The 59,916-nt window shown below is 40.0% G+C and overlaps 3 protein-coding genes across 3 annotated transcripts; 2 read left to right on the forward strand and 1 right to left on the reverse strand.

Annotated features, from left to right (window-relative positions):
* The first annotated feature begins 1,541 nt into the window (after nt 1-1,541).
* Nucleotides 1,542-6,374, forward strand: DEGS1 (delta 4-desaturase, sphingolipid 1). The gene is made up of 3 exons (XM_059840677.1): nt 1,542-1,713; nt 2,483-3,225; nt 5,371-6,374. The coding sequence occupies exons 1-3, from the start codon at nt 1,632-1,634 to the stop codon at nt 5,515-5,517; spliced, it is 972 nt and encodes a 323-aa protein (XP_059696660.1). The 5' UTR covers nt 1,542-1,631; the 3' UTR covers nt 5,518-6,374.
* A 5,482-nt stretch (nt 6,375-11,856) lies between these two features.
* NVL (nuclear VCP like) lies at nt 11,857-51,920 on the reverse strand. Its single transcript, XM_059840676.1, has 23 exons — nt 51,807-51,920; nt 49,825-49,898; nt 49,270-49,322; nt 49,083-49,179; nt 48,186-48,240; nt 47,385-47,651; nt 46,329-46,452; nt 45,985-46,061; nt 45,569-45,703; nt 44,029-44,130; nt 41,382-41,499; nt 40,754-40,898; nt 38,172-38,442; nt 35,250-35,468; nt 34,162-34,266; nt 33,331-33,393; nt 32,076-32,195; nt 30,862-30,961; nt 22,992-23,098; nt 19,375-19,451; nt 17,826-17,914; nt 13,883-13,953; nt 11,857-12,119 (listed from the first exon to the last, which is right to left on the reverse strand). The coding sequence occupies exons 1-23, from the start codon at nt 51,861-51,863 to the stop codon at nt 12,075-12,077; spliced, it is 2,571 nt and encodes an 856-aa protein (XP_059696659.1). The 5' UTR covers nt 51,864-51,920; the 3' UTR covers nt 11,857-12,074.
* A 12-nt stretch (nt 51,921-51,932) lies between these two features.
* Nucleotides 51,933-59,340, forward strand: CNIH4 (cornichon family AMPA receptor auxiliary protein 4). Its single transcript, XM_059840679.1, has 5 exons — nt 51,933-52,060; nt 53,375-53,443; nt 54,289-54,401; nt 58,408-58,548; nt 59,139-59,340. The coding sequence occupies exons 1-5, from the start codon at nt 51,992-51,994 to the stop codon at nt 59,164-59,166; spliced, it is 420 nt and encodes a 139-aa protein (XP_059696662.1). The 5' UTR covers nt 51,933-51,991; the 3' UTR covers nt 59,167-59,340.
* Nucleotides 59,341-59,916: the final 576 nt, after the last annotated feature.

Here is a 59,916-nt window from a genome sequence, read left to right on the forward strand (position 1 = left end):
TGCCCGACTGAAATTGGTGACCATTTACAAACCTGTGGTGCTGTAAACCTGCCTCTGTGTACCGAATTCCTCATGTGCTGTCACTCCACCAGTGCTCTTGTCACCTGGATCCTTCCTGTGGGTGAGGAGGTCCTTAGCACAATGATTAGCAGAGCTAATATTTGATCTCCAACCAGAAGGGAACGCTGTCAGAAATGTTACACGTGGTGTTTGGAGTGCAGCTGAGTGAAACTCTTGTGACCCCGGCAATTCTGCAGTCAGCTGCTGCACTGGCAACCCCAAAGCTTCCTGGTTTATTGTGAAATGGTCACTGACTAAAAAGTAAACCTGGCAAGGGCACAGAGCCTCGATGAAATCTAGACATCTGCTTTGCCTCTTATGCTGCACCAGTCTGCACAGTTCAGATTCTGTGACTGAGGAGGGAAAGGCTGAGCAAAACCTTTCCCGTGTCTCACCTCCTTGCTGCATTTTCCACTTCTAAATCCCACCCTAATGTGCTCTAATTAAAATGCAGTCAAATCAAACTATTCACAAAAGTGCTATGTTTTATAAATAAAAAAAGTGGTGCTTTGCCCACTGCTTCACAGAACTGGAGATATTTCCAAGTAGGGATTGAATTTCCTTTCCAATAGCCGTGCTGCATGTGGGTCTTCCAGCAGCTTGTGGACATGACCCTTTTGTACTCGTTATTACTAATAAATCTTAAGTGATGAATCATAACCTTGAGATACTAATACTACCTGAAGAGATAAGGCATAATTTACTTTGTGATAATAGCCTCCATTGTTTTTATCACTACTGCTGATTTAGATTAGTTTGAGTGGATTTTTGATCTACTGATGTAGATTATTATGAGCGGACAACTAAAATTCCAAGCAAGTAGTAATTCAGCTTCTACACAGGGTAATCTTTCTCAGGGAACTGCCCACAGTCAGTGTTTTATGACAAATACATGCAGTGACAGATTAAATGGAGGTAAGTTCTTACAGAGGAGTTTGTCAAATAAGTTCTTCAAATATCTTTCCACAAAAAGGGAAGGAAACGGAGACTTTGCTACAGGCAAAGTTTGGAGTTGTAGTTCAGTACCTTTAGACAGAGGTCTGGAAGCAAGGGGTCAGACCAGGACAGCAGCTCAAGAGAACGCGGGTTTAGGACGGCGGATCGCTGCTCCTGTCCCGCTCTGAGGGCTCCGTCTGTCCTGTCTGAGGGCTCCTGTCCTCTCTGAGGGCTTCTCCTGTCCGCCCTGAGGGCAGCCTCTGTCCCACTCTGAGGGCTCCTCCTGTCCCTCTCTGAGGGCAGCTCCTGTCCCTCTCTGAGGGCTGTTTCTCTCCGCTCTGAGGGCTGCTCTTGTCCCGCTTTGAAGGCTGTTTTCCCCCGCTCTGAAGGCTCCTCCTGTCCGCCCTGAGGGCTGCTCCTTCCCCGCTCCCCGAGCCCCTCAGGGTCCGCTCCACTCCGCCGGCAGGGGGCGCCTCTGCGGCGGGAGCGCGCCCGGCAGCCGGCGGCAGCCAATGGGCGGCGAGGGCGGGGCGCGGGGGCGTGGCCCCGGCCCGCCTCCGCCGCGCTATAAAGTGCGGTAGCGGGGGCTCGGCGCAGCGGGCGGTCAGCTGGTGAGGGGCTTTCGCGCTGCCGCCATGGGGAACACCGTGGCTAGAGAAGATTTCGAGTGGGTCTACACGGACCAGCCGCACGCCGACCGCCGCAAGGAGATCCTGGGTGAGGAGCCGCCGGCTGCGTGGCGGCGCGGGGGGAACGCACACGGGCACCCCACAAGATGGCCGCCCTTGTCGGGGGGCGCCGCGGGCCCCCGGAGCCTCCCGGCGGGGCGGCCGGAGTCGGGCCGGGCCCGCGTACGTGGAGGCGGGAGCCGCCGCCTTGGCGGCGCTGACGGGGGAGGGGAAAGGAAGGAGCGGGGAAAGGAGCGGGGGGGCGGCTGCCTGCGGGGGCAGAGCCCGAGGCGCGGGGCGGCGGCGGCCCGGGCTGCCGTCCCGAGCGGCGGAATGGGAGCGCGGGTTCCCCGGCGGCCCCGGGCCGCTCCACGGCCGCGCCCTGCCAGCGGGACGGGCGGTACGGCGGTGTCGGGGCCGCTGTGCGCAGAGGTCACCGCGGCACCCGCGTCGCGGCCGGGGCTGGCGGATAGCGGCGTCGAGCGCGGCGCTGAAATCGGGGCTGAGCCTTCGTGAGCCCTTCTGAATTACGGGTGGGTTGTCGGCTCAGAGCCATTTCCTTCCTGAGGAGGCTGGATGTGGTACTGGTGCTTGCCATGTACGTGTCTAGTTGCTGAGCAACGTAAAAGTGCTAAAATGACTTGATTGGAAATGATTCATTATAGCAGTAAGTATCACAAGTGGAAAGGTCACGCGTTTTCATTATCTGTGCAGACAATTCCTAATTGGGACAAAGGGAGGAAAAACTGTAATCTAATTGGGATAGTTGGCTATGAGGAGAGCTTTGAAATAACTTATTTAATTTTTTTCCCATCTAGCTAAACATCCAGAGATAAAAGCATTGATGAAGCCAGACTACAACCTGATCTGGGTGGTTGTGCTGATGGTTCTGGCGCAGCTGACTGCATTCTACCTGGTTAAAGACTTGGATTGGAAGTGGGTGGTCTTCTGGGCTTACGTTTTTGGAAGCTGTATTAGTCACTCCATGACTCTGGCTATTCATGAGATCTCCCACAACAGTGCCTTTGGCAACTGCAAAGCTATGTGGAATCGTTGGTTTGGAATATTTGCCAACCTCCCTCTTGGTCTCCCCTACTCCATCTCCTTCAAGAGATACCACATGGATCACCATCGATACCTCGGCGGTGACGGCATCGATGTGGACATTCCTACCAACTTCGAGGGCTGGTTTTTCTGCACCCGTTTTAGGAAGTTCATATGGATTGTTCTTCAGCCTTTTTTCTATGCCATTAGACCTCTCTGCATCAATCCTAAACCCATTAGTCGACTTGAAATAATCAATTTATTGGCTCAGCTCACCTTTGATGTGGCAATATATTATTTATGGGGAGTCAAATCCATCTTTTACATGCTTGCTGGTTCAGTACTTGGTCTTGGCTTGCACCCAATTTCGGGACACTTTATAGCTGAACACTACATGTTTTTAAAAGGACATGAGACCTATTCCTACTATGGGCCACTTAATTTGCTCACTTTTAATGTTGGCTATCACAATGAACATCATGACTTCCCCAATATTCCTGGCAAGAGCCTTCCACTGGTAAGTTGACTTCTAAGGTTATTACTTTTTCTTAAATTAAGACCTACTTTAACATGAAAATAAGGTAGAACACTAACAGAAGAATGCAAGTTGGGAGATAAAAAAACAAAAAAAGCCCACAATATACATTGAGTGATAAAGGAGGTAATTATTTAGCATTTTAGTGATAGCCTGAACAAGCTTCCAGTTTACTACTGCTCAGTCCTCTTCCATAAAAGGAGAGGGGGGGAACACAAATCTTATGCTTTGCACTAACTTTAGCTTTCTGTAATTACAGCCTGCCTTCTGAATTCTTGTTTTTAAGTATGCAAGAAACTAGTTAAGAGGTTGTAGTTAACTCTGGAGATTTGTTATCTCTGTCATGGAAATGTTAAGGACATATTGTAATGTGTGCTTGTCCTTCAGTCTCTTCTATCAGGGACATCTTCTGGTGGAAGAAGAGAGAGGGCTTGACTTACTGTTAATGTTTGTTGTACTGTTGACAAATGTTTAATAACTTCTCTAGACTGAGCACTTCAGTTTCCTCTGGGAAGAGCCTTTGAACCCTAAATAAGTATCAGCTGTATGTTGGCAGTGTAGGACAGGCAGAATTGAGAGTTTGAAGCCAGGACTCAGACCTGTCATGCCTGCATGAGTAGCAGAGGTGAAGTTTCTCCTACTTCAACCTTTGCTTCTTACAGGCAGGAGCTTCTTTCTCACTATATCTGTTTTCCAGTTGAAGAATGGGAACACAGGCTTCAGGGTTACACCTGAATCTTCAGTTTTTCATCAGATACTGAATTTGCAATTTGACAGCAGCTGTGGTGCTGGTCTTAGAGCTTTGTGATTGCATTTGGCAATAGTGAGACCTTGTAAGATCATCCCTCTGGTGAAGTCCAAACTTGACTGGTATTTCTGTTGTCAGTGGTGGAACTGCAGCTGAAATAACTACACTAGCACTTTTAGCAGGGCAGGTAGATCGGGCAGTTGGTTCACTGAGGCTTTGTGTGGTGTTTTGTAATTTTTTTTTAAGCTAGATGATTGCTTTATTAATAGATTTTAATCTTTCAAATACAGTGAAAGTTGCTTTAACTCACCTTTGATACTTGGGTCTGTGCTATGAACCAGTATTTCATTTCTTGGACAGGTACTTTAGCTGAAGTAGGCTATGAATTTTTCCAGGTATATAATTCTAGGGGTAGACACCCAGTTCTGCTGCAGGACTTATAATCCACAGCTCTGATAAGAAAACAAAGCCTTCTTTTGGAATAGTGCAGTGCATTTGATTGGATTGGACTGCTGTGCTGTGTGCTAAAGATCCCCAAGTACTGAACACAATTCCTCAGCACTGGTGAGGTGAGAGTTATTACTGTTTAGTAAAAGTACATTGCCTAGGTGCACTATTTTATAGGTGTGATGGGTCAAGCAAGCTTTGCCTTCAAACCAGCCATGTAAATACCTTGGGTTTGTTTGTTGCTTATCCAGATTGATGTGGAATTTTGTGGAAAAATCCTTTTTGTTCTGTTCATGTTTTTAAGGCTTTAAGTGGCTGGCCCTAAATAGCAATATGGGCACCTAACTGAACCTGCTGCTCTCAGTTTGAACAGTGGTCTAGTTAACAAGTGGAACTGAGAAGAGTCTTTGGAAGCAGTTTATATTCATGCTTTGAAGTCTGTCTTCAGAAACAAAATATTCCTCAGAAATAAAATGCCTGTTTTCTTCTGAGTGCTGAGATTTGAAACTATATATAAAAATAGCTGTGTTAAACAGCTCTTCCTAGAATATAAAACATCCCTTTTACTGTTAGTTGTATATCTATGAGTCAGCACTGAACTGAGTCACACACTTTCAACAGCAACCAAACCACTTGCTTTGAAAAGCTCCATCACCCTGTAGGTAGCAGAGTGCAGGGACTTTGGAAAGTCAGCAGAGTTTGTTCTGGCAGCTCCAAAACCTTCACAGCAGATTTACTTAATAACTAGGGAATTGCTTTTTCCTTCAAGGAATGTTTGCTGTGTGTCATGAGTGGCCTTTCCTGGAGGATCTGACTTCTGGAATGAAACTCCCTGTGCTGTTACACATTACCAGGTTACACACTGAGGGCTGTAAAGTTGTCACAACTGATGTTAATATAACCAGTAAATAAACCTCATATCTCTCCTTCAGGTGAAGAAAATAGCAGCTGAATACTATGACAACCTGCCCCAATATAACTCTTGGATAAAAGTACTGTATGACTTCGTGATGGATGACACAATCAGCCCATATTCACGCATGAAAAGGCAATTAAAGGGTGAAGTGAAGCAAGATTAAACTTCTGGCAACCAAAAAACTTTGAAATGTCTGCTTGCTTTAAAGTGGCTGGTATAAAGGTTTCCTGCTAAAGCTGTTCACCTGTGTCTTGAATTAAGATGTACAGCAACATAGCAATGCATCTTTAAGGATTTTGTAGCAGACTCCAACCAGCTATAACATTCCTCACAGTCCTCAGATTTGTTGGTTTAATGTGTCTGTTTGCCTAAGGATCAGTGTTATATGCATAATGCAAAATCACTTTGTTACAGAATTTACTTTGGTAGGTGTTAAATCTATATAAAATGTCTGTCTGACTCATAACAGTTTAAAAGTTCTCAATGTTTTATACTGCCATCAACATGCTATTTAGATGACTAGTTTTAAAATGCTGTACTTACCTGTTAATTCTAAACTAACATGATTTGTTAACTTAAACATTCTGTTGAAAATGTTTCCAAACTGATGGTTGGAAGAACTAAATTTGCACAGAAATGTTCAGAATGTTCAGTCTGCTTTTGTTTAAATATGTCATCTGAAGCAATGCTTTAAAGTTCCACCTTTTCTAATGAGAGTACCTTAAAGGAGCAATCTATCAGAATGAAACTGGTATCTTTGAGATGGCTTCTGTGACTTCTTTATTTAAAAAAAATACATAAGGTGGGGAATTGTCAACTCCAAGGGTCCCATCTACTGCCTGAGCTGCTTCTGTTGGCATGTAGAGTGAGCAGGTGGCATTTAGGTAACTTAATATACCTGATCTGGGGTTTCATGTTGGAAAAATCTTCTTAGAGAATTTGGGGGTTTTCTGATATTTGAAGAAAAATTATTACCATGTTACTGTGGCTTCAAATATAAATATTTACACTTACTTGAAATTTGGCTTTTATAGAAAAGTGAATGGACTGAAACAGACACTATTTTGGCAAACAAGTCTAGTTACAACCACTGACAATACTGCCTATTAGCACATTAGTCATTTGTGTACACAGAAAGGTTGTCAAATAATCTCGTTTGGTTTTTTCCCCTCTAAACCTACAATACCCTCCATAAATACTTGTCTTTCTTATATATGTGGTGAGAGGTGGTGTTATCAAACTTCCTGCCTAGGAAATTTTTCATTTGGAACAGATAGACATGCTGGGCAGTGAAGAACCTTTCCATACCTCAGCAGAGTAGATTTGCCTTCTTGGCTTTAAGCAGTCAAACCTGGCTACAAATCACTCTTAAATCTCAAATGGTGGCTCTGTGCTATGTTCTTCATGAATCTGAGGAAGGTGGAAGTTGTAGCTGCTGTAACTCAATTTTAGATGCCTTCAACTCCTGTATTTTGGGGTGGTTTTTTGGGTGTTTGTTTTGAAAAGGTGAGTGCCTGAAAAGATTTTACTGGTATATCTTAACTTGGTCTGGACTGTGGTGCTGTTTTAATGTGTGTTTTGTTAAAGTGTGGGCCCTTATCTGTGGCTAAACAATAGAAGTGCTATGAAAGGCTGCCAGCCACCTACAGGGTGACTTCATTATGCTCACAACCTGTGAGGTAGCCAGTGTGTTGCTCAGGGTGGAGTGTAATGTCAAAATAGACTTTGCCCAGTATTTTTACATGTAATTAAAAAGAAAAGGTTAAAGTAATACTGGGTGAATTTTTGATTTGTCCTCTTATGCTGAAGGACTTAAGCTGTAAAGAAATTTGGTATTTCTAAAGCAGATTTGAGACCCTTCTATGGAATGGTGATACAGATAACCTGTGAAGAATAATTGCCCTTCCTCCCTATGCAGAGGAAAACTGACTTGGGTTGAAATACTTGTAAAGGCTTAAGAAGTTGCAAACCAGTTTCTTTTTAAGCCATTTAATATCACTCTTTGTTTTTTAAATTATCTTTGGTGTTGATGATTTATTCATAACTGGATGAAGGATGGAAAGTGTCTACAAAGTTTTATGGCTAAGAGCTGAAGTTACGAAATTCAGTTATCTTACAGGAATATTTAACATAAGCAGAGTTCAGAGTAAAAATTTTATAGTTAGTTGTCTTAGTTACCTACTTAATGGAATTCCTGCTTTTAAGCAGGGCTGAAGTTGCCATCTTTCTTGTTTAAAATTGCAATTGTTGTTTTAAGGTGTTCTGATGATGATGTTCTGTTCCAACTCAAATTATAAATACATTATTTTCACTTCAGGAGGTACTGAATGGTGCAACATTCTGAGGGAGATACTATGCTTGCCATAATCTTTCTGAAACATCTGCTGCTGGGTACCTACTGGAGAACAATTTAGTGTATTAGGTAAATCTGAGCTAGTGAGATTGAAGTTTGGATCTAAACAATGGTCTGGTTCTTGCAAGCCTTGGTAGCTCCCCTTCTCAGGCACAGCATTCCTGTGTAATACATAAAAAGCCTTAGCAGCCAACTCCAGTATTAAGAACTGCCAAAAGCAGATCATTTGAAAGGTAACCAGCATAGTTTCCTCCCTAAAGAACAGAAGCATTTCTGAACCACTGGTAAAAGTAATTAGGAGCAGCTGGCCCTACTTGACTGGTTTGATGTATTCTAAATGAACAATGAATTTAAGTTCTGTGTCATGGTGTTTGCTCCAAAGGCATGACACAGAAATATGAAATGCTAACATTTTTTGAAAAAAAACACACATGGACCATTCTAGTTATTGTTTTAAAGACTCAAATAGTTTTCATTAATACAATTAAAACATACCTGGCAGAAAGCTGTTAGTATAATTATATGTTTTGAATCATTTTATCTGGAAGTTGGAGGGAATTTAGACTAACTGGTGAAGAACAAATTAAACCTAAAGAGCATCAAGAACCCTGACAGTCAACCCAGCTGTTTTTTCTAAATCTATTCAGATGGAATGAGTTTAACTTTTGTGTTTCTACTTGTTTATTGGGGTTTGTTCCATTCAGTTTGGAAACATCTGGACATTCAGTCAGTCTGGAAAACATCTCCTTTATGTGAAATCAGTCAGGAATTTTAACTGTCACCCAAGTATTTTAGTTGCAGTTAAATTGTGCAGAGCTCTGAATCTTCAGGGCTTTTAGAATAACCTGCAGTGCTCAGAATAAATGTGCTTGCATGTATTTTAATGCTCCCTGCCCTCAATTATCTGGAGCTGCTTAAGTGGAGTAAGTAATGCATCCTGGAGTCTGATTGTACTAGGCATTAGTTTTCCCAGAGGACAGGCGTGGGTAACCTCCTCTCTCAGAACAACCCTTGCCTCTGGCATTCCCCATTTGCTGTGGAACCTGTCTGTTCCCAACATGAACGTGCTAAATGGGTGCATCTGTGTCTGGTTGCAGAGCTCCATGCTTCAGACCAGGGCAGGGCTTCCTCCCTGGAACCAGAGGTCAGTTGGAACAGTTGAGAATTCCAGCTGTGTGTCTCAGAACTCCTCTGGTGAGCTCAGTGAGCAAAGGTCTCCAGGTGTTGAGACGTGGATCTGGTCATGGCAAGTGGCCACTGTCAGAGGCTGAGGTCAGTGGCTCACCTCTGCCTCCCTGACATTTATTCTTCTGTCAGATGCAGTGGCATGCCACAGCAGAGCTTAAAGATGTTCATTCCTTATTTAATGATGAGGTTCAACAGGTGATAACATCAATGCCACAGACTGCAGGCTGCCCTACTCCAGTTGGACTAAGAGCAGGAAAGTGACTTTGAAGCAGCAACCTTGTGTAAGTAGTCTGGCACAGCTTTTGGAAACTGTACTCTTTAATTTGGAAGTCTCAAAAGACTTACAGCAAAGCAAGTTCTGCTGTTCAGCTTGCTCATTGCAAGGCACAGGAGCCACTTGTGTGTCTGCCAACACTGCTTCTGCAAGGTCCTAGGAAAGCAATCTGATAAATAGGTGTGTCTGAATCATGTGGATCTGCCTTTGGCACAGCACCCTGCAACTCCATGCAACTCTATCTTTTCTCTAGCAAATCTTCTATTTCACAATCAAACCTGCAGTGGGATACAAGACTTTAGTCAGGACAAAGATGTGGAAAAAGCTTTCTACTGAGCCAGGAATGAAGACAGCATTTTTCTTTTCTCTTTTTGACAGTCCTCTGCACTGCCTCTGCCCCTTATCCATGCTTATGTTAACACCTACTGTGCTCTGGGACAGGCTCATTCTTGTGGTTTTGATTTGTTGCTAGCCTCAGGAAAAGGGAGAGCAGAATGGCACGATGAATGATTTCTTGATCTTGTCACAACAGAAACAAGATGACTGGAGGCAAAGCCTTGAGGCATGTCTGCCAGGAGGGGTGGTGGCTGCCTATGCAGAACAAAATATTTGTCTCTATTGGGTGAAAAGACTCCTTCCTTAAAGCAGTTCCCATTTTCTGTGTACAAAGGATCTCTTCTGTACAAAGGATTTTTTTTTTTTTAGTGATACATACTATAGCCTAAGCAGAATTTCACACAAAGAGCAGTGTGGGTGCAACACTCATGTGTGAGCAGGCAAATGGAATTCAGCTGCCTACCCTTCCTCCTCCTTGCTGCACATGGAGCCCAGACAAGGTAAGCAGGATATGGACCCTTGACCTGGCTTTTTCTCCTTTCACCTTAACTTCAGATTTTCTTGTGCATTCAAAATCCTGCACTCCACTTCCTCTATCACCTGATCATGAGACACCTTGAATAATACACCTGGTTTGTGCTGGCACTCTTGACAAGACTGTAGTGCTACTACTGCTCCTTGATAGCATTTCCTCCCTTATCTTGCCTTGCAAGTCCTACTTTGCTTTCTTGCTCCATACATACACAGGAATATCATCATAAAAGGAAAATTCTCAGGTGGATATGCCAGGACTTGAGGACTCCAGTCCTGCTTAAGGTCCTCATCTACAGCTATCCTCAGGTATGGTGGCAGGAATCTTCTCTGTATATCCATAAAGGAGAAATTACTTATTCTTGTCATTGGTCCACTCAGCCACTCAAGTGAATTGAGTGTATCATTATTATTATACTGTTGTAGTATTATGAGTTTGTGCAGCCTTGAGAAAATAAAGCTTAAGGAGAGAATTTAGCACCATGTTCCAGGGGTGGTTACTAAGATGGAGGGAGATTGCCTTTTTACAGGGGTGACATGGAAAAGATGAGGGGTAAGGGGTGCTTCCAATTGGAAATGAGGAAAAACTATTCCACTGGTTGATTGTTCTCATTGTGAAAAATCTCCCCAGGGAAGTGGTGGATTCCCCAATGGCAGACATTTGTAAGATTCAGCTGGACAGGGTGCTGGGCCATCAATGTCTAGACTGTGCTTTTTGCCAAGAAAGGTTAAACCAGATAATCACTGAGGTTTCCTCCCAACCTGGTATTGATTGAAAATGATGATGCTTCATCTTGGATTTCTGGGAATGATAGCTGAGGCCTCAAGTCTGATTTACAATTAAAAGCAGGCACATCATCATCATCTGCTTTATATCCAGGGACTTAATTTGTTAGTCTGATGAGTCAGCATTTGAGTCACTGAGGCACCAACTTCCCTAGGAGAGGGTGGGAATGTCATGCCATGTTGAGCAAAAATCCCAGTGGTAAGAACAAGCTGCCATGATCATCAGTATTTTTAAAATGCAAGTCTGTGGTGGTAAGTTACATGTGATAGCCTTCAAACATGTACCTTTGGGTAAAAAGGTGCAGCAAGATTTCTTGTTAGCTGGCAATTGTGAGAAGAATTTAAGATGTAAGGTACTATTCTCTGTCAAGGTCAGTCTTGAAGTTAGATCTGGTTGTTCAGGGTATTTGTTTAAATGAAATTCAAGTAGGAGGTTAAGTGTTGCTTACAAAAACTATTTCATTGGGGTTTTTCCCTGAAAGCTTGTAGGTTTCATAATCTGTCACTTTTCAGTGTTTTGTCTTAACTAGGGTGCTTCCCAATTTTGAAAATTTATCTGTTTAAGAAAAATAATTAAGTAGCAGCTTGTTAAGTACCTCTTAACTCAAATGTTTCCATGTGTTGAATCATAGTATCATAGCACTTCTCCAATTTCCAAACTTTACTCTCCCCAAGATGACCCTCCCAGCTTGCCATCTGTGGGCAGTTTATTTTGGTAAGGTGGAAGGAAGCTGTTAGCAGCTCAGAGAACCTGTGCTGGCACAATCATGTGTCACTGTCATTGGAAAATGCATGATTAATGGTGTGATAACATCCAGTGCAGCACTTTCCCAGCCTACTTTCACAGCTTCTTTCAGTGTCCTTGTTCTGGAAAACAGCAATTTTCTCTGGTGGTTGAAAACAGCTATTTGAGCAGTGTAAACACTTGGAAGGGTTAGCCTGTGCCTCAGGGATTTCTGATTCAGGGCACCAAATAGACCAGAATGGTGTTAGCTTTTTAACACTAAAAGCATTCATTTGGAAAATGGAAATGGTTGTAAGAGGGAAGCATGTATTGTATCTTTTATTCTGGAGACAGTTAAATTAAGGATGCTTTGGAGCAGTAGGTTGTGATGACCACTTTTTCAGGTATAAATGTATAAAAAGTTGAGAGACAGATTTAGTACAGCTTCTTTCCAACCTGCCTCTTGAAAACAGGCACTGCAGAACTCTTCACCAGTGTAGAGTCTCTTTTGGGAATTGTCCAAAGGTATCACCTGCACAGCGACTTCTGCAGTTCTTCATACATTATTTGATCCTAACAGTGCCAAGAGAAGAGGAAAAATACCTCAGACAGTGGTAAAAAAATTACAGAGTATTTAAAAGTGACTTTGTGTATTATTTAAGCAAGTGAAACAAACCAGTTCTATGAGTCACGAGCTGCATTTTAAAACATTTACAAACAAAAACCTAAAGAAGGCAAACCTCCACTAGCCTAGCTCCTAAATGAGGTTGTCCAGGGAGAGTCACCACTGCCCAGAGGCCTCAGGCAGAGTTGTTACAGTTCCTGTTGCCATGCTGGGTTAGATGGCAGCTTCACTGAGAAGGCACTGCCCTCTTCACCACAGGAGCTGCTGAATTGACACTTTCCTCCCCCATCTCGTTCTGCACATTGAACAGACAGGATCATCCCTTGCTAGTCTAACCTAACTGTTCCTTAACCCTTTTCACTGGTCACTCAAAATGAGAGTTTTCAGGAGCAGAATACTTCCACTGAAATATCTGGGTTCAGAAGGTGATATCTGCCCACAGCTTAAAGAAATTTTTTTGTCTATCTTGAGTCAACCAATTAAACCAAAAACAGAGATGTGTACAAGATAGAAGAGGTAGATGCACTTGATCAGTAAGATGCAGCTTTTTTAGCCTTTTTAAAAAGTTTTCCAGTGTCATAGCAAAGTCTGTATTTTTTGTCAGACTGAATTTGTCTAGCAGATGGGAAGTAGCAGCTGGAAATGGGAGATAAGTATCTTGTATTGCAAAAGATATTTCAAAATACCTAACTGACAAGTCTTCAGATGAATATAACTGAAATATAGGACTCTCAGACCTGTGATATTTTAGCTGCCTTTGAGATGCAGAATAACATTTTTGGTTAACTAGAAGGGCTATGTTCTAATACTTAACTGTCATTACTATGTTAGAGGAGAGGTTTTAAATTTTTGTGGCTGTTTGCTTAGTGATTAGCAAAGGGGAAACAACAGCCAACATCATCTTTAAAGGTTCTTGGAGCTACAGATAACTTTTAATTTTATGAAAGGTAACTGACCACCAAAATACAATAAAAATGAAAGGAAATAGTTTACTAACTTCTCTCTGGCTAGTGCTACATGTGAATACATTATTGTATTCTGGCTGCAGCACAGTACACTCGTGGCAAGACATGGAGACCTAGACACAAGCTCTGTAATAATAGCAATTCCTATATATTAACTTCAAAATTATAGTAATTAAGATGACTGAACAGTTTTTCTTTCAGTCATTAAAAGGAAAAGAGCATAAGGAAATGTTGACAACAAACTTCCTTGACAAATCCAAATAATGAAAAGAGTGATAAGAAATAACTAAGATCATAAAGTGTGTTTTGTGTTCCATCTCAAATTTCCGTCTCTTGCACATCCATAGAAAAGGCTGAGCATCTTTGTGTGTCATCATCACAGGGGAGGAAAAGTTGTGGCAGGATGTGGTGCATGCTAAAGGCCTTGACTTCTCCACTGAAAGCTCAGCAGACATAGTAGCTTAGGGCCAGGTTAATAATCAATCTGGAAATGTCAATGAAGTCCAAGGCAGCACAGTAAAAAATAACCTTGATATCTTGGTAAGCCATCTACACAGAGTGCACCATCTGCAGCTGAAAAGGGAGGCTGTAATTTCTGACCTTAACACAAACATCAGGTTGGTTTAATGCAGAATCAGGCAGTGTCAGTTTGAAATCCACCTTAATCATTCCCAGCAGCCTCCAGCATCAGAAGAGTGTCCTTCCTAAGGGAGTAATGAGCTTTACATACTGGAATTTTACCTTACCTGTTTGGACACTGAAGATTTCACTTTCCTGAAAGCTTCTTCAAAGTGTTTACGAGAAATCTTGATTTCTCCTTAAAGAACAAAGCATTAGAAATGACTGAAATTGCAGACAAGTGGCAATCAAGTGACTGTTGCATGTATTTCAAGGCAGCATTCATGATACCTAACTGAATTCCCATAACCTTTCTGGAAGTGAATCCCTCAAATTCTGCTGCTTCCACTTCTGGGCTTTTTTTTAAATCATAAATTCAATATTAAACTTTCCTGTTATTTAAGAAGTGTCTAGAAAACATTTTACTATCATTCCAATTCTATTCCATTTCTATGTAATTGGTTTTATATCATTGCTTTATCTGGCATTACGCAGAAGTGATGAAAGCTTTCACTGCTACAACTCCCTGTGTTTAAATTTATGCAGATTGCCTTTTTGACCTTACTGCAGCTATCCACAGTAATTATTCTTAATAATAACCTTTTGAACAGGTTTTCTTAGTATGTTAAAACATAAGCATACATCAAATAAGTCAGATTCCTCTGCTCTGACAAGGAAGTACCTTGTTTAGTCTGGATTTAAAAATCCTAAGATGCCACTACATAAAGATTAATTATCAGCTAACACTATGCACAGGTACCAGATATGTCAGAAATACAAACTGTAATCTAGTTTGGTGCATTCTTTTCATTAGGATGATTATTGCTTTTATTTCCACCTCTGCCATATGAAATGGGATGTGCCAACGTGAAAAAACAATAATATATTTTGAGTCAGAGTTGAACAAAAATCTTCTGCTGATACAGTAAAAGACTAAAAAGCAAATGGAAGATACTAAATCAAAAATGAAATATACCTTGTCTAAGGTTTTAAGCAGAAGAGCAAATAGCCTACAGTTATGATTACCTGTGTTAAAGATAAAGATGAAGGTTAAATTTCACTGAACTAAACATACAACCTCACTGCTTTCTCATCTCACTTCTCTGCAGCTCATGTTCAACATTCCTATTACCAGATAAAGTTACACCTGGAAAATTTGAAGATGTAAGTTTAAAATATCAGGAATTTAACCTATTTCCCCAAGGAAATGCTATTTACAGTAAGAAAAGGGTTCAAATTGGGACTTTCTCAGAAGACATATTACTTTTAGACTGAGTCATTAAAACTTCATAAAACAATAAAGATATGAGAATTTAATTTTGCTTTCACTTTTGTTTTTAAGCATGTAATTTTTAACCAAACTGTGACAATGCTACAGGGAGAGAGAAAATCTCCTGCTAGGTAGCTGACCTCTCACTGCAGGTTAAGTTAGACTACTTTATGCTTATTAGGTGATAAAAGCTTGTCCAAAGCTTGATCATGTAGAAAATGTAGCTGTGAGTAATCCAGACCTTGGCTACTTGCTTTAACACACTTTGCCTGGATTTCTGATGACCAAACCAATTAGTTTGACTAAGTAGGTACAAATATTTTATTGTTTAAAACCATTTATATTGTTAAATTAAAATAATGAAGTATATCAACAGGTACAATCTTTTAAAAATAAGACGATGTACTTAAAACTCTAAATATGAAATTGGAGTTTTCCTGTTTACATAGATGAGTGAGGGATAGATGGTTCCTATCAAACAAGGACAAAATCTTGCTTTTCAAATTCAATTGCAAAGATGCAAAACTTTATTCTCACTTATTAAACCACACTTGCTCTTAACTGCTCTAAAAAAAAGTCTCATAGATTCTCTGCTTAGGATCAGCCCTACAGACTGCAGGTAATGTGGACATTTTTTCTTATAAAAATGTCCAGAAAGGGTCATGCTTTGTGTAGAAGGTCTGTATTTGTCACCGCAGCTGAAATAGGAGTAGGACTCTCTCTATTATTGCTCCTACACTGTCCATTCTGTGTGACTAGATCTGTTTGAAATAAATACACAAGATTAAGCTGAACAGGTGAGTTAAGATGTCCATGGGAAGAAATCAGCAGGAGCACGTGGTGTTCCAAAGTTTCTGAGGAACCTGACAGAAACTGCAGAACTGCTGCAGTAGGGTGGGTCCCACTCTGGCAGTGCTGCTGAAACCACTTTCATGCACCATCTTCAGTGGTTTGGAAAAGGGAGGCAGAAGTGAAACTCCAAATTTGCAAATGACAGTGAACCTTTCTGGGTGTTCAGTGCTGGCCCAACAATGAGGAAATCCAGGGATGCTGCATAAAAGTGGAAATCTGCTCAGGTGTTAGGAATTTCCCCTACTAACGTCTCTATCTGGCAATTGTCAGACCACAGTGACTAACATGATCAGCTTGCCCAGGCCTGTTCAGATTAGCAGTACAATTTCTGAGTTCTCCTAAGAAATATTACCAAAAGGATATCTTAACATTTCGCTTTCTAAAAGTACCTCCAAGCAAACCACTGCAGAGCGTTAGAAAAACCACACCCCTGATTTTATTCCAGAGGGAAAACATCAGGTATAACAAGAAGTTGCAACAGTTTCTCCAGAACAGAAAGGAGCAGCCCTGATTCCAAAGGACTGATTGAAGAGGACACTCAGCAGCCAAGCAGAGCGTGGGAGGGGAGGCAGCTGAGCTTGTCCTGCTCAACACTGAAGGAACAAAATCCCCAGTCTTCATCTTGAAGATAAAAATGAACAGGGTCTCAAATCAGAAGCCACCTCACATGTTTTCATACCAATCAGGGCTGACATCCTGGAAACCCAAGGACAGTCCAAGCAAGCAGCTGCTATGAACATGCAAATCGAGCTGTACATATATTATGAAATTGCTGGCTGCCTACACATTCACACAGTCAGTGCTTAGGCTGCAATCCCAACTGTGAAGGCTGAATTCAAGGGATGAACAGCTTTGAATAAAGCCTGCTGTATTCTGAACAATTATAAAAATGACTGGGATAAACTCAGATATTTCTACCTCAAATCAAGAGTTTTAGCCAGCTACAGCAAGCAAAATGAGTAACCAAGTCATACAACAGGGAAGGTTTTTACAGCTTGGGGTCTTTTCATCCTCTAGCTGAACATGCTTGTTGGCTCAGAACAGGGAATACAGACACTGTGCTCTGGTAATCTACTGTTGCTAAAAACCAGACAAGATTGGATAGGTACTAGATCAAAAAGAATCATTCAAAGCCATTAAAAGTAAAGTGTTGCTCTTAGAAATCAGGGCCATAATGAAAACCTACAATATTTTCCAAGGACATAATCTGAAAAATCACAATTCTATCTTAGCTCTGCATTTTGGCTTAAAGATAAAGTAACACACAAAATGACTGGGAAGAAATCTAAACAGACAGGCATTTTATATAACAGTTTCAATCTGTAATTTAAAAATCTCCACAAAAGTACAACTTAAACCAGCAGTTCAGACAGATAATGAAAGGGCAGAGACTGTACTTGAATCCATTTATAACTCCCTGGTAAAGTCCTGGCAAGAGGCACTGATGAGGTAAGCACCAAAGATCAAAAGTGGAACAGATTTTTCCCAAGTCCATCAGTGCTGGATGTACATGTTCAGTTACACAACACAGCTGGGTGCCAAAGGTAGGAAATCAGGGAAGGTGCAGTTTACAGCCCTCCTCCAAATACATCAGTGTAATTAGTCTTTGGCCGTGACAGGGAAAATTGGCAGTGGTATTTATTTAGTCTAGAAAATAATCAGTTTACATAACCATTTAACAGAAACTCTTCTTTAAGGTAGGTTTAAGCAACCTTCAATTCTTAAAAAAAAAAAAAAAGAATTGTGGTGACTTTTAGCATAACCATTTTTCCAGTGCCTTCTCCTCCCTCCCTTTATGTGACTCAATTTTTGTTTGGCTCAGAAGTCAATCAATCAATGATGTACAGCTTTCACAGCCTTATGCTTGTCTTCAACTACTTTAAATACTTCATATTCCATTTATCTTGTCACTGTTAACAGTTAAGATTTTCTTTTTAAAGCTCTCTTACCCTTTTTGCTTTGAGTATTCTGCAGGGCCATTTCCTGTCTCAAGGCACAAATGGAAGCCTCACGCACGAGAGCTGAAAGGTCTGCCCCTCTAGGGATACAAACAACAGGTTATTTGGGGATAAATTTCTGTTTTGCTGATGGTAGAAAGACAAGACACTAAAAATGACATTAAAATTTGGCTGTGCTGTCAAAGTTTCATCTTAAGAACACTGGAAAGAGGCCTGATGATTACACAGTCTGCAACCTTCATTATGGAGTGATGCCCTTCAGATTTTAGCCACAAATTAAGATCAAAATAATGAGAAACAAGAAGAGGCAAAAACCCCATTCAGCATCTTTGAAAATGCCAAAGTGTTGATTAATACTGTGCCCCTTCTTGGGAACATAACTTCTTTTTTTTTTTAATGAATCTTATGAGAGATTCACATGAAATCCCTCAGCATTACAAAAAGGAGTTGCTCAAAGCTGCATCAACAGAAAAGTTAACATGCTCTTAAAATAACAGTATCCACAAAATATGGTCAGATCAGTTCAAGTATTTCTTTCCAGTTTTCTGGAACTGGAACAGCTGGAACTTTTCACATGTCTTTCAGATGGTGAAAGTCATCAAATCAAAAAAAAAATTTCAAAATTAACTCCCCATGCTTCATTCATTTGGGGGACTAGGCATAAAGTATTTTAAAAAATCAAAAATTAAACCCAGCCAGATAAAACAAAAAACCCAAATAAACCAAAACCCACAACAAAACCCCAAACTCAAAATACTGATCAACCCAAGCATCAAAAAACCCACAACCAAACAACAAAATCTCAAACAAAAAACCCACAAAACCTCCACAACAAAAAAACAAGCCAAAACCCCCACACACTGAACAAAAAACCTCTGGACTATAAACCAGTGAGTGAAAGGTGTAGAAAGAAAAATTACTCATCTTTCCCAATAATATTGTGGCAAGCAGCCTGTCATAAACTTTATCTTTTGTGAACTCCATAAAAACATTGAGTATTACTAAATTATTGAATAGTTTAAAGCTTTTTAAATTTTATGGACCATAACTGCAAATTACTCTGACAGGTATGGCCATCAAGCTTTCCCTAAAGCCACACCTTGCTATTCCCAAAGCTGAAATGGGCCCTCATTACTCTGTCAAACTGCTTGCTCTCAGCTCTGTGACAGAACAAGCTGGTTATGACTGCTTAACCAATTTGCTTTCATCACCATTGTGTATGGGCCCACAACTTAAAGAGGGCTCTTTGTTCCTCAGATGATGCAAGAATTAGAAAATAAAACCAAAGCAAACCAAAAGGCCTCCACTGTTCTGTATTTGCAATGTGAACACTATTCCAGATGAAGATTTAGCATCCATATATTCCTACCAACTTCTTGGAAAAAAAACACAGGGAAAAGCAAGAAAAATACCCTAAGGGAAAAGGTTTATAAAGTTTAAAAATCCTCTTAATAATACCAACAAAACACATCTGGATCATGCACCAAAGACTGCTGGCACTGCACATGAAGTATGAAAGTCAAAGGCAGAGGATACTCACGTGTAACAATCACAGTGCTGGCTGTAAGCAATTTCCTCCAGGCTCACATCACTGTCCAGGGGAGGCCTGGTGCCATCCTAAAGGAGTTGAGGTAAGGAAAAAGAAAAGGTAAGAAAACTTTTTTTCTTTTACATCTACCATCCCTGAAATGATGAAATTTCTTTAATCACGAATCATATAGATATCTCTCAAAAAGAGAAGGTAAGAAAACTTTTTTTCTTTTCCATCTACCATCCCTGAAGTGATGAAGTTTCTTTAATCAGGAATCATATAGGTGTCTGACAAGTTTCCTGCAATATCCACAAATATACATATTTTTAATCTCAAACTGGCAAGGAAGATAATCAGCCTTAAAACCATTTAATTAAGAAATGTTAAGCAATGGTAAATTTTAACTTGCCACCCACAGATTAGGTTTTCTCTAAAGAAATGATGGCTAGCCTGCCCCAGGGCATTGTAGCAACAACATTATTCCATATGTGGGCTTATTTTTAATAATAGTTGGTTGCTTCAGCAGTTTGTTTAGCTGAACTTCCTCTAGTTTTACTGTGTGTTGAAATCAAACAGCTAAGCAATAGGCAAGTCAGCTTAGTCTTATCACCTTTAAGACTAAATTAATTGTGTATCTTTTATATTCTGGATATAGATTTTCAAACTTAGAAGTTTTCCATTTAGTTTCATAGGAGTTTAGATATACTGTAGGTTTTTGGACACTGCTTTTCCATATTATTACTGCTTCCTCCAGAAAGATTCCAGAAGTGGTTTTTTATACATTTCTGTCAGACACTCATTTGACAGAAATGCATAAATTCACATAAATATTTTCTGACTCCTTCAGAGGAACTAATATACTGCATACCTACAATACCTTCCAGAGGAAAAAATAAAATGTGTAGTACCTGGCAAGTTAAAATACTTGAATACTTAACAGACAGTGGAACAGTCAAGGACTAGGCAGAGTAAGGAAACAATCTTGAATGAATCTTATACAGTTAGAAAGGGAAAAAAATCCAGAATAACACCACAATAAAAAGATAAAGGAGCAGCCTGATATGAAAATATCCTGAAAGGAGAGACTTTAACCTGGAAACAAGGAAGCCTCACACAACTTCATATGGGATACTTTAGTAACTCTCATAGGAAATTGCAAGCCAGAGAGATGCCTCCTCTGCTAAAAAGAAATGTTTAACCTGTTGCCTTGTGGAGCAAATACACTGGGCACGTTTTGCTCTCCCTGCTCTGGAGCCAAGCTCTGTGCAGCAGAGGAGCTTGATGCAGCTTCCAGGGATGTTTAAGTGCAGCAGTACCTGAAACATGTGAAGGCAGGCTTCTCTTGCATAACGTGCATAATCGGGAATGACTGATTTGTACAAGTTAACTGAAATAAAAGTCTTTCACAACCCACTTTTAGACTGTCTTCCTGACAACCTGTTCCTCCCCCCAAGTTCCTTTTCCACCCTTCATGCTGCTTTTCTAAGCATCCATCTTTTCATTCAGCAAGGATTCTGTTTCCACATGCTGTGCATGTATTCCTTGGGGATTTCAGGGAATGCATGGCACCATTCAGAAGCCACTCACGTCTGCACCAAACATTTTGTTTTCTCTGGCCTTGAGCAAGTATGTTCTCAAATTTATCACACTTCCTCACCTAGAATGCATGGATGAAATCTGACAAAAAATTAAGCACTTCAATTAATTTAACACATTTTCCCCTCTTCCTACTCCATGTTCTTCTTTCAGATAACTCCTACACATCTTTAAAGATTTAACTCCTCATTCACCACAAGGATTTGTAATCAAAATAGCCAGACTAATGTGAATTAAGCATGCATGAAAGCATTTTGCATTCCAAAAAGCAAGATAAACAACATGATAACCAGTGACAGGATCCACAGAAACCAAGCTGATAAACACTGCAATGTATTCCTGCTGTTAAGAAGGCCCCTAAGTAGATAAGTTCACATCAAAGCTGATGTCAGCAGAAGACAAAAATATTCTGGCAGTGGGATAATAACAGGGTTACTACATCTCACTGCCACTCCTCTTGGTGCTATCCCAACAGGAAGATAGGATTGTAGACATAAAGATTCCCAGGAGAAGGGAGCAAAGACACCTTTCAGCGACCTCACCCAGGATTTATGGCAGTAAAGGCAGTTCTGAACTTGATTCTTGATGGGAAACTGCAAACAGTTCTCCCCAACAACCAGCTGGTCATTGACACACAAGAGGAAGCCAGAAGATGAAGTGAGGACTCACTACAGTTCCTTGTCCTCAGTGTTGCCCATGAGTGATCCTGCCCTTGCCAGGTGGGTTCCTGTATTTTGGTGTGGCTGTGAGAGTGTGAGCAAGGCAAAGCAGTGAGAGGGAGAGAAATCAGCTCCATTTAATGCCACCTTTGCTTCAGTGAAGGGAGCAAGGCACCAAGCTCTGCTACACTATTCCCCTACAACTCTAATTACCTTTAAGAATAAATCTGGTAAAATAGAAAACTGTGATTCCTTACAGTATTCAGAGATGTTACACTTAATTCATCTCAGCATCTCATGAAGAACATTAACAACAGGGTTGTGAAAAGTATTAAGTGAAGTATTTCTGTAAAACTTAGAAACAACAAACTTGTCTACTGCAAAAAGCAAATGGGGGAATACTTAATCTATTTTCATCCATGAAGCAATGCACAGAACAAATGAAGGAAAGTCTAACATCTTGAATTTGTAATGAGAGGTCACCCTGTGAACATCCATTTTGGCACGAAAGAACAGGCTGGAACAAGTTCTCACTTTCTGAATTCTGAATCAATTATTGCCTATACACCACAACTTTAAAGTTACACAAGTCTGAATTATCCCTTATTACAAATACACTAAACAAACTTTGCCACACTTCTCATAATGCTGTCTTTCCTCTACAGCAAAGACTTTGTCTCCTTTGCAGCTCAAATTAAGATCTGACAGAACACTCAGTCTTAACAGTGTTGATCTACTGGGAAAAAAGTAGGAAATATCCATGTAATTCATATGTATGATTTTTATGTTCTTTTTTAAGGCCTTGATTCCTGCTGTGCCCTACTTGGAGAAACACTCCCAGAATTCTATCATCCAAGTGTCTGAAGCAGCAGATTGTGCTGTCCACCACAGGGAGGGCCCATGAAGGCACAGATTGTACATTTGCACATTTACTTTAACATACAACCTCGATCATCACAAGCTTCTTTTCATCCTAAAGCAAATTAGGTGTCACAACTACTGTTGAGCAAATACAGATGGAGCTTGTGAGTCATTCTGCTGAATGTCTGGAACCCCCCAAAAAAAGCTTACAAAACACTTCTAGGCCCATTACTCACTCAGATAGGAATCTTTTAATTAAATCTGTTCAAACTGTGACTATCAAGGCAGCAAGTTCTATGTTTAACAGGTTTGCTTTACTCAAGATTCATCAGCTCCTTGGAGTCCCACAGCAAATTTAACAGCAGATGGGCTGAGGGAATACTTTTATGACCTCATGGAATAGCTGAAAGTGTTTCATGAGACAGGATCCTGCAATTCTTTGTAATATTTTATTTGTCTTACACCATTCCACCAAGCTTCAAGATGAAGGATATATTTCCAAATACTCACTTTGGTGATGGTTTTTAAAATAGCAAGTCGATCTTCAGCTGGTGGCAAACCCACATAGAGTGTTTTATCCAGCCTACCAGGACGCAGGATAGCTGGGTCAATGATATCTTAGGGAGAGGAAAAATAGAAAAGAATTAATCCAGAAATGAGTTGCACCCTTAGGAATATCTGCACATGACAAGCAATACATGCATATTTGTACCAAGACTCAAAGAAGCATTTGTGCCATGACTGAAGCTGTGAGCATTAAAGGAGCTGATTGAAAAAGTTTCATTTTTGTCAACAAGTCTCTAACAGCCAGGAAAATTAAGCCACATCTGATCAATGATGGCCCATAAATACCAGTTTCAACTCTTCAGTTATGAAGACAACTCTATATTTGGCAATACATAATTAGAATATTTTTGCTGAGGAATTCCACATTAATTATTAGCAGTTTCTTCTACTGGAAGGAACTCTACCCAAAGGGACAATGATAAGTCAAACATAACAAGCACACAGGGCCAATCACAACCATCCATATGCAAACTTCATTTTATTGGTCATTTGTATTTCTACTACATAATGGTTATCTGAATGGTAAAACAGGAAACCCAGGAAAATACCAAAAATATCTGCAAAGAACAGAATTTGTTTCCCAGGGAGAGCTACAGACTCCAAATTTATTATGTGTGGAGAAATAAGAAAACAAAAATTATCACAAATGTTTCTAGAAAACCATTCAAAGCTTAAGAGTAACAGAAATGTGTAGCTGCCTTTTAGCACCACAGGCTGTGATACTAAATGTACACAAAGACAGTCAGGATGTAAATACTGATTATTGGTATAACAAGAGATACAGAGAGGGCATATAACCTGGAAAAGGCCTCAATTCCTGCCAGTGTTTCAGCACAAACTGCCTGCATGATGTTTCTCAATGCTTCTTGATGCCCTATTTCCCCATCTACCAAAACCCAATAATGGTATTAATGTTTCACTAAGGAATTCTATGGAGTCACCATCCCTGGAGATCTGTAGATGTGGCACTTGGGGACACGGTTTAGTGGCAGATTTGGCAGTGCTGGGTTAACAGGTGGACTCCATGATCTCTGAGGTCTTTTCCAACCTAAATGATTCTGTGACTCTCTGATATCCTACATGCCACAGTAAGGTGAGCAGCAAAGTCCCAGAAGCACTCACAGAAGATATAAAGAAATCCATACTTTTACTACAACAGCCAATTTGAAAGTACATAAATTATATGAATGTGTGAGGTAGCTACTGCAAGAACCTCTCCCTAAAGTGGCAGTTGATGATTCCATCTAAGTCTAAAGCTGGAAATTATCAAGGCCTCCCAATGAAGCTGCCAACACCCTGCATTGGCTCTGCCCTCCTGACAAAAGAGAGCTCACAGACAAACTACTGCATTCCTGTACATTAAAGGTGAAGGACTGGGGAAAGTGAAGCTGCTAATCTTTACTGTACAGTAACAGACACCACCCAAACCCTAAAACAGTAGCAGGGAAAGTTAAACTATCACTTTTTTGGCTAATGAAAAATGATTGCTTAACTCTGTCCACACTTGAACTACCTGATCCTACCACAGTCTGGTCTTGATCCACTTTTTAAAGATGGGCATGGTTTTTGTTCAAGTTGCTCTCTCAGTTATGCTTAAAGGACAACTTCATTACCTTTTTCTTGGACAAAAGCTTTTTTCCCCCCCACTAGGATACAGCAGTCATGGGCAGAAACATCTATGGAAGAAAAATCAGCTAATGCAGATGCTAATGTGATGAGAATGGTGAGGGGAAAAAAAAAACAACAGGAATTGCTTGTATTAATTTAATCCAGACCAGATGAAACAAGAGTTAAATAGAATCCCTGCTGTGGCAGGCACAGACAAAAACATGTAAACATGTTACTTATACATCTGTGCATTGTTCCAGATGACACTTTGTCTTGCTTTTGACACAAGTGCATTTTCCTGTTTCTGTGTTCCTTATCACATTATTAATAGGAGATGACAAAGTTCACTCAAAGGATCTCTTACAAACACCAAAACAAATACTCTCAATAGGGCCTGCATTACAACACCAGGCACTTGCTGATTTCCCCATTCTAACATTCCAAAAATAAAGTATTAAATAATATTTTAAAATATTAAGCTTGGTATGGAAAACACTGTTTCCATTTTGCACACTGACAACATGGTACTTGCTATTTGTCCCACAATATGAAGGCAGCAATGTCTGAAGTTGCATTCACCTTTTTGTATGGAAATTATCACACTGCCTGCATTCAAAAAGTTACCACAACTGACAGAACTAGATAAGCTGCACTAATGGTGGTTTACAGCAACAAAGAGCACACCAAAGTCTGAATCACAGAGCTACACACTCCTCAGCTCCTTATGAATCTCATTTCATTCTTCTGGTTCAGACCTGGGCCTGAAGTTCTTGAAAACTCATCACATAACACAGAAAATTAATATTTACTCATTGGACAAACTCACTCATTAGCTGCACTTCATATCCATTTAAAAGAACTGAATAAGGTACCCCCTCCTTAAGGAATTTCAAAGCATTCCACCCTGGTAAATCATAACACTTCCTCCATATCTACTATCTTAAAACTTATCTAAACAGAAGAGAGTCCAGTCATTTTAGATACATTTACCATTTTAATGAAATTAGGGTAGTTATTGCAGATGCCTCTTTCAAAGCCTATTATTATCCCTCAAGTTGGAAGGAAAGTGAAGCATGGAAATGTGATGAAACACAACACTTCTTTTCCAAGCAGTTGTCTCACAGACAGAATATATTTCTACTGGGAGAAATGTAAATAATTTCCTGCCTTTCTGAGGTGGTCAATGGTGTTGACTGCCATTAGAAGGCAGTATGTAATTTTCCAAATAATCTGACAAAATTGCATGAGAAGATATTTACAGTACATCCATTCCTTGCTCTGTTTTTAAGGGTTCAAACAGTCACTAACCTCTAGAGAATGAAGTCATATTTCAGTTTGCTACACTGCTCTTCAAACTACTGCAAATTTTTCCAGAACCATTATGTTCCATTGAAAGTATCTGTGCATTAATTCCTATACAGGGACATTCCATTGCTCTATGAATAGAATCTCCTAGTCCCACATTCATTTCTAGTTGATTATTCATGTCTTATCTCAGCTGTAGAGGAGCCAAGCACATTTACAGAAGGTCAGTGCATACAAGCAATGACAGCTGTTGTGTGAGTCCATCAAACTTCTCCCACGCTCTCACTCCAGCTTTTAAAAATATGTCTGAAGTACACAAGATCCAGGCCCTCCCATTTGTGATGGTCTGAAATGCAGGCTCAGAAGCCCTGAAAGGTTTCCTGAGACTCCAGGTGAATGCTGTACTTAACAAGTGAAGTTACTGGGAAAGGTGCACAACACTCAAGGGCTGCTGAAATGCAGAAATATAATTTGTGTGAATTAGAACTATTATGAAAGAAATTGTTCCATGCCTCATGTATTAAGTGCTTTTCTTAGATCTTATCCTGCCTTTAATTCAACAACATGTATAAACAGGTAAAAACATAAACAATGCCCAAATCCAAACTGTAACTATTGTTAAAGACTGGTGATTATTTTTTTAATTGTGTTTCAAAACATGTGGTTCAGGTGAATAGCTCTAAAAAAATGAAAATAAACTTGCCAAGAAAAATAGAACACACTGAAACTAGGATTGTGCTCAAAGGTAACAGCATTTTGCAAGCATTAACTTAAGAAAACTAGAGAAAGAGGCCATGAATAAAAGCAAGGCATCATCACAATTTATGTCCAGTTTAAAATCACTGTCTTGTCTGTTTCCTCACATGACAAACAATTCCCTAGATCCCAGGGGAAATGTTGCTGATGCCTTGGTCAGCATTTCTCTAAGGAGTTTATAATGCTCAAAGCCTGGGGAAGTAAGAGAAGAGCAGAAAGCAGCAGTATCCCATCCTGAAATTCAAACTGGTAGCTAGAAAGTTCTGGGAAATTATAGATTTCATTCAACAGTAGTGTTTGGCAGGTGTGTAGTATTTAGCCTTGAATCTGGGAAAGGAAGTAGGCTGGAAAAGAATTCAATTATTCTGACCCATGAAGGTGCTGACAAGACAAGACATTTCTGCCTCTATTTTTCCCCCTCTCTCTCTAATAATACTGAGTGCTTTAAAGGTTTAATCCTCTTCAGACAAAGTCTGACATTGATTCTGCATTTAGGTGGAAAGAGATTGATTTGGGAATACTGCATCCCTGCTAATTTAGAAGGAGTCAAGAAATATCTGCAGAGGACCTTCAAAGTCATTGAGTAAGTGCAAAAAACATTGAAATATCCTGCTTTCTAGGGCATATCAAAGGCTTTTTTCAGCACTGTCAGAATAAGAATTACCACTTGCAGATTGTAGATGATAAACAAAGGAACCAACCTATTGTGACTACCCTTTTGCCAAAATGGGATTAAAGCCTTCCAAGTGTTTAAAGGCTATAGAAAAGAGAATTTGGCAGTTTTCAGCCATGGGTTATAAACCACCACCATTTCACAGTAATACCAGGTGCCAACAGCTCACTGCATCAACTGTGCCAGGAATATACCTTGATGCCAAAAGTGGTTGAGCCACTGCTATCCCAACTATTCCTAAACAATAATAACAATAGCAATAACAACAACAACAACAGTAATAATAACTCATGAGAGAAGACTCTTCCTATTGCACAATGATTTCAGCAAACACAACAGTCATGAACAGTACCAGCAACCAGCTCCCAAAGCTACCATGCATGCCATCACTCTAAAAAAAGAAGCATCTTGAAAAGCCATTTTCTCTCCCAATAAATTATACCAACATGGATTAAAAACCATGAGATCTCACACTTCACAGCACTGGCTCAGAGGAAGACTGCAGAAGTTCTGCTGGGACACATATGTTATTTAGCTTTACATTATACAACTCCCCTTCCCAGCAGCACCTCTACTCATCACAACTAGGACAGAAATATCTTACAAAGATTTAAAAACCTTTTCAGGCACCACAGCTTTAATTGTTTGGGGGAACTTCTTCAACATAGTAGCCAGTCTAAGCTATGCCTGTCCTCCAGGTCTCTGCTTGGGCTTTGCATTCTTCAGGTGGTTAAGAGTGCTTTACTAAGAGTGCTCTCTACCTGCAGTGTGCTCCTTTCAACTACCCAGACCACACCAGCAAAACCTCCTTTGGTGAACACTGCCTCCTCCTAGGGCCCATGAACAGTGAATAAACTACAGGAGAGAAACATCAGTTTCCCCAACTTAACCACAACTTCAGTAGAAATTGTTCTGATGAAACTCTGTTTCCTCATATTGACAAATGCAAATATCACAGGAAAAATTTATGGTCTAAACCTTCCCAAAATGTGTATGTATACACACACACACACACACACAAACACACATATATATATATACACAAATGGCATCTTCCAGCTGATAAAAACCCTTTTCTTAATGTTGGCAAAACAACTCTTTGTATCTTTATCTAGATAAAACCACCAAATTGAAGGATATAAATTCATCTACAAATTCAATAAGCAGAAATTCATTGTATTTGGTATCCCTGCCTTTGCATTTTCTTTACATTTGGCATTTTTACCTCAAATCCCCTTTTTTAACCCATGTCACTGACTAATAATACACTGCTGATTTCATGCCTTACACATTTCCCAGCTGCCCCCAAATATGAGCCCAAACCTCATTTTTTGGTAAAGTTTTGTAATTTTAACTATTCCTGTATGGTCAAGCAGTAGATCTGCCACTGCAGCTGAAAAAGGTGATAGTGACTTTTTAAAACTGAAGGGGGAAAAAAGAATATCCTAAAGCCATTCCAGAGGTACTTTCTAACCACATAAGGGTAAAAATGCACCTCATGTAAGGCTTATAGAGAGGGGAATTAACAATTGAATAGGTGTCTATTTCATATATGCATGGAAATCAGACCTGTAAGCAAGCACAGAATCATTGTATAGCTAAATCAAGGAATCAGGACAAACCTGCCACACATAAATATTTATATTTTGAAATTAACATCTGAGCAATATTTACCCTAAGCTGGCCCTGGTGAAGCTGCTGGAGTACTTGCACAGGGGAATCCTTGGCTCAGAACAGTGACACAGAGCAGCCCAAAAAAGGACTGGCCCCCTGCCCAACCGGCTGAGGAGGCACTGCAGGAAGTACAGCTGGATGTGTCCTCACTTCCACAGGGCTGGAATTCCCAGCCCAAGTTAGCAGCCTGAGCTAATGACAAGTCAGTAATTAGATATGAAGCCCTCGTGAAACACTTCCAAATAGGGCTGCTTGATACAAATGCTTGCAACAGCACAGCTAATTTAGGGAGAGATCTCTTTGCTAAGGCAACTTGGTGACACTCCCACCAACACTCTTGGTACATCCAAGTGTATCTATGCACAGCACAACCTTATTTTCTATTCTGCATTATATTAGATAGCCCAGGACCAGTAAACTCATGCCAGGAAAACCTGATACTTTAAGTCAAAGAATTTGTACAAGCAGGTAAGAGATTTAAGCCCCTACTGCTCATACTTCACCATGTGGAAGGCTTGAAAAATCTGTCATAGTGCAAAGAATTTGAGACATAGGAAGAGCTTCCTCCAAATCTTTGAAGCTTTTGACCATTGGAAAAAAACCCACCACCTAACAGCTGCCTATTATAGATGATTTCAGACCAAATTTTCCTTAATTTATAGAACAAAAGCAATATCAAGTATTTTAACTTTCCCACCTTCCAAATTAGATCCAAAATAGCCATGCTACTATTTTTCTTGTTAAGCCATTTCTCAGCAAAACTACACCTTGTCCTTACTTAATACATGCAGGTAAGAAATAACTGTGTCTCACTTTAAGTAGGAATTTGCCAAATACCTGTTCTAGGTGCAGAGGTTCTTTCCAGAATTGTGGTACCCACGCCAGTATGGTTTTACCAAGACAGACGTGTAACCCTGTATTTCATTTCACTTGCAATATTCAGAAAAATAATCATATCCAAGGAAGTGCAACACGTTCGTGCTTGTTTCTTTCTAAACTGACAACAAATTCCTTTATCTACAACCCACAGCTTCTACATGGAATTCAAATTCAGGAAAGATAAGTTTCTTGCTATGTATATAACACAAGGCTTCTCCATAATACAAAACAAACCCAAAACCAGAGATAAAGTTGCCTGTAGAACACAGGATGCTTGTAAAGCAGGTATCAGTGTTTAGCTTATTAACTGAGAAGATGCTTCTGGAATTGCAAGAGCTGCCAAAACCTGAAGAGTCAGAGAGGGAGCCAAGACAGCTGTTAATATCCAAGCTGGACATGAAGCAACAGAAGAGTAACTGCTCCAAAGAGAGTCTAGTGTGGAACATAGAGCACAGGAAGCAAAAGATAAACAAATGGAAAAATGACAAAATGATTTAACATGAGACAGATGTCTTAAGGCAAGAAAAAAAAAAATAGCAGAAAACTATAAAGCTGATTTGGACTGAAAATCAATTTAAGCAGTAAAAAAGAAAAAAACCCACACATTTTAGGTCTCTTTTCTGCTTCTACATTGCAAGGAGATAAACCACAGCAGGCAAAGGTCTTTCAAGGCATTTTAACAGCAATGGTACCAGGTGCTAAGTGAGGCACATTTTAAAGAGACTGCTTTATCTCACAATACCACATGAACACGATTAACTGATGAACTGATCAGAAAAGCTTTGGATTTGAGCAGACACTGTAATTTTAAGTACAGAACAGGCTTAGTTGCAGAAATCAAATATTTAGGAACACATGACTTTGTTAAAAGAGAACCAAGGATGTCTGATTTCTTCTTTCTGACCTCTGGGTCCTTACCTGGCCTGTTTGTGGCAGCCATAATGAAAACCTGCTGTCGATTCTGCAGCCCGTCCATCTCGGTGAGGAGCTGGTTCACCACCCGCACGCTGGCTCCTGACTTTGGAAGGGGAAATTTGTCCACAAATCAAAGAAACAGTGGGAATGTGAATATTTCAAGGTAAAAGCAACAAAAGATCTACTAACTCCCTGCACTGAAATATTATTGAAAAGAATTTCTTTTTCACACTTTCAATGGAGCTGCATCGTGGATTCCTTCTCCATCCCAAATTCATGTTAGCTACACACTTCCCACGTATTTTAACATGTGGCAAACCTCTTCTTTCCCATCAAAACTAAAGGACTCACTTAAAGGAGTACATATAAATATTTGTACTAGTTGTTCTGATATCTACCTCAACAAAAAGACACAAAATTTCTCAATATTCAGTTTTTGGAGGGAAAAGAGTTCTTAAATATTGAAACCATTAAAACAACATTTTAAGCAGGTGAGCTACTGAGAGGTAAACAGCAATTCCATAGTAGTGACATCCTATAAACAAACTTAATAGCTTAATATTGATGATATTTTTGCCTCTGACAAGGGGGAGAGAAATGATGCATCTGACTCCATCTTATCAGAGGTTAATTAATTACTTTATTATACCATATTATTCTATATTATACTACACTATGTTACATTACATCTAAACTGAATCTGCCAAGCACTCAACTTTGCACACAACTGCACAGAACTCGTGACTGTCAGCCCACAGTCCCCACACACACACACTTGGCCCTGATAGGCCAAGGAAACAAAACACCATCACCTTGGGTAAACAGCCTCCATATTGCATTCTACTTTGGCACAACACAGGCATAGCAAATAAGATAAGAATTGTTTTTCCTTTCTCTGAGGTTCAGAGGATGTGAAATCCAGAAATATTCTTGTGAAGAATTGTGCCTTGCTTTTCTCTTTGAAGAGAAATGTGGCTATAGCTTAACCTGAATTTCTCTGGATATTTTTTTTCATATATGCATACAAAAAAAAGTGTTAAGCTTTATAAAACTTGACCAACATTATTTCGCTCAAATAAAAGCCTAGTGGACGGCCTTTCTTGGGAAATACTGGGGTAATACTTGGGAAATACCCTTCTGACTACTTCTGTTGCCTGCCATGTCCCAAAAGCTGTAACAGAGTATTTATTTGTGGAGGTATCTCAAGGCAGACTCACCTCCCGGTCAGACCTCCGAGGGCACAAAGCATCAACCTCATCAAAGAAAATCACACAGGGGGCAGAATTCCGGGCCCTCTGGAACACCTGGCGTACAGCACGCTCGCTTTCACCCACGTACTGAAAAAGCAAGAGAAACAACATTGAAACAGTGTAAGGCACAAAGATTTTGCTTGGGAAAAAAAAAAAAAAAGAATAGTTTTAAACACTCTTTAAGGTACTTTGCAAGGGAGAATTGTAATCTGGTTTTTCTGACAACAGTCTCTTCTCTCTGGTTCCTTACTGATCATGTTTTACACAGAAAATGTCACTAGTTGACTTTTGACTATTCAGAGTTTAACAGAATTCTTTTTTTCTGGGCAAGAACTGTAGCTTGCCATCATTTTGGTGATGAGAATTAACAAATAAGTCTTAATTAAGGACCCTGTTGTTCAGCTGTTCACGAACAAACCCAGTGAGCAATGTGAACACAATGAACAGCTGAAGTTCATAGAGTTGTTGCCTGAAGACAGGGGCTTGGTGGCAGGGAACTGAAAAGTCAGCCAGAATTTCACTTTGAATGCTGAATTGTAGGAACAGGGTCTATGAAGTTGTAAATGCAAACACTTAACTTTTTCCAAACAAACATGTTTTGATTCAATTTATATGTTAACAGTCTCTGAACCACAGCCAACCATTTTCTCTGTATTCCACAAGAAGTTGGGCTCCTCATTAACTTAAGTGCTGTATTTTCTGCCTGTATCAGTACTTGAAGCAGACATATAAAAACATTTGGAAGAGATCAATCAAATCCAGTATGTGGGTTTCAGCTTCCACATTACTGATAACAGCTTCAGCACATGGGAGCTGCAGCCACTCAGTTCAACACATTCTCTTGACTTTGAAAGGGACTGAAGTTACATCAGAGCACTTCTAAGATGCTTTGAAAATTTGAACTACAGCACTTTTATCTGTTGACATTTAAAATCTCCATGCTATAGAAAAGCAGTGATGTATGTAGTTGGTCCTTCAGAAACCCTGCTTCAAGTCAAGAAGGGTTACCTGCCACGTAATTTAAACTAAGATAAATATTTAAGCTGCACATGTGACTTTTTTTCTTTTCACATGAACAACTTCACTGCTAAAAACTTTGAGGGGTTAAATAAAGCAATTTCAGCTGCACCAGTACCAGTTGTGTAATTATCAGGAATTTTGCTTGCCCCACATTTTGGACAAGATTTCCATAAATAACAAAAGCCCCATGATTAGCACATACCATATTTAGCAGCTCAGGACCTTTCACAGATATGAAGTTCAGTCCAGACTCGTTTGCCACAGCCTGTAGAAAAGATAAAGCCAGATAGATATAGATAAAGATATAAATATAGATATAAAACAAACATTTATCAGGTCTGCTTGAGTTCTGTTCATGGAGTAATAAACAAATGTAAGGGGAGGAACACACAGTCAGCAACTGTTTGCAAAATATAGAAAACAGTACAAAGTATAATTATATGCCATTAAGAGTGGGAGGGGAGCAGGGAATTTAGCAATGTATTCTCTCTCTCTGATGAGGCAGCTCCAGATTCACACCCCACCCCCCACACCAGCTGAAGAATGTCCAATAACTATGGGAGTTAAAGAGATATTCAACTCCATAAGAGCACCTGAAGACAAAATGAGGAACAATCTGAAATTTGAATGATTATCTGCATTTACATGGAGATGTGCTAAGAACTGAAATGCTCAAGAAGCAAAACAGAAGCATTTTCAGTAAGAGTTGCAGAGTACTCCCAAACACATAATTTAGTTACAGTAAAACATTCCATAGAGTGGTTATCCAATAGAGTTTCTTCTCATCTTTGCTACTTCTTTAATCAACTTCATTTCTTCAAGTTTTTCAGGAATTCCCACTCCATTCAAGCAAAGCTGTAACTTTATGCAAGAAAAATCAAGTAACTTCAGCAAAAAGGCCTAAATTTACATTTCTGATGAAATGTAGTACAAAAGGCCAACTCCTTGCACTATGATCCAGACTAATCCTACAAAAACATCCATTTCAAGAGGATTCTCCAGTGCTTTTGATGATGTTTAGAAAATGCATTACCTTAGCTAACAGTGTTTTGCCACACCCTGGAGGCCCTGCAAGCAGGACACCAGCTGGAGTAGTCAGGCCCAGAGCTTTGAACTGCTCTGGGTTTCTCACAGGTGCCTAAAAAAGAAATTATCATTGTTACCTCTGGCATAAAGAAAACATGAAACTTTGCATTTTAGTTACAGCTGAATGAAAAATCATTCATGGCAAGTTCTTTATTCCCAATATTTATAGACTAAAAGAATAAATATTCAATCAGCACCTCAGTATCTTCCACTGCTAATTACCCCTAAATGGGAGAAATGTCCTTATTTCAGAGGCAAAGATTTTATTCACCAAAGCTACCTAAAGGTGTTAATGTTAAGTTTCCCTCTGACTGGCAGCAAGATTGCCAAGCTTCCAGCTAAGTAGTCCCCAATTCTTTGTGTGATAGTTGCATAACCAAGGTTATTGGTACACAACTTCTAGAATACTTAAAGATTGAGCAATACAAAGATACTGAAAGCATGAATACAAAAAGCAAAATATTAAATACAAACGGCAGACTTGAAACAAATTCTGAAGTAAATTATACAAGCTTGACTGCTTTAAATAAAGGTATTGTGTCACTGTCATACTTTCTGAAAAACCCCTTTGCCCAGGATTTTGCTCCTGGGAAGCTGAGAAGCCTCAGTGAAAAAGGAAAACAAATTCTTATCTCATTTGCTTCTCCTGTGTTGTGCTCACATGTGGAATGTGTTTGGAGATTGCTTCATTGGTTTCATGTGAGTTGTTTTGATTTACTGGCCAATCAGGGTCAAGACTCTGGAAAGAGTCACGAGTTTTCATTATTATCTTTTTAGCCTTCTGTAAGTATCCTTTCTGTATTCTTTAGTATAGTTTAGTATAGTACTCTTTAATATAATATAGTGCCATAAAATAATAAATTAGCCTTCTGAGAACATGGAGTCAGATTCATCATTCCTCCCTGCCACGGGGCACCACACAAATACAATAATTGCAAAATACCCCTATACCTTAAATAAATATTGAAAATAAACAGTTTCATTTCCTGCACAGGGGGGAGTGCAAAAGCCCTTTGGAGGAAGGTGGGGACATACCAATATTGCCATAGTCAGCTCCTCCCGAACATCCTCCAGGGCTCCAATGTCTGCCCATGTCACATCAGGGACTGTGACAAAGCCTTCTCTCTTGGCAGAGGGCTGCACTGATGACAGTGCAACAATAAAATCATTCATCTCAATGCACAGCTTCTGCAGCTGCTCCTCAGGCAAGGGGGCTTGCTCCTTCAGCAAATCCAAAAGTCTCTGCAATTCATCCTTAACATACATACAAAAGGAGAGAAAAAGATTATACAACTGGGTTAGACTTCCAGAACCATTTTAAGGGTTTTTTCATCCTTAACACACATGAAAAACAAGACAAAAAGATTATGCAACTGAGTTAGACTTCCAGAACCATTTGAAGGGCTTCTTCAAAGCCACACTTCAACTATCAATCACATTATTACATACAATGCACATAAAATATATAAATTACTATAAATGATAAAAATGTTTCAGGGAAGCTCTGTATACATTTAACAGGTCTGAAGGCACTGAGCTGAGCTTAAAATCTTGATTTAGATGCTACAGAAAATGAGCTAGCACATGTATTTTGCCTTCCAGTTGCTGGAAGGCAAAATACATGTTTTTTTTTCTTCCTACTGCTTCTCCCACATTGACTAGGACAAAGGTATTTCCAAACAGAAATTTCTAAAATATGTATTATTTATATGTATTAATTCTGCTTTTAACAAGAAACTGCTTTCAAGACAAAGTGGAAAACTGTTGGACAGCACAATTCCAACAATTTGCAGAATATTCAGTTCTGTATAAACTGTTAAAAACTCTTAACACACTTGTAGAACATACACTTGGATTTAACACCATGGAATTTTAACATAATTTCCTCAGCCTGGTCAGACCTGGTTCTGCAATCAGGACCTGATAAAGTTTGGGCAAACAGGACAGAAATGCAAGGTAATGCTTTTCTGCACTGCCCCATGTTGCAGACCACAGTGACCAAGGGAGGTACATTCCAATTTCTCCAGTCAGTTCCATATGGGGAATTGAGAAAATATTCCATCAAAGAACTTTAGATCTTCATAACATAAATGTATCCCCATTCTAATACAGAAAGGCAGTATCAAAGCAAACTGAAATAGAAATAGAACTGTTTCAGCATTTTCATTAGAAAATAGAGGGAGAAAAAATAAATGTAAAAACTCTGTTAAGTTTCAATGTTTTTCCTACAGGAGTAGAAAGAAAAAGTATCACTTCCTATCAATTTCAGCTAGGATAGCTCTACAACTGACCACAATGAAATACAAGTGCTTAGAATGCCTGATACTCCTTTTAAGTCCTCCCTCCTCCTCCTCTTAACAGAGCCATTGAGAGAAGCTCTGAAACAGCCAAGACCACTGGGTTTGTTTACTTGAATTGTGTGAACGATTTTTAAAGGTTTTGTATGTTTATTTTTCCATTATAAACATAATACAAGGGTTTTAATGACAATACCTTGTATTAGACTATGTCAACCTCCTGCCAGCTATCAAAACATGGCTTTGTTAGGATTAGACTTCCTCATTCTCAATGACCCCTTTGATCATGGTGATGTTGATAAAAGCTGCAGCTACCTGCCCCTCCCCACTTTCTTCTGGCTACAGCAGGCCCCAGGAAGCTCTGGGAGGTATAAGCACCATGCTTATGTTACACTAATACAAAGGCTTACTACAGCTTTTTATACTGATTTTTGTCATCACAGCACCACTGCTCTCTGACAGCCCTCCTAAAAACAGAACCTGAGCACAATGTGCATTTCAGCCCACTTATCTGCAGACACATCTTTAGGAGGCCTGCACATAATGGAGGCATAGACAGACTACAAATTTTGAGAAGCAGGACCAAGGATTTCTATATAAAGTTGTTCTGCTTCACTAACCTTCATGTTACTTAGGCCAGAGAATAATTCTGGCACTTGAAATACTATTTTCTGCAACAGAGATCCAGCTGTGCTGCACCTTCACAGCTTCTCTCTTCTTCAAACCTGCTACAGGTACTAGACACCCAAGTAATCACATAGCTGGAAGGCAAACAAAGGCTGCATAAATACTTATAGACTTTGGCTTACTGTAACTCTGCCAGGTCAGGGAAGAGCCCCAGGAATAATCACAGACATTTCACTGAGGGCACAGCAAACAGCTGGTGCAAAATACTCAGCTCAAGTCTGATACTTTTAAAAGTTTGCTACACTCAATACACTTTACAGCCACTTTTTGAAACCCTGCTCTGTTAAGAAGACAAAACAGCACAGCACAAACAAAACAAAAAAATCCCAGGGTAAAACCACACCTTGTATAAAACAGGAACATAATTTTTAGGAGGACTGGGGTTTGGGATCCACTTTTCCAGGCCCATTATATGGGTCATAAGGAGTTATGTGTCACTGTCATATTTTCTGAAAAATCCTCTTTGCCCAGGATTCTTCTCCTGGGAAGCTGAGAAGGCTCAGAGAGAAAAGAAAATAATTATCTGATTTGCTTCTCCTGTGTTTTGCTGCTTTGGAATGTAGTTGGAGATTGTTTATCCAACATGTGAATTGTTTCAACTTAATGACCAATCACCATCCAGCTGTGTTGGGACTCTGGAAGGAGTCATGAGTTTTCATTATCATTCTTGTTAAGCCTTCTGTCTGTATCCTTTCTCTATTCTTTAGTATAGTTTAGTATAGCATTCTTTAATATAATATAGTATCATAAAATAATAAATTAGCCTTCTGAGAACATGGAGTCAGAGTCTCAATTCCTGAGGACCCAGCAAATACCACAGTTATGCTCCTGCCTTAGAAGGTGCCATTTCTAAATCTAAATTTAATACCAGGTTGGCTGTGGATGTTTGAGAATTTTTGAGTAATGACTTTCATAACTCTAAAATGGCTCAACTCCTCAGATGTTAAAAACACACCCTTCAAGGAACACATACCTTAGGTGGAAGTTCTGGTTGGTTGGTGCCCTCTTCCTCCAAGATGTCTGCTCCTATCCCTGGGCTTCCTTCAGCTGTACTCCCCCCAGAGTGTGTGTGCTTCCTGCCGTGCTCCTCAGGTGTTATCAGGACCCTGCTGACTGTGCCCATGGCTGCCTCCCTGCACAGGGCCATCAGATCAGCCCCCACGTAGCCCGGAGTCAGCCGCGCCAAGTGGCGGAACTCAAACGACTCTGGGAGCTTCAGCCTGCGACACAAAGTCTGAAGAATTCTAATCAAGTAAGGGGGAAAAAAAAAAGAAAATATAAAGCTGGAGAGAAAGCTGTTACTTTTTTTTCCTTTTTCTTCACATGAAAACAAACAGCATCTAATGTCTCTTTCAGTCCACATAAACTGAAGTAGCACAATGGGAAGTTTTTGCTCAAGTAGGAAATAACCAACACTGAAACCACAGAACTGTGCTATAAACTTCCTGTCACTTCTTAAACAAAAACCAACAGCCTCAACCATTGCTAATCAGTATTGCTAATCAGTGGTTTTGGTGAATTAAGTATTACAGGTCACCTTTCAACTCTAATATTGACAACTGACAGGGTAGGTGTCAGTGTACCACAGAGATGCACCCGAGTTATCCACTGATACATTTAACCATGTACTCCTAACAACCTAAGGCTGCAGTGGCTGCTCCATGCCACTTCTTAGAAATTTATTTATTGAAGAACATCTACAACAAGAAGCAAATGAAATCAGACTGTGTGAGGAGCTCTGGTTTAATCTTCATTATCTTTACCTGACCACTGAAAGCAGAATACAAGAATACAACAGCAAAGCATCACTTCATTGGGAAAACATTTTTAAAAGGCAGCACAAACCAAAGTCCAGATCAGTAACATACTTCTAGCTCCAATAAAAACTAGTTCAAATTATTTCTAGATCAAATAATGTAACTACAGAAAAGTTATGAAAAAACCCAAGTGATTAAACTCTTCAAATCTCTAAAATTATAACATATTCCATCTGCTTCCCTCCCCACTAGCAAGTTCCATCATCTCCTTTCAATCTTTATTAGGGATAATAGCCTGTTTCTCAAGATTTTTTCAACCTGTCTGACAAGAGCTGTAGTTAATAGATTGAGTTAAAGTGCAAACAGTTCAGGACTACAAATGGCTCATTCTGAACCTGGACAAGAAAACACCAGGTAAAGCAAGATCTCCAGGTACACCTTCTCATGTCACTCCACCCCTTAAGGCTGCAGAACCACAACTCAGCAGCTCAAATCTTGCCTTCAGCAAGACTCAGCCTGTAAATCAGCACACTGTGAGGACTTGTAAGGTCTATGCAAACACCCCAGTTTAAAATAAAGGAACAAGTCAACACCACCATGCTTTCCACAAAACACAACAGAAAGCAGGAGGAGGGAAGAATTTTAAAAAGAAAACCATCAGTCCCTGTAAGACTACAGCTCCAGGAACACAAATACAAGCAAACAATAATATGAATGTCTGTGACTCCACTCAAACCTGTGAACAATCTTTACACACCACCATGGCTCTGTCATCCACAACTCCTGTCCTTCAACACTGTGCTATTTCAGGGAATATCATCATTTTAACATGGAAAACTGTTAAAATGATGATATTCATTCCTAGGAACTATCAGAGAATCACAATTGCCCTCAGGTGACCCACTGGTTCTACCTCTAACCATCTGCATGTCTTGCCCACAGCCAAGAGGAACACGATTGCTACAGGGCAGCAAATCTGGAGGAAGAAGGGAGGGAAGAGAAAAAAAAAAAAAAAAAAAAGACCCTAGGGGGAATAATGGCCTGAGTGCTGACAATGCAAAGTGGGCAATACTGCAAGCAGAAGTGTCTGCCTCTTCAACTGAGAGATAATATTATTTGAGAGTAAGAAACTTGTCCTTTAACCTTTCTTTCCTTTCCATAACAAGATAAGCTATAAGTTTTTCTAACTTCCCCTCCCACATTTTTTGCTGTTGAGGAAATGAGTAGCAGTTCCTTTTTAATTCAAAATGCAAAAACTGATTTATTTCTTTTAAATTAGTCTGATAGTCATAGATCTTTGGAGTAAAAAGGGACAGTTACACAACACAGGATGGCTGCAGCTCAGCTTAGTGCCAGACTGGTGTATTTCCATGAGGAATGGAATGGAAGAATCCAGACCTGTTGCTTCTGGTACAAACAGGCTTTTCTTAATTTATGTTCCTAATTTAATAGTTACATAGGGAGAACCAAAGACAGAATGTTAACCTCCTGAACACGAGAACAGATACATTTGATTCCATCATCTGTACTGTTAAGGCACTAGGAAAGCCATTAACAGTTAAAAGCAGATCTGTACACAGTAAAGGAAATTACTCCAAATGCAGGCACAGCTAACAAGACAAATTGGTGCTCACTTAATGTCTTCTGCAACTTTTCAGTGTGCTGACCCACAGGTGTGTACAGGTACAAACAGAACTAAACACAATAAAGTACTTTTCTTTAATTTGTATGTTAAACTACACCCTATTTTCTTACTTATCAATGCATCAAAAAGAAAGTTTAACTTCACAACACATACTTCTCTCTTGCTTCTTCATCTGGGATCCCTAAACAAATTTCTCTGTCAAATCTCCCAGCTCTCCTCAGTGCAGGGTCCAGGGAGTCAGGTCTGTTTGTTGCTCCAATAACAAGGACCTGGGTAGTGGCAGCCACATTATTCAAGTCTAAGGGAAAGAAGGAATGAAGTCAGTACACATACTCACTGCCCAAACGTCATTCCCCTATCTGTGGGACTCTGTTTCTGCAGCACATGATAGCAGTCAGCAGAGATAAACTAATCAGTCAGACTGAACTGCTCTTCATCTCTGCCTCTATTACCTAAACCTTGTATTTTGCACAATCAAGCAAAAATGTAAAAATTAACAGATTCATTAATTATAAATAAATTTAACAGGTTCCCCCATTATTTCTGTTTATACAACAGACAGGCTTATATAATGCTGTACAGACCACTGTGAAAATATCTTGGTAACACCCCTTCATATTTATTATGATTTTCCCACCACTTCCCAGGCAAACTGTGTCAAAACAAGAAAAATTATTACCACTATCTCCTCTCAAGGAAGCACAAGGCACTACTGAAGGGAAACAGACAGTGAGCCTGATAATTCTAATCTGCTTTTAGCACAGCTCTTCCTGAAACTCACCATCCATACAAGTCAGGAACTGAGCTACAATCCTCCTCTCCATGTCCTTGGATGCGACCTCTCTCTTCGGGGTGATGGCATCAATCTCGTCAATGAACAGGACACAAGGAGCACTGGACTAAGGAACAAGGAAAACCCATAATTACTAAATCACACTGACACAGTGGATTACAACAAAGAGATGTTTCATGTTTTCTGATCTGTGACTCTTACTGGAAATCTGCTGTACAATCAAGTCCTGGAATAATTCTATTGTTCTGGAGAGCCACCAGACTATGAAACTTCACTGATCTGAAGCTATGGAATAATTAAGGCATGAGACCTTAAATTTTAGACAGTCTCTAAACACTGTCTCAAACTTAAAGATACCTCTATGTTGCATAATGTTTTCCTTAAATATCCCATTGTGACTGCCTGCTGAAGTCCATAAATGAAAATCACACAAGAAAACTATGGTTGGGTTTGTTGTTTGTTTTGTTAGTGACCTTAGAGCTGTGGAATTTCAAAAGTAGCATTATTGACACACAGAATGAAACAAAAGGAGCAGTAGGTGGTCATGGAACTTCAACACTACTACAGAGCCCGGCCACGTTCAAAGACTAAAAATGAGCAGTGAGAAACTCCCACAAGTGCTCTAAAATTCCATTCACTTTATTAAAAGCCAACAACAGTACAGATTAATAATTAGTGTAACTAATATAACAGCGCTTGGTTGATGTAAAATCATTAATATTCCCAAAAAGCACTAGCATTGCAAAGGGATACTGTGAAAAATGTGTATTTTATGATTGGCTTTTCACAAATATTAAAATGAATATTATATGTGTTAGTTAGAAAGTTATGCTGTATTAATTTTTTTAAGTAGTGTAATAAATATAGTTTTAGTTTCTATTTTAACATTATGTTATAACCTATGTATGTGGGATATTTTTTAAAGAAAGGAATGAGGTACTCCCACCGAGATAGCAGCCACAGGACACCTATATCTTTCAGAGAAAGAGAATTTATTGCCCCATTATCAGAAGAAACGAACTTCTTCCTGCCTCGCTCAGCCCTGAGGATGCCGTTAGGGTTTAGAGGAAGAAGCTGACACTGACCAGACAGAATCCTGTGTTTGAATGGAATTTATGCATCATGGATGAGGTGTATGAATATGTAACAGGCTGTTGCTTTTAAGGGTTAATCCTCTGTTAACGTGGGTCCTTTTTCGGGCTTATTTTGCCCAGAAAGAGGTACCCGGACTGTCTGTAACTCTTTGTTTCTATTGTCTCATATTGTCCTAATCCTAATTGTCCAAATTTTTATTACTCTAATGATATTACTATTTTTATAACCATTTTATCACTATTAAACTTTTAAAATTTTAGAAACAAGTGACTGGCGTTTTTCACAGATACTTGAGGAAAACACCGGAATCTTGTTCCCAAAAGGTCCCAGGTAAAAAACGCGCGTGGTTCCCCCGCAGCGCTGGGTGTTCCCAGCACCGGCTGCGCCATCTCGTGGTCATTCCCTTTCCCGCTGGGACCGAGCAGGAAAGGCCGGGCAGATTCCACAGCACCCAAATAATGAGCAATCTTTATTATTGTTTATATTATTATTTATGTTGTATTTACTATTGTTATTAGTTTATTAATTTATTGTTATTATTTATTATATTTCCCCCTGCATGAAAACTGCTGAAGAAACTAAGTGGAAAAACGTAAGGGAATGTAGGAGACTATCAGAAAGGCAAGAGATTTTTAGACATATTTTATGCAATAGATGTTAGTTCTGTAACAGTATTTTAGAGTGACCTCCCCTTGATCACTACACACACAAAACATACATAATTCCTAAAAACTCCTAGCCATAACCTATGTAATTTTATTCTAAACAACTTCTTAAAAGGCTCTCTAAAAATTAAAATTTAGCTGCAACAGGAAACATAGCAAACAGCTTTGCAAACAATCTTTTATGCCCTGTTCAGGGGCATACTTCAAATACCTACAAACAGTTTTGGGGGAAGAGTAGAAAAACTAAATAAAGTCAGAAAACCAGAACATTCTCAGAGGTCAGGAACAGAAGACTGACCTCAAGAAATAAAACATCAGCCCCATACTAAAAACCAGAAACATCTGCAATTCTTTAAATTCAAATTATCTCAATCTGTCTCGTTCTCTTTGCTTCCTACTACATGCAAAAGCAAGACTTCAACTTTAACTTTTCTCCTGCTCTTATCATGTTTGTTCCAAATTTCCTGCTTTCCACCTAGACTGCCAAAGCCTAAAATCTCTCACGTTCACTCCAATTCCATGCCATACAAAACTAGCAAAAACCCTTTGTCACAAAAAAGCACAATAAACTGCTCTTAATTTTTTTTTTTTTAATATATCAAGCCAAGCAGATCCAAATATGCAAATAATTTATGTTGCTCTCTTTACATTGCTATGATGAACCATCTTTTGTCAAGGCTTCAGAACAGAAAGCTTTGTGCTCTGTGACATCATGACAGTACAATGGAATTCTGGTCACAGGAGGGGACTCGAGTCATGTGTGCAGCAGGATAAAGATTCACTCACATTTACTCAAATTCAAACCACAGCAACTAAGTATCAATCTTTACAAAGAAAAAGACAATTCACAGAGCTATTTCCAGTGGGTGCCTTACCACAGCCTGCTCAAACAGCTCCCTCAGCTTCTGCTCAGATTCCCCTGACACTCCAGACACAATCTCTGTTGCTGCCACCTTCAACATTGGGAGCTCCAGCTCCTGGAAGAAACAAGGAACATTTTATGATATATCCAGAGGTTAGAAATGCTGGCTGCCCTTGAGGACAAACATTTTTCAATATGATATCTTTTAAACTTACAAATGACATACTCAAGACTAAAGCTTTAGGAATTTTTAAAAAATATAAGGAGCATCCTCCAACTTAAAAAAAACCCAAAGCTTTCCTTAGCAGTGTGGAAGGTATTCCCCACCAGGTTTGGTTCCCAGATTCCTGTTCCAGAAATATCAGTGCAGGATTGTACAGTAAGATACGTGTAAAGCTCACACTCTAAGTTATCTGCTATTAAACATAAATAAATACCTGCAATTTTAATAGACTGTAGCACAGTAATGCTACAGGTTGTTGCAGCCTATTTCAAGCTCTTGGAATTACATGTAAAACTATCCCTAATTTAACATATAAAAGAAAATGAACCCTAATTTATGAACCCTTAGCTACCAGAGGCTCTACAGTGCTCAAAGAAGATAATTTGACCAAAAAAAGCACTACTGGAAATCTCTCATTTAAGGAAAAAAATATTTAAGAAGCAGTCATTATATTTATTTACTCTCAGTTTTTCACTTATGACATGCTTCTTTCCCCAAGTAGCACCCTTCCAGCATACAAATAGCTACTGAAGAATTAAATATCACCAAATTATTCAAAGGGTTCCATTTTACAATAAGGCTTTAGAAAGAAAACAGCAAAATATTCTTAATTAAAACATTTGAAACAATGTCAGAAGGGTGTAACCAACATTTCAGGAAAAAATATCTTTATCTGCACTACAAAAGTCAATAATTTACATGCATCTAAATTTAAGGTTATAATCAGTAACACTTAAGGAGCAACTGTATTAAAGAAAAGGAAATGCCCATGGTTATCACTGAGAGCCTTAGAAGTCCTTAGATTTATATCAAAAACAGGAACAGTAGCACAGCAGCTTCACCATCACCCCAAACTCTTAACACCAGTAGTGTCATGTGCTCTGAAAACATCAGTATGACACAGGCAAGGCAAGATCCAGTTTTGGAATTCAGAAATCAGCTGTTTAACAACCAACAGAATCAATGTGCTCAATGTAAGGTAGTAAGGTTGAGTCTAGATTTGAAACAGTATGGTAAATTTAACCAAAATTATCTTTCATTTATACCTTTCTCAAAACACCTGAGCCTGTATTGCTGTGTTCTGGGAGTGCCTCAAAACAGTTAAATCACAGATAAAACCTTGTCACCATGACTCTTTATGTATGAGGTTCCATCAAGTAAAGACTCAGATGGAATTCAAACAAAGGAAGTAAAAATGAACATATTTCAGACTATCATAGGAATCATGGCTAAAATTAAAAGCTCTAGCCTCTTCTGAACGAATATTATTTTCTTTCCCTCCAAAAGTAACTCAGAAAAGGAAGAAGCTGTAGATGTGAAGCCATCTCACCCCAGCAATTGCCTGTGCCAGCAGTGTCTTCCCACACCCAGGGGGCCCATGCAAAAGAAAGCCCCGAGGTGGAACCACCCCTAGGTGGGTGTAGACCTCAGGATGACGGATGTGAAGGAGCATCTTGCAGATTTCCTGTTAAGAACAAGAGAAATCTCCATTTAAATTGCAGAAATTACTATTTGCTGTTCTTTTAGACAGGGGAAAATAAAACAAGCTCTGTTTAACAATGTGAATTGAATGACTGCTTAAAGAAAGATAAATTAGAGAAAAACCAACAACCTCTTGTTGCTGCTGGTATAAGCAGCTTTACTCAGTGCCATGCACATGAACTCTGCAATATTTCTTCTCTGCCATTTTTCATGACACATTTTATTCAGTGCATCCTGCAGCCCACCAATAAAATTGTAACTAACCTTTAATGTTTCATCATTGCCTCCTACATCCTCAAACTTCACTGAAGGGTGGTAAAGCTCTGACCCCTTATTTCTCACTGTTAAGGAGGAGGAGACACAAATTTAGCCATGGTATAAATTGGATTTGCTAATACTGAACAAAACATACTCAGCCTAAACAAAAAGCTGAGCACACAGAGCAATATTATTTTTTAGTAGTAGACAAAGGACTGCAATATTATTTTAGTACAACATTAAGGCTAAATTCCTTTTAAAAACTGCCTGGGGTCACCTCTCTGGTAACAGATTCCATGGTCTAATAGTATCTCTTTGTTTGGAGTAACACACCAAAAATTACTTCTCACCTTTCTTAAGTAACATGGATTCAATTTCTCCATCTACATCTGGAAATTCTCCTTTTTTCCTTTTTGCTCTCCTGCCCTTTGTCTTCTTTCTTTCACTCTCCAAGACAGAAAAGTCTGTTGATTTCTAGGACATAAAAACCAGAATTACATACACAAAACTTTCCAAGTCAGGGAACTCCTGCAAAAACTTAAAAGAACAAAATGGGTGTCTCTGATGCTTAACTTACACAAGTTATATAAATAAAGACAAGCAGGGCAGGAACTTAAATCTTTTTGTAGAAACTCTTTCTTGTACCTAGGATTTGTCTTATTTTTGAATGGGTTGATTACAACAGTTACTTTTTTTGTTAAGAGAACATAGAAATGAGCAAAAAAACCAAACTCAAACCAAACAAACCCCCTCAAAACTACTAACCAAAATCAGACAGCAGTTATTTGCATGCCATGGAGGAATTCAATTTGGGCATGAATACAACTATACAAATGTATTTACTCCACTGGAAACCATTTTTATTTCTAGTAAGTCACAAGGGGGTGTAAGAAAACATTATTCAGTGCTAACACAAGTTAAGTGCATGTGAGAGAAGGACTATTAGAGGATAAAAGAAATTAAAAGAAGTTTCCTGTTTTCTCCAGGGTCACTCAGACTTTACCACTGGCTAAGGAAGACCACTTGCTGTGGCTGCAGCAAGCCACAGGCCAGGCAGGCTGGTCACTGGCAAATGCAATAAATAACAGCTACATTCTACTCATCTTTCTCTCAGTATCTGGGTCTCCTTGATACTGAGAACTACATTCCACTCATCTTTCTCTCAGTATGGGCACTAATCTGGGTCTCCTTGATACTGAGAACTACATTCCACTCATCTTTCTCTCAGTATGGGCACTAATCTGGGCCTCCTTGATACTGAGAACTACATTTTCCTCCAAAAAAAAAATCTGGAAGAAACTCATTACTTGGTGACTTTCTACCTTCCGTAACAAAGATGCTTGAAATGTGCCAATTCTATTCATGCATCTGCTTAGAACACCTTGGGTTTGTGAAACACAAAGTACCTCAGAAATCAGTTTCTTTTCCTCTCCTTCTCCATCCTCAGAAAGGTCAATGAAGAAGTCTTTCCCATCAGGAGTTTTATCAATGAACCAGCCACCATCAGAGCTTGGTCTTTCACCTCTGGATTCTGGTGTGAGGGTGCTTGTTTGAGGTGCTGTTCTCACACGAGGAGAGGTCTCCACTGGCTCATTTTTTGGAGTGGATGGAACAGAATCGGGATTTCCTTTCTTGTACAAGCTCAGCAGGGAACTGTTCATGTGATTTGTAGACTGCAGATTCACACATTTGTAAAGAAAATACATGGGACAGGTTGTAACTTGGATTATTTAAATTAAGAGGTCAATGAAAAAAACTATTTCATAAACATAATTCAGCATTATCCCTGCTGGAGAAAATAGGCAATGCATCTTCCAACCCACTCCTCTGCAAACCAAATGACTGCACAGAAACCTGCATATGCTGGCTGAAGGGGCAGCAGCTCTTGCAATTTACCCTGGAATGACTCCTGCTAATGGACAGGCACCTCTTTTGGCAGTAGTTGGAGATGTCAGTTCCTTCAATCACTTCACCCATTTGATAGCCAAGTCCTTCAGGCTCTCAGTGTGCCTTCCCAAAAGTGATTCCCCCCCACTTTTTCTGTCAGGAAACAACCTCCTTCCAGCTCCACAGATTCTCAGTTGGAATTGCTAACTCTGACTAGACCTTATCCCTATCTCCCCTTTTAAACTCTTCAAGTGCAATTTCACAACATAGAATCATGTGTTATACAAATACAAACAATCATAATAAAATATACAACTTACTAGATCTTCTGGATAATCATCATAGTCAGAGTCATCTGTGAAACTTCCAGTAGTGCTTAACAGGGAAGGAAGACAAAAACTATTAATTTATCAGAGCAGAACTGCAAGTGAGACATCTGCAAAACAAAACAAAAGTGATTTCTACAATGTGGTTCCCCATAATCATGGTATGTAGCCTAATGTTGGAGAGAAATTCCAGACTCCCATGCTCTCAATCTTCTAGGATGAAAAGTTAAAAAATGCATCCTTCCCAAGTGTTTGGTGAGTAGGATCAGCTTGCCAACCTGTCTTGAAGACAGACCTACATAAAAGTGATGTAGCTCACTATGACTCAGTTCACTGGGGAAACAGGAGCAAATCACTGCTGAACCAGACCAATCCTTCTGACAACAGTGCCCTACTTTCCCTTGAGAGCCTTAATATCTATCCCAGGTTAGAGAAAACACAACACTCCATGGGATTATGGACAGGGTTAGGAGTCAGGAAATCTTCATCACCCACTGGTGATTTACTCTGAACAGCCTGTCTGCTAGTCTCATCTCTCAGATGTGGCCAGTATCTCTCACACCTAAAAACAATTAAGAACAAAACCAAGGAACTGAAACACAGGAGGAACATGGCATTATGTGGAAAACTATCAAGGAAGCCATAAGGCTGTCCACAAATTCAGAGCTGTATGTTCCCCATAACAGAGAAATCCTGATTGGCTCTAATATCTGCTTGTCTTCAGCACCAAAAAAGTTTCCAATAACTACAGGTAACTTCTAAAGAACACAAGCCTATGGGATCTACCTGCAAACTTGGAGCAACCAAAATGTAATAAACCAAACCCAAATAGCTTTAAAGAACTGGTAACAGCAATGTCATTATTGATTTAGTAGTAAAAATTCTTCTTACTCATTTTTCTCTTGCTGTCTTGCTCTTTTTGCCACATGTTCAGATTCTAAAACTGCCAAATCTTCACGCTCTTTTTCATTACTGATTATTTCAAACACTGCAAGAAAAAATTCAACCATGTTAAGAATTAATAGGCAAAGCACAATCAAAGAATTGGGCAGCTTGGACACTACATTAACAGATCTACCTTTTGCAACTTGTATTCTAAAGGCATTTCTTTTTCTTCGTCCATAATCTACACTGAAAAAAAAACCAAAGTAACAGGTTACACCAACTGGTTTTTCCTTCAACATAGTGTCATTCCCAGTGGAAAAAGCACATGGAAAATAGAATTGAAAACTACTTGGGCAAAAACATTATTGTCCTGCTGAGCAACTGAGCAAGGTATTAATTAGTGTCTTACTGGATCCTCTGTCCCTCCCCCATGTCTGCACTGAGTTGTTAAACATTTTAATCTCACTGGGGTAAACCCCACATGCTGCAATGAATCTGCAGCTTTTTATTTAAAACAAACACAAAAAACCCAAACCACAGCTAGATCTTATCATGGCAATGAATTAATAAAATATGAGTCATTAAATATATCAGCAGAGGGAAACAATCTCACTGCTTCAATCAGCCTCAACAACTGGTAATGAAGGTAACATAAAGAAAATTATAACTTTCATAATGAATGCAATAGAACAAACTAAGATATTCTACATTTTGAACACAGGATATAAGAAGACAAATGGTGGCTCACCTGTAGGTTTTCTGCAAATCAGATGCTAGAATTCCAATGTCAACATACTGCCCACACTTACTACTTGCAAGATACTGAAAGGAAAAAATTTAAGCAGGGAATAAACTCTTTGTCAATCACTTCACCAGAACAGCTTGACCAAATATGCCTATTTTAAATTCTGTCCTCCTTAAAAGTTGAAATGAGAATCAGAATCAGCTTTTCACTGCCTTGCAACACACCAGACAGTATTTCCCAATGAACTGGGAAATGTTTATTAAAGCACAGATTCCTGGGCAGCTCTGCCTCCTGGGGAAAGCCCCTAAATACATCTGGGGGCTTCTGCTGGGTCAATTCTGTTACTTTTATTTAGCAAGAAAGCTGACCTTGTAGTCCACACACCATCTTACTGCCTTGGTTCCTCTCAGTTATCCTCCTTTTAGATTTCCTGCCCTAAAAATGAAACCACCTATATGAATCAGCAGGGGTACTCTCACAAGAACAACTTTAATCTTTACAAGACATTTCAGAGAATACTATAGAGAACTATGTTAATAAAGTGAATTCTCTCTCTCAAGCCTTTATATTGCTCTGACAGCAGCTAATCCAATCCATTTTCAAACTCCAATTATGAAAGTGTGAGAAAATGTACTAAATTTCATGTATAATTGTATAATTGTACTCCGCTTGTTTTCTTCCCCTACTCTCCAAACCAGCAGCGAAAACTTTTGATACCATAAAGGTGGATTCCTTCTTGAAAAAAAGGAAGAAAATATAGAATCATCCTAAAAGATCTGGTATCACAAATATCACAGCAAGGAGGATTTCAAACCCCCATTTAAATTAATAACTCCATACAAAACAATCAAATTGAACACATATTTAGCTTTTAAAATGATGCTGCACTTCAGATCACCCACGGGCAGCTCCTGCCCTGCAGGGAACATCAAGGCTACCATAAACCCAGCTGGCTTTTCCACTCTGGAATAGTCAAAACACACTCCATGTGATCTTGTGCATTAAACCAAGCAGTCACTGTCTCATTTTAAGGAATTAGCAGTGGAGTACATTTATGCAGAGGCTCAGGAACCTGGTGTTCAAGGTGCAAAGTCATTATAAACTATCACAAGATGTGACACAGCACTTAAAGGAATCACAGTTTTCCCTGTTGTTCCCACATGTATTTGGGAAGTAATCCCATTCTGCCCTCTTCTCAGCTATTCAATAAAACCCCTGAAGATGTTTCCAAACACAAACAGCATTTGCCAGTGTCACAGAACTGCAGGATCATTTAGGTTGGAAAAGACCTCTGAGATCATCAGGTCCAACCCATGACTGATCACCATCCAGTCCTTCCTTAAACACCTCCAGGGATGGTGACTCCATCACCTCCTGGGCAGCCCATTCCAATGTCCAGTCACCCTTTCTGAGAAGTTCTTCAGTTCTTCCTAAGGACCAAATACATACATACACACACATATATATATATTTACATACACATACCGATATACCACATGTATAGGTGGTATATATATGGGAATATATATATACACCCACACACACACTTATATATCTACACATATATACATAGGCATATATACACACGGTGTCTGTATATATATACACATACACATAAATATATATATATGAATACTTTGAGTATATTTTTTTGCCCTATTCATTTCACTGCTATGAAGCAGCAGCAGCCAGGCTCAAGATCAGACCTACTACAGAAGGCAGAAAAATGACCGGGGGAAAAAAAAGACTTTACAGAAAATTAAAATAAATAAAATAAACCAATGGACTTTTCTAAAGCCTTTTTAAGGCCTTACTAAAGCCCTCAGAGGCAGGGCCGGGGTTTGGTGCTCTCCTGCCACTGAGCGGGCCGGATGCTCATGGCCCCTCAGCCAAAGGAGCATACACGAGTCCCGCTGCCGGTGCCGGTGGTGCCGGGGGTGCTGGGAGTGCCGGGGTGCCCCGGCGCCCCGGCGGGAGGGCAGTACCTGTTTGATGCGCTGCTTCAGCCGGGGATCAGAAACGCGGCCGGGCCGGCACCGCATGGCCGCCACCCCGCCGGAGAAGGAACTCCATTTCCCAGCGTGCCTCGCTGCGCAGGCCCGCCCGGGCGAGGCGGCACCTACGGCGGCCGGGAGGGCCCGAGAGCGGCGGGCGCGGCGGCGGCGGCGGGATGGAGTCGGTGGTCTTCATCTTCTCGCTGATCGACTGCTGCGCCCTCATCTTCCTCTCCGTCTACTTCGTATCCTGCTCCTGCGGCGCGGCGGGCGCGATGTGGGCAGCGGGCGGCACCGGGCCGGGCCTGCTGAGGCGGCGGTGGGCTGAGGGCGGCGGGGCGGGGGGGCTGCGCTGGGCGATGGCCGCGGGGCCCGGGGGCTGTGGGGCGGCGGCGGCTGAGGGGACACGGGCACGGCTGAGGGGACACGGGCACGGCTGAGGGGACACGGGCACGGCTGAGGGGACACGGGCACGGCTGAGGGAGCTGGGCGGACCTGGAGAGCGCGGCCAGCGGGGTTTTCAGTGCGGGAACGCCGTGCGCTGTGCTGGCTCTGTGCGCTCCGAGCTGCGGGGCTCGGCAAGCGGCCTTTCCTTGCTCTTTTGTTAAGGGCGGTCCGCAGTCTTGCACAGATTTACCTCCTTTTCCTTACTTTTCTCAATAAAAGAGAACCGGCTTTCTTTTTTTTTTTTTTTTTTTTTTTTTTTTCTTGCACGTTCTTTCAATCCTGATGAGATTTTTCAGGGACTGCCAAGTTCCTCTAGCAAAACCAATTAAAATAAAAAAAATTATCCTGGAAGGATAAGTTGTTGAAAAATGAGCACATTTTACCCATTTTTTAGGAATAGGAAAAAGATGTCTTAGTGTTCAATTCCTTGGAGAAAAGAACCATGAGCTCTGCATGAGACAGCGTGGTGAGGTGCACATGTGCATCCATCCTAAGCCTTTTTTAAGAGGACTTTTCTGTCTGAAATATTCGTATTTCAGTCTGAAAGTTCATTCAGCAATGAATGTTACTCTGTTATTTCTTAGCAAAGCATTAATTAACTCAGTGTTGTTGTGAATGTTGGGGGAAAAAGATTCACTGCTTAAAACTGCACAATTGTGTGAGGAGTTTAAAAGTGCATTAGCTTCTCCTGCCCATTAAGGTTTGGTTTCAAGGGTTGCAGTAACAATTTTGATACTAAAAGTACCGTTTGGTAATACAATTGTACCAGGGTTATAGTAACAGTTTTGATACTAAAAAATACTGTTTGATTGTTCAATTGTAGTAACAATTTTGATACTAAAAGTTTGCCTCCCTGGTCTGTTTTATGGGCTGAACTGAACTTTAGCACTTGTGCAACAGTTGCCCTTGGGAATATATAATAAAATCACTTGGCCTGATGATAAAATGTAGCCAAAACTTCTATCTAAAATAGGAGTGAGTTGTGACTAATTAAATTGACAGAGCAAGGCAGCGGATGCTGAGAGCAGAGGGCTGTCCCCAGTTTATTGGCTAAAAGTAAAGCTTTGTGTGTTCTGAATTACCATAATGTGTTTCCTTATCCTGAACTTCAGATAATCACTCTATCAGATCTGGAATGTGACTACATCAATGCTAGATCATGCTGCTCCAAGCTCAATAAAGTAAATTGCTCTTCTTTGCATTTGCTGTGGTTTGAGAAAACCACATCCTTCTCCTGAGCATTGCAAATAACTGGGGTGTGATGGGTACCTGAGAAGCCCTGATTGCCAGTATTTTGCATATGTCTCTTATTTCTGCCTGCTTGGTTTTGTTTTTTGGTGGTTGTTTTGGTTTTTTTTTGGTTTTGTTTTTTTTTGTTTTGTTTTTTTTTGTTTGTTTGTTTTTATGTCCATCTTTCAGTAAATTCCATTACCAAAGTACCATTTTAAATAAAACTGCTTAAAACTCTTAGGTTTAAATCACTGTGACCTACCCATGTGTGTGTTCATTTTGATTTAAAGGTATTTTTTTCCCAATGTGAGAGAGAATGGCACAGGATCCTGTCAATCCAAGAATGTGGAATTGCCAGGGGCTGGCCCAGTTTAATGATGCCAGTTTTTATATTGATCACCTTTCTTATCTGTTCCAAGCCTGGGGCTGTTTGTGCAGGTTTTAATTATCTGAATCCCTAAACCCACTCCTCTCTGCAGTGATTTCAAATGAGGTCTTTCTACTTTCTCAGTTCTCTTGTGTAGTATAGTTGTGTCCAGACTGTGCTGCTCTCCAGAAATGTTTGTGATGCTTGGAAAAAGCATCTCTGTTGCAATATCTCAGGGCTTGATTTCTACTTACTTGTATGGACCCTGCCTGAAGGTATTCATTTGTCCACACTGTGATGGAACCACATGCCTCTACTGTCAGCTTTTCAGATTTTATAATCAGACTGTAATCCCAAATAGATGGTTTTTTCATAAAGGAATTTACATTTGTGCATGTAATTCTTTCCTCTTTCCCCCTTTTTTTGCAGTGGGTGGTGCCTGAGGTGATTGGCCATGCTGTTGTCACTGTACTAATGCTTATTTCATTGCACTGGTTCATCTTTCTCCTTAACCTGCCAGTGGCCACGTGGAATATATACAGGTAAGTGCTCAAGGGTCTGTGGGGTTTCTTTGTTCCCAGTTTAGCTTTAAGTGTAGTGCAAATATTAATAATATATCATGGTGAGATGTTTCAGTTGCCTTCTTAACAGTCTTCATTGATCAAACTGGCATAATTTCTTGTGACAAGAAACCCAACAGGGTAAAGGACATGAAATTTCTGACCTTTGCTTGCATTCTCTTTAGTGCCCAGAAATCTCCATTTGTGGGTCATTCCCAAATTGACAGGAAATTATAGCAGATTAATTGGGATTATGAAATGGTACTGAAAACAGAGTTAATAATGTTTTCATGCCATTTCTGATATGTCTGTAAAACCATGGGTTGTGCTGTTGTCCCCTGCACCCTCCTTCATTTGCTGACTCTTGCCTTCCCCTCATCTGCACTGGTTTTGGCCCCCCATCCTGCAGGACACCATTTGGAAGGTTTGGAATGGAAGGAACCTTCCATTTGGGAAGGTTTGCAGCCTTTTCACCCTAGCACAGCTGTCAGTGTTACTGCTCTTTGTACCCTGGGCTGCCACCCTTGGAAATGGTTCAGTTACCAGTGGGGTTTCCATGTGGCAGCACTGGGACTGTCAGTTCAAACCTGTCCTTTCTCCCTGACATCACTTGGTGTGTGGAGAACTGACCCTTCAGAGGTGTTTAGATGATGGAAACTGGATGTGGGTTTGTCACAAATTACCTGCAGTCACTGTACTGAGGGAACCCAAGAGCCCAAATTTAAATGTGCAGGTATGGAAAGCTGGCTGTAATTCCTGTTTGCCTGAACCTGCCAGGGCTAACTGTTTGCAGGGACAGGTTGAGTTGCTGGTAGAATTAAACAAGAAGTTTCACAGCTCTCATTAAAACAAAATTGAGGATCTCTGTACTGATAACCTGGTTGGGCAAAATAGCTGTGCTCTTTAAATTTTGGTAAATATCACCCTTGTTTCCTACAGAACTGCCAGCAAAGCCTTCAAGTGTTTCTAAGCTGGAGAAACATGAGACAGTATAACTTTATGCTTAATAAATAAATGTTACAGGGCATGGTTCTGCCTGGTTTTGTTTGCCCCTCTCTATGAACAGCTGTGACCTGTAGTGACCAATATTTGGTTTGGGATCTGCTGGCAAGTTTAGGGTTTGATGTTTCATTTAGGCAAGGCTGAGATGCCACATAGAGAGAATGCATTTTATTAGAAGCTGGCAAAATTTCTTGTGCTGGTTACCACCTTGCTGCTTCATTTTGTGTACTTCTATTAATTTTTAAAGTAGGCACTTGCTTTCCCTTCTAAAACTGGTTAGGGAAGTTTTAAAAGAGAAAATATTTCTATTTCTACACATCAGGCAGTAAGCTTTGATTGCTGTTTTGTACTGACAGCTCTCATTTTATATATGTCCTACATGGCATAAATATTCTGAATATCCTAAAATCCAAGATTGTTTCCTTAATTTTAGATGTGCAGTGTAGGCAATAAGAAGTCAAAGTATTAGGCCTGCATCACTAATCCTCCCTTCTTTCTGTGGATCAAGGAGTTTCTCCCACATTAATAGCCTGGCCTATCCCATCTCTAGTGGAGGAGCTGGAAGCCTGGAAAAGCAAGTGTGGGGTTTAGCATTTTCATTTTCAGCTCATTAGAAACTGCAGTGTGAACACCAGGAGTAATGGGTTCAAAGGAAAAGAGAGGAAATTCAGGTTAGAAATACAGAAGAAAAATAATCCTATTGAGATTGAAGAAGGCCCTGCTTTGCAGTGTAAACTAGAGGGAAAGGTAGGATAATCTCTTCCCCTTGTTCACTTTTCTTTAAAACCTCCTTAATCCCAATGGCTACAGGCAGTCCTGGCTTAATTTAGTGATTCTCTCCAGGATTTCAGGGAGAGGAGAGAGGTTTTGTGCAGGGAGGGTATCAGAAACAAGCCTGGGAAGGATAAATTAGTCAAAAACAGCACCCAGAGAGACTTTCAAAGTTGCAACATGTTTATTGTGACATCCTGCTGGCCCTTCTTGTTCAGCACACTCATATGATATTTTAACCTTTTTTTGGATTAATTTTGTAGTGTCTCCAGGTGGACAGTTTTGTCTTGTATTCTCCTTGTTTTAAAACTCAAAGGGAAGCATTCAGCTTTTTTTTTCCTTCTTTGTTATATAGATCTCCTTGAGAGAATAGGTCCAAATAATGAGATTCTTGCCATGCCTTTAAGAAGATAAAATTGAAAGAGTAAAAAAAAAAAAATCTTTACAATTCACTGAAAATTCTAGCCAGAACTTCTACATCCCTTTAAAAATTGGGAGATCTAGAGGGAAGTGTCCTGTTGCTGTGGTAGCAGCTTCCACTGAATGGAAATCCTGGAGGCAGCTCTGTGTATATTTATTAAAGCTGACAGTTTGCTTCTTTGCTGCAGAAGTTTTTTTTGCTGTGTAGAAGATGACAGCTGGCTTGAGCTGGGTTTGTCAGCACGCAGCAGCACTGTATCCATGGCTCAGCTCCTTAGATATAGAATATAGGCTGTCCTGCCTTGTGGGCCTCTTGGAAGAAATGCCTCACAGCAGATGCAATTAAGTTGCATTATTTAAGTGTCACCATTTTTTAAAAAAGCAAAATTAATGCATGCTGTCTTTATGACACTTATATTCCAGACATGTAAGAAAATTCTGCATTCTGTTTGGAGGATAAATTGGTACAGGAAACGTGTTCCTCCTTTTATTCCAATTAAATGTGTTACATTACCAGGAAATGGACAATAATTTGTGCTGTAGCACTAAACACAGAACAACCATTCAAAAGTTCAAATTTAGAAGGGAATTTTAAACTGGAATTATTTAACATGAACTATTTTTAATGGGACACAACTGTCTTTGGTATTAGTCAAATATGAAATATGCTGCAGTGCTTTTCAGTGCCTCTGTGTGAGACAACTACTGTGAGCTGAACTTTTTTTTTCCCCAATATCTACTGCTGCTAGAAAACCTCCCTGTTTGAGAATTCAAGGGTTGTTTTCCTTTCCTTCCCCTCCTTTATGGAAATGAATGTTGTAAGAGGTGGGGAAGTGTCTTTTGGACTGCAAGTGGTGCCATTGGAGTATATGAAGGAACTTGAACAAGTGTTCTGTTCTGAGACCATGTTTCTGCTCCAGCTTTAAGACAAAGAGTTAAATTCTTGTATCAGGAAGGTAGAGCCTGTATAACATCTGAGTGAAGTTCTAGCCTGAGCTCAGCTTGAGTGAGAACTTCATGTGCTCCCTTGAGAAATTCTAGTGACAAGGGAACATGCTGCTGGCTCAATCGTCACAGGACACAAACATTTGGTTTGCTGGTTTCATGCTCCCTTGGCTTACATTCCCCTTGGCTTCACTCAGCTTTTGTTCTCATGTGGGTTCAGACAGCAGAACTTGACATCTTCAGTTCTGCCCAACTCAGCCTGTCAGCCTCAGTGTCTGTGCTGAGGTGTCCCAGGATGGCTGTGACAAAGGCAGCAATAACAGCACGGGTCCTTGGCCTTGGCTTATGCCATCCCAGTGTGACCACTGGAGTTTGTGATTTTCTCTGTGAGGTTTTTTGCTAGATAAATTGCTGATTCTTAGTTAAATTAGATTCTTTTCCAGTCCCTTTCATCTAATGCATCTTTCCATTGTGGGTGGGCATTTTCCTCATGACAGCAACTAATTGTGCACAGCAATTAAAATGGGCTGGGATTGGCTGTTACCTGGAATCTCTTTCATTTATACATGGGAAGCTGGGCTGATGTTTTTAATACTTCTTGTTCTCTTATTATTTGTGGGTTGTACTGGCAGAGATAGCTGCAATATCCAGAACTCCCTTACCTTGAATTGTGAAAGAGCTCTTCAGATGAAAGTCCTTTCTTGGCAAGCTTTCTCCTGCTTCTTGCCCTGACACTCCCTAACGTTTTTTGGGTTTTGTTTTGTGCCTTTTTAAAAAAAAAAAATTTGTTTGTTTTTGTTTGTTTGGCTTTTGTTTTGTTTTGGGTTTTTTTTCCTTCTTTAACTTTCAGGTACATTATGGTGCCAAGTGGAAACATGGGAGTATTTGATCCCACAGAGATCCATAACCGAGGACAACTGAAATCACACATGAAAGAAGCCATGATTAAGCTGGGCTTTCATCTGCTCTGTTTCTTCATGTACCTTTACAGGTTAGTTTCAAAAATTGCTCCCAAGCAACAAAGGGATTGTCTGCCAGCTATTTTTATCTCCTCTATTCCACTGGTGTAATTGCTGGTATTCATGTCTTAGCTTTTTGCATCCTGCTAAGCCTTGGTAATATATTTTGACAGCTATCTCTGGGCTCACTATATGCCTTTATTCATTCTGATCAAACACTGTTTGGAAACTCAGGCTATTCCTTAATCTCAAAACCACAAGTACAACCTAAAGAGTTTCATGCTTTCAGCACCTACAGTAAGTGGCCTGTTTAGAAAGGAAATACTCATGAGCACCAAGTTTATTTTACAAGTTCTGGTTTTAAAAAATGAAGTTGATCTGGCTGAGTTACAAATAGATGTGTTCTGTGATAAGGATGCTTGCTCCAAGGTGGCAGAGCTGCAGTTCCTCTGCTGCAGTATTGCTTCTGCAGCCTTGTCTTCATAAGCACAGCACACAGCAGGGGTACCTTGACTTTCTATTTCAGGTTCTTTCAGTGCAGCTCTCCCATGACAGTGAGAGCTGCTCCTGCTTGCACAAGCTTCAGTAATCCACTGGTATCATGTTTTCTGTTTTGTCACAGTATGATTCTGGCTTTGATAAATGATTGAGAAGTTGAAAGAGAACCATTAGCTGCCAAATTGGGTCATCACTCCAGTGACTGGTTGTGGAGCCACAGACACCTCCCGAACACACCTAGATCAGTGTCGTCATGCAGTATATTTTTCCTCTTTGAACAAGAAATATTTTTCTGTATTTTTAACATAAAATATTTTCAAAAGGCATTGGATCTGTGTAGCAGTTGTTTTTGTTCCTTTACAAGCCAAACTTCTGGAGCTGCTGCTTCTGTAAGATGAAATCCTTGCTTACAGAAGTGACCTCATAGGAATTGAATGGTGATAAGGGAAACTCGTTTCAGCAGCATTAGCTAGTGATGGCTGTTCCAGAACACATTCAAGTGCAGCAATGATATCTGATTCTTGCTGAGAGGTGTCAGGATGAGACTTTGGCTGCCAAGCTGTCCTATCAGAGCCTAATTTGAAGGAGCACTTGGAACAGATTTCAAAGTGGAACAGAAGCACAGCCTGCATCTTTGTGTTGATATTCTTTCCAGACAAAAATCAATGGAATAAAAGTTACATTTTCCTCCCTTTCCCCACCCTGCTGCAGCAATCTATATGAAGTCTTGCATTTGGATGGATTAAGATCCTTTTGGTGGATATGACACTTGTAAGAGTGCAGATAAACATGATTAATACTTGCTTTTCCCCTTCAACTCCTATTTTGTCATTGAAGTGCATCATGGACATCCAGATAAAGTACAGATCATATTGCACTGGGGTGGAGTTGGTTACAGAGCA

This window comes from Haemorhous mexicanus, chromosome 3, assembly GCF_027477595.1.
Source record: "Haemorhous mexicanus isolate bHaeMex1 chromosome 3, bHaeMex1.pri, whole genome shotgun sequence".
NCBI classification, from domain to species: Eukaryota; Metazoa; Chordata; class Aves; order Passeriformes; family Fringillidae; genus Haemorhous; species Haemorhous mexicanus.

Bases quoted from the DNA above. Each gene is read 5' to 3' on its own strand.
- DEGS1 (XM_059840677.1), top strand. From the start codon at position 1,632: ATGGGGAACACCGTGGCTAGAGAAGATTTCGAGTGGGTCTACACGGAC. The intron at 1,714-2,482 runs GTGAGGAGCCGC...TTTCCCATCTAG, and splicing joins CCGCCGCAAGGAGATCCTGG to CTAAACATCCAGAGATAAAA. The intron at 3,226-5,370 runs GTAAGTTGACTT...TCTCTCCTTCAG, and splicing joins CTGGCAAGAGCCTTCCACTG to GTGAAGAAAATAGCAGCTGA.
- NVL (XM_059840676.1), bottom strand. From the start codon at position 51,863: ATGCGGTGCCGGCCCGGCCGCGTTTCTGATCCCCGGCTGAAGCAGCGC. The intron at 49,323-49,824 runs GTGAGCCACCAT...TTTTTTTTTCAG, and splicing joins GATTTGCAGAAAACCTACAG to TGTAGATTATGGACGAAGAA. The intron at 34,267-35,249 runs GTATGTCCCCAC...TTTCTTTTTTAG, and splicing joins AGCTGACTATGGCAATATTG to GCACCTGTGAGAAACCCAGA.
- CNIH4 (XM_059840679.1), top strand. From the start codon at position 51,992: ATGGAGTCGGTGGTCTTCATCTTCTCGCTGATCGACTGCTGCGCCCTC. The intron at 52,061-53,374 runs GTATCCTGCTCC...CCTGAACTTCAG, and splicing joins TCTTCCTCTCCGTCTACTTC to ATAATCACTCTATCAGATCT. The intron at 58,549-59,138 runs GTTAGTTTCAAA...GTTTTGTCACAG, and splicing joins TTCTTCATGTACCTTTACAG to TATGATTCTGGCTTTGATAA.